Here is a 55225-nt window from a genome sequence, read left to right as displayed (position 1 = left end):
TGGGGAAATCCTGAAAACCCGACTGGATTGCGGCCTTCGAGGAGGGACTTTGACACCTGTGCTCTACTAAATACAGAACTGTTTATAAAATATGTGTAAGGACATTCAAGAGAGCATTTCCATGTTTCTTCACATCTTGTGGAAGCAGCAATTTTAAAACGCTGCATGTTGGAGGTGGGGGGACTAGTAATGCATTTGCACAGGATTCTCAGAGGCTGCTACGAGGATCAGTAGCCGCCAAAGAGAACCCTTTTGAACATCGGGAGGAGAGTTTCCTTGCCAGTAAGACTGCTTTAACGAGTCTTACTGGCATGGAAATCTTTTCAGCATCGGAACCTAAGACTTCCAGGGACCACAGTAAAACTCGAGGAGTCTGCAAGGGAGGATTTTAGGAGAGGGGGGTTAGATGGATGTTGGGTGGCTTGAGGTGTATGGAAATATATTTAGGGGGTTGACCGTGCATTTTACACCTGCCCCTTCCTGCAGCACTTATGCATACCTTATAAGTATAAATACTGACATCTTGCTTTTTTTATATATATGAAACGGAGAATACTTTTTGGTGTTGGTCCACCCAAATCACTCCCTCTCCATGCCCCTTTGCAATAATGACATTGTGTGCATCATCACATGTATATAGCAGCTTTCTGAAATTGGATTTGTGCATATATAGTGGTCTGTACTTAAATCTGAAAAAAGGATTTGTATCAAATGTGGTCATCAGAAGCGCATATTACTCTATAAATTGATAATGACGCTTTGAGATTGAAGTACTAAAGTGTGAAGAGCCTTTCAAATGTAATTACATATGAAAAACATTATACATAGTTCATATATACCCATTTCTTAATTTTTACATGTGCTGTTTTGCTCTTCTTTTTAAGTAATTTTATATTTGCAAAGTCAACGGCAAAAGTTATGCAAAATCATTAATCAGGTGATCATGGGAATTTGCAAAATTACATATGGATAAACATACAAAGCAGCAATTTTATCCCCAGATTAACAGCATACGTGCAACCCCAGTGAAGCGCAGCTGTGCCGCTGCTGCAAATCCCAAGAAACATGATGGCAGATGAAGGCCAAATGGCCCATCTAGTCTGCCCATCAAGGTCAACAAGGCAATGGGGCCTGACAACCTACACCCTAGGGTGCTCAGGGAGTTGGGTGATGTCCGCTGTCCGCGCTCTTCAATCTCTCCCTTAGTACAGGTAACGTCCCGATGGACTGGAAGACAGCTAACGTCATCCGACTCCACAAGAAAGGCTCCAAGATGGAGATGGCAAATTACAGACCAGTGAGTCTCACATCGATAGTGAGCAAACTAATGGAAACCCTAATCAAACACCAATTGGATAGAATCATGGACGAGGAGAAACTACGGGATCCCCGCCAACATGGATTTACTAAGGGGAGATCCTGCCAATCCAACCTGATCAGCTTCTTTGACTGGGTGACGAGGAAGCTGGATGCTGGTGAGTCCCTGGACATTGTCTACCTAGATTTCAGCAAGGCATTTGATAGCGTACCACACCGCAGGTTGCTAAGCAAGATGAGTTCTTTAGGTTTGGGTGACACATTGACAAATTGGGTTGGGAACTGGCTTGGAGGTAGGCTTCAGAGGGTGGTGGTGAATGGCACCCCCTCCGAAATGTCGGAGGTGGTAAGTGGAGTGCCACAGGGCTCCGTCCTGGGCCCAATCTTGTTCAACATCTACATAAGAGACTTGACAGAAGGGCTCCGAGGAAGAATAACATTATTCGCCGATGATGCCAAGCTAAGCAATGTAGTGAACAAGAGCACAACAGACAATAATTCGATGGCAGATGATATGATGCATGACCTACTTCTACTGGAGCGCTGGTCTAGGTCCTGGCAACTCAGTTTCAATGCCAAAAAATGCAAAGTCATGCACCTGGGAAGCCGAAATCCATGCAAGATTTACACCCTAAATGGCGAGATCTTGACAAAAACTGAAGCAGAAAGAGACTTAGGGGTGATTGTCAGGGATGACATGAAGTCTGCAAACCAAGTTGAGCAAGCTTCATCCAAAGCAAGGCAAATCATAGGTTGCATACGCAGGAGTTTCGTCAGCCGTAAACCTGAAGTCATTATGCCACTATATAGATCCATGGTGAGACCGCACCTGGCGCACCTGGAGTACTGTGTGCAATTTTGGAAACCACATTACCGCAAGGATGTACTGAGACTGGAATCGGTCCAGAGAATGGCCACCAGGATGGTCTCGGGACTCAAGGAGCTCCCATACGAGGAGCGGTTAGGGAAGTTGCAGCTCTACTCACTCGAGGAACGTAGAGAGAGGGGAGATATGATCGAGACATTCAAGTACCTCACGGGTCGCATCGAAGTGGAAGAGGATATCTTCTTTTTCAAGGGTCCCGCGGCAACAAGGGGACATCAGTGGAAAATCAGGGGCGGGAAACTGCACGGTGACACTAGGAAGTTCTTCTTCACCGAAAGGGTGGTTGATCGCTGGAATAGTCTTCCACTTCAGGTTATTGAGGCCAGAAGCGTGCCAGATTTTAAGGCCAAATGGGACAAACATGTGGGATCTATCCGCAAAGATAGATAGGGAGGGTCATTGGAGTGGGCAGACTTGATGGGCCGTGGCCCTTATCTGCCGTCTATTTCTATGTTTCTATGTTTCATCCACAGTAAACATTATCTCTTTCTCTCTCTGAGAGATCTCACATGCCTATCCCAGGCCCTCTTGAATTCAGAAAGGAGGGACTGTTTGAATGTCCTGGACAGGGGTTTCCTCCTTAATAAAAGGACCCCTTAGTCTTAGAAGTATAGGGTTACAACCTCTCCAACCCCACGCCGACTCTGTGATGTAAACAAAATAAATAAAAAAGACCTTTGCTCTCTTCCTAACTACCCCCCTATCCAGTATCTCTATCCCCTCCTCCCCTCTACACCATCCCTTGTGTCCAACTTATCTTCCTTTCTGTTTCTTCCCTCCCTAAATCCCATTGTCCACCGTCTCTCTCCCTCGCCTCTGTTTTAGCCACACTAACAACTTGATTTCCAAACACAATGCATATGATTAGTGAAAAACTTATGCTATTAGGTTAAAAAAAATTTAATTTTACCAGATGATTCTAATTTAGGAATGGTTGCTCTATTTTTGCCCATGTAAGAGCCATCTAGGTCTTTGAGATATCTAATGTAGAAAAAGGCCCATCCCTCATAGGTTATGAAAAGTCAAGGTCTTACCTTCAGCTAATTTTGGCAGCCTGCATAGAGGATCGCCGGTGCTGTAGTGATCCTTGCAGGCTGCCATCGTCCTAAGCACCACGTTCCCTCTGCCATGATCCTGCCCCACCTCTGATGTCAAGGGCAGGATCGTGGCAGAGGGATCTTGGTACTCAGGATGATGGCAGCCTGCAAGGATCGCTACAACTACGGCGATCCTATCTGCAGGCTGCCAAAATTAGTGAAATGTAAGAGCAGGAGGCACTGCAGCACTTCCTGATTTACACTCTGTCTGCTGGCAGGCCAACTTAAGTTAAAATTTTTAATTGTCTGGTGGGACAAATTTTATTACACTGTGGGCCAGTTTGGCCGGCAGGCCAGAGTTTGACATGTCTGCTCTAGGCGGACCACATGAGCAATTACTCTTACAAATAATATAACTAGATGGGCTTATATTATATGTATCAAATACATTTTGGATAGGTGCTCATCAACATATTTACAAACGATCTGGAAATTGGTATGACGAGTGAAGTGATTAAATTTGCAGACGATACAAAATTATTCAGAGTAGTAAGGACACAGAAGGATTGCAAAGACTTACAACGAGACATAAATGCGCTCAAGGAATGGGCTGCGAAATGGCAAATGAGGTTCAACATGGATAAGTGCAAGGTGATGCATGTCGGTAAGAAAAATCTTATACACGAATACAGGATGTGCAGTACTTGGAGAAACCCCCCAGGAAAGAGACTTGGGAGTACTTGTAGAAAAGTCAATGAAGCCATCTATGCAATGCGCAGCGGCAGCAAAAAAGGTAAACAGAATGCTAGGAATGATTAAGGGGATCACAAACAGATCGGACAAAGTTATCATGCCGCTGTACCGGGCTATGGTATGTCCCCACCTGGAATACTGCTTCCAACACAGGTTGCCATACATGAAAAAGGACATAGTACTATTCGAAAGAGTCCAGAGAAGAGAGACAAAAATGGTTAAGGGACTGGAGGACTTGCCGTACAGTGAGAGGCTAGAGAAACTGGACCTCTTCTCCCTTGAAGAGGATACTGAGAGGGGACATTCAAGATATTGAAGGAATTGACTTAGTAGAGAAAGAAAGATTGTTCATCCTCTCCAAGGTGGAGAGAACGACAGGGCACTCTCTAAAGTTGAAAGGGGATAGATTCCGTACAAACATAAGGAAGTTCTTCTTCACCCAGAGAGTGGTATAATTCTGGAACGCTCTTCCAGAGGCTGTTATAGGGGAAAGCACCCTCCAGGGATTCAAGACAAAGTTAAGACAAGTTCCTGCTGAACCAGAACGTACGCAGGTAAGGCTAGACTCAATTAGGGCACAGGTCTTTGGCCTAAAGGCCACCGAGTGAGTGGACTGCAGGGCACGATGGACCACTGGTCTGACCAGCAGCGGTAATTCTTATGTTCTTATGTTTAATTGTACCCTGATTTGTAGTGTTGAAATACATTTTACATAGGTTGCTCACAAAAATTCAAATGCATTGCTAATGCTGGGATCAAAAATTGTTGGATTTTAGAACTTGTCACACGCAAAAAAAATGTGCACACACCTGGCCACTCCTTAGAGGAAGCATTGCCCTAAAGTGTATGGTAAATAATATGAGTAAGGCCATAAACTGTTGTAAGGGGGATGAAATTTCATGCACTAGAAAGAGGGATATAGGGATATGAATCCCTTACCCTGCTGCACAGATCCCCTGGCCTACTGTATAGGTGTTGAAAAAGTTGTTTGGTTATCTAAAAGTGTGACAGTCTCAATGTAATGGAGCTGCCTAATAAAAATGTTCAGTTTCTAGTGATGCCGGCAACATCACTAACCACACCCACTGCCAGCCTGCTTAGAGGAAAACCAGGGAAACTTGTTAGTGTGGTTAATATGTGGCATACTGTTTGGAGCCAAGGGAACCGTTAGACTTTCTGTGGAGTGGGGGTGCTGAAAGCTGCCTATGGCCCACAATGCCCAAGACAGAATCTGAAATCTGTGTGGGATAGTCTCTTATAGTGAATTCACACTAGGGGGTTTAAGATCTGTGCTTTTGGAAGTAGTTTTGTCTTTTGGGAATCCAAACCAACTGAGCACTTCATTAAAATCGACAGATCAGGTCTGTCCTTGGACTTTACTATAGGATCTATCCAACAAGGAGGATTCTTGAGCTTTTGAATCATTTACACCTGATTCTGGACTTTGTACATACACCTGATGTGGTCTACCATGATTGAGACAGCGATTCAAAGTGGTGTCTGATTGCTCTGGAATTCTGCTTTGAAGGTTGGCTCCTGCTTTGGGTCCTCGATACACACACTAAAAGGACTTTATGTGCCCTCTGCCAGCATTCGGGAAACTGGAGGGTTACATAAGTTACACTGTATAAAGGGAGAGTCTTAATATCACAGAAATTAATTGAATACAATACTGTGTAACAATGGTGTAGCCACCCTGGCTTAGGAGTGAAGTTCATTACTGCCACATTATACACAAACTAATTCCCTGACAGCATCTTTAAATTCTCTGGCAGATGCAGACTGAATATCAAGGTTTTCAACAACTACCTTCTATAAAATTACTTGCCCATCCTAATACTACAAGCCCTAAGTATACCTCTCCACCTGTTGGAAAAACAAATCTGGGACTATGAGGTAAGTTGTGTGAGCCCTTTAGCTGCCCACAGCTTATACCTCTACTTGGTGAGGACATGGGAAGGGGCCTACAGATGCTTTTTCCTCCTACTGTGTGCCTCCCTCTCTGTCTTATATGATGCTGCAATAAACAGCATGACTATAAGTACAATGAACCAAATGGGTCAAAGTCTTAGCTGAGTTCAGAGTGCTGTGCATGTAAAATAGTAGCACTGATAAGAAGTTCAATTCTGGAACTGTAATACAATATAAAGATCTTTGATCAAGTCAGCAATTTTTAATTCTCATATTCTGTATATTATATACAGTATACCTCAAATTTAAGAACATAAGAATAGCCATAATGAGTCAGACCAATGGTTCATTTAGCCAAGTACCGTGTATCCTGTTTTTAACAGTGGCCAGTCCCCTGGCAAAATCCAAATAGAAGCAATATTCCATGCTACCGATCCCAGGCAAGCAGTGGCTTCCCCACATCTGTCTCAATAGCGGACTATGGACTTTTCCTCCAAGAACTTGTCCAAACCTTTTTGAAGCCCAGAAATACCACTGTAACCTGCTTCCGAGGCTACCTTCTCGCGTTGGATACATGCAGGCATTTCCGCGGTCCATGTGGCGGCGGGGAAGCAGCCTCCCCTTGGGGTGAGGGCTCACTCTACCGAAGGAAGGGCTTCTTCATGGGCTGACTCTCATGTGGTCTTGCCTAAGGAGATTTGTCGGGTCCCATAGTCTTCCAGTTTGCCTGTACCACAAGTTTACTTTAGAGATGCAACAGTTTCATCGATGATTCTACTGATCCCATGCTTATGGATCAGCTTTATATTGTTTGAGCATATAGTTAGTTAGGTGCCGTCAATTCGTGCTCGAGTCCTAGCGACTTGATGAATTACAGATCTAAAAAGAGATTGGTTTTGTGCTATTCTGTTAAGGTCCTCCAGCGTTATCCCCATGGTTGTTTTCATCATGTCCAGCCATCTGATTGCAGGTCACCCTCTTCGCTTGGTTCTTTTCGTCTTCCCAAACATGATGTCCTTTTCCAATTTTTTCTCTTCTGACAGTGTGACCAAAATAAGAAAGTCATAACTTCATCATCTGGGCTTTGAGTGACATAGCCGGTTTGATGTCTTCCAGAATCAATTTGATAGTTCTTCTGGAAGTCCACGACATGCATAAAATCCTTCTCTAGCACTAAAGCTCAAATGAGTTAATCTTCTTTCTGTCTTAGGATATAATAGTGACAAAATAATTATTATAAACCTGATGCCAGAGCTAATAACCACACTTCTGAGACCTAATGTGGAAATTCAGCCTTTAAAAAGGGTTGCTTGGAACCAGGAAGCTCTCTCATGCAGCTTCAGGGCTATCTGGCCCTATACTTACATTCACAGCCCCTGCATTGAAGTGATTATTATGAAAATGTATTAGCACATTATTTATCTGTCCTTTACTATGGACTGCACTGTTACTCCTGAACTCATCTGCCATAAGCACTAGCTCTGTGGGTTCTACAGTACCCCCAATATTCTTTCCAACACTGTCCATCCATCAGAGCTGAAATCTTTGAGATGTAGAGCTGCAGGGAAAAGCAGGAAGGGAGGCTGTCTCTGCAGCTACTGCTCCTGCTGCCTCCCCCTGAAGCTTACTGGCTGGTTAAGGAATGTCTGGCCAATGGGCTTCAGAAGAAAGCAGAATGGAAGGTTGGTGTCTCCTAAGCTACTGGTACTGCCTCCTCTGCAGCTTATAGGCTGGCTAAGGAATATCTGACCAACGGGCTAATAGCAGGGAATAAAGAAGAGCAACAGTATAGGTCAGAGAAGCTTCGGGCCTGATTCTATAAACCGTGCCATTAGGTGCCACTAGATGTCCTTATCAGTGATGCCTAACAATGTCTAACTAAATTCCGTGTGCAACCTATATTTTTTTAATTTGCTTAATTGGAATGATAATTGACCGTGCCATTAAAAATCAAAGAAAAAATTTAAAAATATTAAAGTTGCGTGTAAAATTCCTTGTGCTGCCTAGCAACACTTAAGTCAAGGAGCCTAACAACACCTACCTGAAAAGTAGGTATGGTTAAGGGGCAGAAAGTAGGTGTGTTATGACTTAGGCATCGTTGGACACTGGTAAATTAGACCAGGAAAACCCTGGCCTAATATACCAACGTCTACCACTAGGATGCCAAAGTCTGCTTAAGCACCTCTAAGTGTGATTCTGTAAACAGCACCTAGTGGTTAATTGACAACTGCACCAAGGAGTTAGGTGCTGTTAATAGAATCAGGCCCTTCCTGCCTTTGGTCTGCTATAGAGAGGGTGAGAGAGGGGCAGAGAGAGGAAGGGTATGGAAAGAGTAGACACAGACATAGAGCTGGAAGACATGCGTTGTGAGGGAAAGTTAGGCTGAGGGAAGAGAGATGGTAATTTAGCAACTTATTGATGTGGATTTGATTATGATCCCTTTTAATATACTGTATGTTTAATTGGGATGTTGATTTTTGTTTTTCGTATTGGTTAATGATTTTAGGGCCCTTTTAGTAAAGAGTGTTAAACCCTAACATATGCTTAGCCCATGAAAAACAGGCAACCACAAAATGTTTGCACATGCTAAGCATGTGTTAACTAAGAGGCGTGTCTTGGGTGGAGAATTGGTTTGGAAGTGTTAATACTGCATGCTAACATTGAGTTAATACTGGAGCACTAAAGACCTTTAGTTTTTTGCAATTAGCATAGAACATGCAAAAAAAAAAATGAAAAAGGCCTAAATACTGTCACATTGAATCTGAGCTTAGCATGCCTTAATATGGGACTTTCTGGTGCACTAAGCCCAGATTCTAATGCCCTTTAGACAGGGGTCCTGATATTTGAAAAATCATGGGCATGAGAAATAACATTTCCCAGTTGGTCCCATCTTCTCAGGTATTCCAACCTGCTTTGCAGCTGTAAGTGATATTAGGAGCCCCTTAAGCAGAGTTACCAGACATCCAGGAAAACCTGGACATGTCCGGGTGCCTGGCCTTTTTTTTTTTTTTTTTTAAGGGAGGAATCTGAACGGGTTTTGACAAATCTGACTCCCCCACCTACCTCCTTCCCAGTCGCTGCATTGAATCTTTGGGCAGCGGTTTGAGAAGGCAATTCTTTATAATACTTTTTCTAACACTTTTTGGGGCCAATTATTACAGATGCATGCAGAAACAGTACGTGAAAGGAAGAATGGGGAAGAGGGTGAGAAAGAATTAACCAGCTGCCTGAGAATCAAGCAAGAGGTAGATAAGACATTTTCTTTACAGCTGCATGAGAACACGCTGTCTCAGCTTCTACAGAAGACAGACTTTGCTAGAATAGACAGTAGCTAACTGAAGGACATGAGCATATGGTTAAAAGTACGTAAGGTTAGGGTCACCAGAAGGAGTAGTGGGAGAAGTAAACAGAGGCATGGAAAAAGGAAGTACAGTAGATAATAGTTGATAGGTTGTCTAAGGATGGGAGCTACCTCTACTCTGACCAATGGGCACATAGACAGGAGGGCAATCAGGATACAAAATTTTTGATTTATTGCTCTTTGTGAATCCAGCAATTTTTGTCATGCATTGGCGGGGAAAGAAAAGATCTACTGAAGATCTGGGAAGGTTCTGGGAAGCAATTCCTTATAAAAACAATTCTAAAGGAATGCTGGAAGAGACAGGCATAGGTAAAGACAAAGCAAAGCCTGAATGAAAGTTAAAAAGTCCAGCTTTGAGTAAAAATAGGATGATCTCATTAATGATTCCATGAAGATGATGACGAGGATCGATGAGTATTTCTTATTCACTTAAAACACCTGAGAAAAAATGCCATGGAGAAGGGCGTGTTGATGAGAAGAACCAAAAGGTTGATATAAGATCGATGTTTGGTCGACAGGAAGTGCTCAGAAATTCCATGAGTAGTAAGAAGCTCTGATTTATAGCTAACCCCGGTACTTAGGAGGCCTCATAGTGAAAATCGCTGTGGGGCGGTACCCAGGGAATGAATGCTAGCCCCAGTATGGTGTGCCAAACTTCCTTCTGTAAGACTCATGTAGGCTTGTCCTGAAACATGTACCAGTATCAGTAAGCGAATATTCAGTGCCTTGGTGCATAAGGTTGTCTTGATGCACATAGAAAGCTGAAGAAACAGTGTGTCATTGAGTGGTCTGCATCAAATAACTGGATGCTGAGACCTACGGCACCTTGAAGTATGCACCGGTACTAATGGCTGAACAGGCCATTGGTGCAGCAGGTTGTCCCGGAATGGTTGATCTCGATACACATCTTGAAGGAGAGACAACCTGTAAAACTGGGGAGCTTTGTCATTGATAAACGGTCTGCATCGACTGACTCAATGCTGTAGAGACCTGCGATGTTTGCTAAAAAGATGAAGTATGCAGCAGTACTATAGGCTTGACAGCCGGTACCATCGGTGCAACAGATTGTCCCGGAATGGTTGACCTTGATGCACACCATGATAGAGAGACAACCTGCGAAGCCGGGGAGCAACAGCATTGATATGTGGTCTGCATCGACTGACTCAAATCTGTAGAGACCTGAAGTATGCACAGCTGGTAGCATCAACAGCTGGTAGCATCAGTGCAGAAGGTTGTCTCAGTAAGGGTGACCTCGAGGATACATGAGAGACAACCTGCGAAGCTAAGGAGCGGTGGCATCATTGTTTGGTCTACATTGAGTGACTCGATGCTTCGCCCCTCAAACAGCTGGTTTGACGCGGACCTCCTGACCATAAAACGAGAAGTCCGGAAACATGAAAGAATCTGGCGTAAATCAGGGACTGATTTAGACAGACTTACCTGGCGACTGAAAGTCAAAGAATACAAAAAGATCATCGATAAGCTCAGTAAACACTACTCCCAACTAATAAACTCCCCTTCTCTAAACAGCAAAGCACTTTTTAGACTAGTTAACTCTCTATTCGACATAGACTCTCACAAACGCCCCACCTCCGACCTCCCTCCCTCCGCAATCACTCTAGCCAACCACTTCGCGAACAAAATCCACACTCTAAAACTGTCTCTTTCAGCTCACAGCCCCGATCCCCCACTCAACCTACGCACAGCAGACACAGAAGGTTCAATAGCCGACATGTCCTGGACCTCCTTTGTAAATCCTGACTGGAATCTATTCCTCGAACTTTATTCTAAATACGCCAATTCCAACTGCCTATTAGACACTTGTCCTCCCACCATCATGAAATGCGCCCCCCCATCATTCAAAGCAGAACTCTTCAATTGGGTATCTCTATGCCTGTCCACTGGACACTTCCCGTCCGAACTTGGCCACATCCTCATTTCCCCTATCCCTAAACAACCCAAGGAGCCAATCTCTTCCATCACCAACTACAGACCCATCGCCAACATACCACTCTTCCAAAAACTCATGGAAGGTCTTGTCAACAACAACCTTACGAATTACCTCGACAAGTACAATATTCTTCATGACTCCCAGTCCGGTTTCCGCCCAAATCATAGCACCGAAACCGTCCTAGCTGCCCTGACAAATTACCTCCTCCACCTGTTCTCACTGGGTAAAAGCGCCCTGATACTTCAATTCGATTTGAGTAGTGCCTTCGACCTGGTCGACCACGACATTATGCTCAACTGCCTTGACTCCATCGGCATCTCCGGTCAGGTAATAGATTGGTTCACAGGCTTCCTAACCAACCGTACCTACCAGGTCCACAGTAATGGAGCCTTCTCCCACCACTGGCGTAACCCTTGTGGAGTCCCACAAGGCTCTCCCCTATCCCCCTCCCTATTCAATATTTACTTGACCCCTCTGGCACGAAGCCTAGCAAACTCTAACCTAAAATCGTTCATATATGCAGATGACATCACCATCATTGTTCCCATTACCTCACTCACTCTAGAAACGGAAAAACTCATCGCATCTATCCTCACCAAGTTAGAACTGTGGACCTCAAAACTCAAATTAAAATTGAACTCTGAAAAAACCAAAATCTTCCTAGCGAGTCCCAACCACAAATTAACAAACACTTCCCTCAGATTGAATGGGCTAGATTACCCTATTTTACCCACCATAAAAATCCTTGGAGTCATCCTGGACCGCACCCTAACCTTCGATGACCATACCAGTGCCCAGGTGAAAAAATGTTTCTGTACCCTCTGGAAACTGCGCACCATCAAACGTTACTTCGACCACCAAGCCTTCCGTCTACTCGTCCAATCTCTGGTATTAAGCATATTAGACTACTGCAACATTATTTACCTGGGATCCTATAAAAATACCATCAAACGTCTTAGAACAGTCCAAAATGCGGCCGTCCGCCTCATCTATGATCTCAAAAAATACGACCATGTTAGCCCCTACTACACCAAACTCCATTGGCTCCCAGTAGAGGCAAGGATCATCTTTAAGTTCGCCTGCCTCTGTTTCAAAACTCTAACAGGATCTTCCCCAATCTACTTGTCTGAGCACCTTGAAATAGCAGGCCCCTCTCGCACACGAAACGCCCACCTATTCACCTTTCCCTCCCTAAAAGGCTGCCTCTACAAGAGATTCACTGATAGAACCCTAGCATTCCAAGCGGGCAAATGGAACAATTGCCTTACTGCCCTCATCTCCAACTCTCCACCCTACCACCTGTTCAGGAAGTCACTAAAAACCTACCTCTTCGACAAATTCCGCTAACGCTGCCTTCCCCCCTTCCCTGCACCCTCCTGACCTCGACATGCCTCCATTCCCTCTGACTACGCCCCCCTCCCAAGCCACTATGGCCTCTCTTTCTCAAGCTCTGTTTTATCTAATTGCCCTGCCTTTTCATAGCCTCATATTTAACATCACTGTAAATGTACCACCGCTTTAACATGGAACATCGCTGTATACGTACAGTCTCTTCTTTAGTATATGCCTTTTTATTACTGCTATTTATGTAACATCTTTGTAAATGTAATAACACTGTAATATGTATCATCGCTGTAAATGTACAGTCTCTTCTATTGTTAACCGCATTGAACTTCCATGATATTGCGGGATACAAGAATAAAGTTATTATTATTATTATTATTATTAGAGACCTGTGATGCTTGTTGGGAAGCGAATGGCCTCTTAGCTAGCTTCCCCAATTCCGGAATGTCCTGCGATGCCGATGCTTTTGATGTCAAAGGCTGTGAAGACCTGGCACCATTCATGTTCGCGCTGAAGAACTGTTGTTGACAGAAAAAAAGGGCATGGAAGAAAGAAATTATTTTAAAGAAGCAAATTAAAGAGGTGTTAACAGAAGAAAGCCACCAACCTTTGAAAAAGGTCAGCAACAAAAAAAGTAACTACCGCTGCACAAGCCGTCACCACGGATGGAAGAGGTCTTGGACAGAAAAGTTCTCTTACTTTTTTTAAAATAGAAAACCCATCAAAAATAAAACTGAATTACTAAACTCGAAAGAAAAAAAAAACATAGAACAGAAAATAAAAGACACGAAGCAGGAAGGCAACAAAAAAACTGAATGGATTTCAGTGAAAACAAACTTCTTCGCTCTGCGGAACATGAAGAAATGAGGGGCTTGTGCTGGTGTCGGGCGGGAAGGCACTTGCGCAAGCTCGGTGCGGGCAGTCGCAAAGTTTTTCAACTGTCCATACTGGGCTCTGTGGATGACGTCATCCATATGTGAGAATATGTTGCCTGTTTGTCCTAGGTAGGATAACAACCATGTTTCCACCCCCTCTCTTGCCTGCCAGATTTATCAACAAAAATATCTTCCTATTTTCACTATGAGAAATGCTGCTATGATGAATTCCTCCAAACCAGTGAATGCAATCCAGCAGCCTCAGAGGGTTTCTTTTCCTAGAAAATGAAAGGAAGTGAAAGTGCTGTAGTATTTACACAGCACGATGTGAGGTAACTACAAAGTGGAGTTTTACAATAGGTCGTTTCTGCAGAGTCATTCTTTGCTCCATTCTAACCGGTTTGCTTGTTAGTGTGTGAGCTATATTTTTTTACACATGCAGTCCACTTTCACACCTTGTAAAATGAAAATATGACCAGGGAAGGATTGGGATTGCACTTAAGTCATACTTGTATTGCACTGGCTAGCTTCACATACAGTAGGTACAGTATTTCCTTGGCTCTGGACGGCTGACAATTTATGTGATTGGTCAAGTGGGATTCAAATCTTAGCTTTCCTGGATTTAAAGCATTAGGCTGTTCCTTTCCTTCCACCCCCTTAAAGCAGCCCTTAGCAGCACAAGTTCATTCTGTCTGTATGCTCTTTTCTTTCTAGTGTTCTTTGCATTTCTACTTATATACAATTTTATCCAAAGAGGCCTCTCACCAGTGGGGCAAGAAGTAGTTTCAAACATTTTTGGAATTACGTGCAAAGGGAGCAGCGGAAGCTGTGAAACAGTCCTGCCCCAGTCTCTGTACCATGCAATCTAAGGTCTGGCATTGAGTTAATACCGCCCATTTCTTGAAACAACAAGAGTACAGAGGAGGGGCGGGTTATTTAAGGGCAATTGTAAGCCCTGCCATGCCTCAGTTAAAAGTCCAAAAGCAAAGATGGAGGAGAACAGAAAACTGTTTCTGGAAAAAATTGAGAACGTGCTGGAGTCAGCTAAGGAAAAAGCCTCGGGAGATCTGCTTTTTACCTATAAAGGAGTGCTGTACCCCAGCGTTCTGTGCAGCCCCGAGACCTTCCAAAAACTAGAAGGCTTTGAAGCCAGAAAAGATGATGTGATGCTGATAGCTTATCCAAAATGCGGTGAGTGTGCTGAAAAACTGTAGAGAAATTTATAAGGTGATTTTGGCAAGAATAGGTGCATTTAACATATGTAAAAACAAAGCTGATTTACATGGGGAAATTGTCGTATAAGTAGTAATTTTACAAAAGGTGCTACTTGCATGTAGTTTATAGTTTATTAATTAAAAATATATATACAAAAACAACTGACAGTTACAAACATGATGGTGATCAGCGCTTTGATAAACAGTACTCGATTCCCATACATTATCCTACAAAGAACAGGTGTGTTTTTAATAATGTTTTAAAATTACTCAAATTTTCCTGTTGGAATCTCATTCCATTCCTGAAACCCAGCATAGGTACAGATTTGGAGCCAGCATGTTTTCAATACGTTTTATGCAGATCTTGAAATACACTTCTCCCTCTGTATTCGCAGGGGATGCGGGCAGACCATAGGCGCGATTATGGAAAAACCGCAAATAACTTTTTATATGTTATTTGCGTTTTTTGTAACAGCCAGTGTTTTAGCTATTGAAACTGTGAATAACTAGCAGTTGCGTACCTAGCATATGTGACACCTGGGGCCCATCATTTTTTGACACCCCCCCAATTGTATGAAAAACATGATTTTTAGTAACAATCCTAGGTACACATGATTTTTAGTAACAATCCTAGGTACACTAATCTAGCTTGTTTAGTTTTACAATGGGTTTATTGATGTACTGCTCACTGCTTATGTAAGATGCTGCCTTTTCCTAGGTACACAAGAGTGTACCTAGGAAAAGGCAGCATCTTACATAAGCAGTGAGCAGTACATCAATAAACCCATTGTAAAACTAAACAAGCTAGATTAGTACAGATCAATCCTACACAGTCAATCCTACCAGAAAACCATGTCTTTTCGAACACAGAAAAACACCTTCGCCTAGTATGTAATCACAAACTAACCCCTCCCCCTTTTACAAAACTGTAGTGTAGTTTTTAGCCATGGTGGTAACAGCTCAGATGCCAACACTAAAAAACGCTCTACAGTTTTGTAAATGGGGAGATAGAATAAAAATACGTAGACAAAGGTTAAACTGAAGCATCAAGAAGCTGGACTCTGCATACAATGCAACACCACAGAAACAGCGATGCATCTCCCCTAAAGCAAAAATAAATAAATAAATATAATTTTTTTTTTCTACCTTATCTTCTCTGGTTTCTGCTTTCCTCATCTTCTTGTCACTCTCTTCCTTTCATCCACTATCTACCCTCTCTCTGCCCCTTCTATATGGCATCTTCTCTCATTCTATTCCCCTTCCAGAAACTTTATGCCTCCCCCTTCCATCTCTCCCTTCACCTCCATTGGTCTGGCATTCATCTTCTTCCCTTCCCTCCTCCAATGGTCTGGCATCTCTCTCCTCTCCTCCTCTTCTCTCTCCCACATCCCCATAGCCTGGCATTTCACTTTCTCCTCTCCCTTCCCCCCACTTCCATCAGTATCTGCCCCCTTTCTCTCCCAGCAACCCAATTCCATGCAGTATCCTTCCCCCTTATGTCTCTTTCCCCTTTCCCTGCAATTCCATCAGCATCTGCCCCCTTTCTCTCCCTCCAACCTAATTCCATGCAGTATCCTTCCCCCTTATGTCTCTTTCCCCTTTCCCTGCAATTCCATCAGCATCTGCCTTTTCTCTCCCTCCATCATGCTTCCATACCACCCTGATCCCCTTTCTCACCCTTCACCACCCTTCCATACCACCCTGACCCCCTTTCTCTCCCTTCACCACCCTTCCTTACCACCCTGACCTCTTTTCTTTCCCTTCAACACCCTTCCATACCACCCTAACCCCCTTTCTCTCCCTTCACCACCCTGACCCCCTTTTTCTCCCTTCACCACCCTGCTATGCTCCTTTCCATCCAAATCAGCAAGGTCCCACGATGACTACTTCTGCTGCCTCTGCTCCGGAAGAGGTAAGTGACGTCGGAGGGGGGCTGGGCCGGCAGACACAGGGAGTTGCGGCAAAGTCCCGTGATGACTGCAGCTGCGGTCCACCCCCCTCTGGCGTCAGTTATCTCTTCCGGAGCAGAGGCAGCAGTAGTTATCGTGGGACCTTGCTGCACTTCAGCGTGGCTGCCGTACATATTTCAGAGCAGAGTCAGCAGTCGCGCTGAAGTGCCATTTTGAGCAGCGCAGGAGGTTCCAGACCCGGTGCACCCCCTTGAAGCGTGCACCCGGGGCGGACCTCCCTCCCTGCCCCCTTAGTATGCCACTGATAACTAGAGACTCTGCAGCTGAATGTACCTTGCTGGCTGGGCTTTGTGCAGGCTCTGCTTCCTTTCTGCATCGCAACAAGAGGGGGCAGAGCAGGGGCCTGCGTGAAGGACACGTCAGTTTTCAAAACACTCAGCACTTGCATTTCCTGCGCTGTCTTCTTCAGTTCTGTGCTGTTAGAGGTGAGAGAGGCTGGCAGAGGAGATGATGCGCGTATTGCTGTCAGGTGAGCCCTCCAAAAGGCACTGTTTTTTCTTTAATTGCTCTCTGATTAAGAAAAGGAACTAATCATGATGTAATTTGGGGGGGGGCGGAGACAGCATTAAAAAAATCGCAAATCCGCAGATATGGAAACCGTGGATACCTGTTTCTGAAGTACTTAGGTAACTGACCTATACAATCTTAGTCCTCAACAAATGATCTTTAGAACTGTTATTCACTATAAACTTTGTTTATTCCACTCGATCTGTAATACCTTTTAATCATTGTAAACCGCATAGAACTTCACGGTCCTGCGGTATATAAACTTATTATTATTATTATTATTATTATACAGAGGGAGAAGTGTAATATAACATGAGGCAAGGAGTGGCCTAGTGATAGCGCTGCTGCCTCGGCATCCTGAGGTTGTGGGATCAAATCCCAGCACTGCTTCTTGTGACCCTGGGCAAATCACTTAATCCTCCATTGCCTTGGGTACAAATATTTATGGTCCATCCAGTCTGCTCAACAAGGCAGCCAGAGCTGTACCTGCTACTGTGTGCAAGTTACACTCCTCTGTGCCCTGTTTAAAGTGTGAAAGGTTATTTAAGTTTTGTTTTGATTCCAGCCTCTCTCTCTATTTTATCCCACATGTTTCTGAACTGCTTCACAGCTTTTGTCCTCATGACCTCCCCTCCCAGACATCCACCACCCTTTATGTGAAAAAGTTTTTCCTGATTTTGCTCCTATCTGCCTGCAACCTCAATTCATGACCTCTAGTTCTACTCCTTTCCTGGCTCTTAAAAAGATTTATTTGTATATTAATATCTCTCAAGTATAAAATCTATATTATAGCTCCCTGTTCCTCCTTTCCTCTAGGGCACTGGTTCTCAACCAGTCTGTCGGGACACACAGGTGTGTCCCAAGATGTGGGAGGTGTGTCACCAGGGCTGTGCAATTGGTACATAAAACTTCGAGTCTGACTCCTTTATTTATGGTATCTCCACTTCAACTGTCATGCCTTTATATATTTATATAGGTGTTGTACTACATGCAAGGTGTGGCTTCTTGGCATTTTGATTTAATTTATGTTTTATCAAATTTTATGGATTTGGCATTTGTGTTCTGTGTGTGTGACTGAGGTATTCTGTTTGTATAATTTTTCTATGCAGCATTTTGTAGTAATTTGTCTTGTTCAGTTGTCTCGATAGAGGAAGAGATATTTGGGAGGGGGAGGGGAGACAGGGGTTTTGTTGATCCTTGTTCTGTATTTGTGATTTATAAAATGACAATTACACAGAATATTGTTTCTTTTTATATTTTAATAAAATGATTTCAATATAAAATCATAACTATTCGAGGCTTCAGCGGATGGGATCAGAGAGTTTGTGGGGATGGGGGACAAACTTTGTCCAGATGTCATTCTCTAGGTGCTACTTTCACTAATGTACCGTATTTTCACGCAAATAACGCGCACCCATATAAAACGCGCACACGGGTATAGCGCGCAGAAATCACGATGATATGTACAAAAACTTTGGTATACCGCGCTCACGGGTATACCGCGCATGCTGCCCGACGCTCCTTTCGCCCGCCCTGACTTTCCGTGCGCTGTCCCGACTCTCCGTTCACCCCCCCTGACTTCCGTGCACTGTCCCCCCTTGAAGGTCTGTCCCCATCCTGAAAGCCTGATGCCCCCCCCGACGTCCGATACATCCCTCCCCCCGAAGGACCGCCGACTCCCCAACAATATCGGGCCAGGAGGGAGCCCAAATCCTCCTGGCCACGGCGACCCCCTAACCCCACCCCGCACTACATTACGGGCAGGAGGGATCCCAGGCCCTCCTGCCCTCGACGCAAACCCCCCTCCCCCCAACGACCGCCCCCCCCAAGAACCTCCGACCGCCCCCCCAGCCGACCCGCGACCCCCCTGGCGACCCCCACGACCCCCCCACCCCCCTTCCCCGTACCTTTGGTAGTTGGCCGGACAGACGGGAGCCAAACCCGCCTGTCCGGCAGGCAGCCAACGAAGGAATGAGGCCGGATTGGCCCATCCATCCTAAAGCTCCGCCTACTGGTGGGGCCTAAGGCGCGTGGGCCAATCAGAATAGGCCCTGGAGCCTTAGGTCCCACCTGGGGGCGCGGCCTGAGGCACATGGGCCCAACCCGACCATGTGCCTCAGGCCGCGCCCCCAGGTGGGACCTAAGGCTCCAGGGCCTATTCTGATTGGCCCACGCGCCTTAGGCCCCACCAGTAGGCGGAGCTTTAGGATGGATGGGCCAATCCGGCCTCATTCCTTCGTTGGCTGCCTGCCGGACAGGCGGGTTTGGCTCCCGTCTGTCCGGCCAACTACCAAAGGTACGGGGAAGGGGGGTGGGAGGGTCGTGGGGGTCGCCAGGGGGATCGCGGGTCGGCTGGGGGGCGGTCGGAGGTTCTTGGGGGGGGCGGTCGTTGGGGGGGAGGGGGGTTTGCGTCGAGGGCAGGAGGGCCTGGGATCCCTCCTGCCCGTAATGTAGTGCGGGGTGGGGTTAGGGGGTCGCCGTGGCCAGGAGGGTTTGGGCTCCCTTCTGGCCCGATATTGTCGGGAAGTCGGCGGTCCTTCGGGGTGGGGGTGCGAGTGGTCCTGCCGGGGGGGGGGGATGTATCGGACGTCGGGGAGTCGGCCGGGCAAGAGGGCTTGGGCTCCCTCTTGCTCCGATCGTGGGTGCGGGTGGGAGCGCGTGCGAGCGGTCGTTCGGGGTGGGGGTGCGAGCGGTCCTGCTGGGGGGGGTGAATCGGGCGTCGGGCGGGGTGGGAACTATGTTTTAAAACTTTTGTATACCGCGCTCACGCATATAACGCGCGAGGGGTATGCGCGGTAGGTAAAAACGCGTATAACGCGCGCGTTATATGCGTGAAAATACGGTAAATATCATAAAATATTACATTTTGTAATCATCAAAGAACTTGATACATTTTACTTGGTGTCAGATCAAAAGCGCGCCGGGACAAAGTCGCGCGCAGACAACTGAGCGCAATGTGGAGGCGCGCACCGAAGAAAATGACTGAATCTCGGCGAGAGGGAGAATTAGAAGGGCTTGAGCATGCACAGATGCATGCTCAAAGCCGGCAGAGACTGGGAAGAAGAAGATCTTCAAGCGGCACCGGCACCTGTGGGCTGCGTGTCGGTGCCAAAGGGGGGGTAGAGTTAAAGTTGGTCAGGCGGGGGGTTCCTGTTCTCGTGGGGGGGTGCCGATTTGAGTGGGGGGGGGGCCTTTGCGAGCGGGGGGAGCGGTTCTCGAGCCGGTGCCAGACGAGGGGGTGAGTTAAAGTTGGTCAGGTGGGGGGTGCCTGTTCTCACGGGGGGTGCCGGTAATGCAGGGGGGGGGACTTTGCGAGTGGGGGTGGGAGCAGCGTCCTGGCCTCGGGGGGTGGGGTGGGGGGATGGGAACGTATCAAAGCGAGTTTCCATTATTTCCTATGGGGAAACTCGCTTTGATAAACGAGCATTTTGGATTACGAGCATGCTCCTGGAACGGATTATGCTCATAATCCAAGCTACCACTGTATTTTATTGATGATGATGATTGAAAGCATACAATACAGAAAGTGGTCAATTGAACAATAGAAAATCAAACAAGAAACACAGTAATTACATACCAAGGAAGAAATTATCATCCATCAGTTTTACAAAATAATAAATGCTATTGGTTTGCAGGCAGCCCGTATCCCAGTTGTATAACAATACTACGATCACATCTGTACCAGGGCCCTGGACTCTTATGAGCCCTGGAGATCAATATCCCAAGAACCCCCCTCCCCTTTCCCCACTGAACACCCCAAGGCAGAAAACAAACTGAACAAGAAAGAGAAATAAAAAAATTAGGAGTAGGCGGGGGGGGGGGGGGGAGAACCAGATGATCAGCAAAGGCGACCTTCCCATCCCAGGATCCCCACGGCCAACACAACCATTAAGATTTCAAAGTTTCAGAATATTGCGAATCCGGCTATGAGCTCTAGGAAGCAGAGTCCCCATATGGGATTTGTTTGTCAAAAAGAACCTCAGAACAGCACCACTTTTGATTAACCACAATTAATGGCATATTCCTAAAGGGGAGTTGATGATTCTATTGGTATTTTAACAGCTAAAAGTAAGAATAGTTGAAAGAAATAAAAAGAAACAACTAACTTATCATCCATAGGAGCCAACTTTTCAAACTGATTGGAGGTGCTAAACTCGGGATCCAGACAATTGGTAGGATGAAATTGGTAGGAAGACAATTCGTAGGATACAACAGTTGGTAGTAAAATCCTACCAAATGCCTTCCTACGAATTGTCTTCCTATTAAAGATACCTCTTCATGCACCATCTCCCTTTTTTTTTTTTTTTACCTCTCCACATAGGCCTACTGCGTTGGAATACGAGGCCCTTCCATCGGGGACCTCTCCCGAGATATGTACCTCTTCGTGTCCCCCTCCCATGCGTTTTTGTACCTCTCAGCGTAGGCCTGTACCTCTCCATGTAGGTATATGCTCCGTCATTTTGTTCTTTATAATAGTCTTTAGCATTTTGCCCTGCAGTGATGTCAGACCAAAGGATCACCTCTGAAACCTTTTTTAAAAATTGGCATTATGATGGCTACTCTCTACATTATGATGACTACTCTCCAGTCTTCCAGTACCTTGCTGGATTTTAAAGATAATTTACCAATCACTAACAATAGCTCTACAAGTTTATTTTTCAATTCTCTCAGTGCTCTGGGATGTATACCATCAGGCCCAGGTGATTTGCTACTGTTTAATTTGTCAAATTGCCCCATTACATCTTCCAGTGTTACAGAGATTTATTTCAGCTTCTCTGGCTATCAGCATTGAATGCATTATACAATACAAAGGAAAAAACACAACCCCACGTGTGAACTATAGGAACAGAAAAGGAAGTGGGTAGGGACAAGAGTCAAACCACTTTTTTCAAGTCGCATGCGACTGTTCTGAAACTTCTCCTTTGACGCAACTTCTTGTTTCCGGTTGCGTCAGAGGAGAAGTTTCAGGCAGCCGCGCGCGACTTGTGAAAATGCTCGTGCCGCTTGGAGATAGAACAATGAAAATTGCCAGCAAAGGTAAGGGGAAGGAAGGAAGGGAGGGAGATGCATGGACTGCAACAATCAGGAGGGAGGGGGCTGCTGGACCATGAGATCAGGAGGAATGATGCGAGGCAACACACACAAAATACTTAACTGTAGGGACAAGGCCATTCACCTGTCCAGGGGGTGGTAAATGGCCTTGTCCTTATACCCGTGGCAACCAGTTTTTTCTCCTCCCTGTTTCAGCGGGTTGCTCGCGACTAGCCGCAGGTAACAATCACCGTGTCATTCTCTAATCTGTGCCATTAAAAAAAAAAGAAAAAAGCCCCAGCCCCAGCCCCAGCCCCAGCTGAGTGGCAGGAGACTGCTTTGGGGCTTCCTCTGCTGCACAGCTGTTCGGGTTTCCCCAAACTGGCTCTGTGCATGTATTGAAGTCACTCTCTAAGTGACTGGTTGGACGGGATTAGGGTGAACCTTCATGCAAATCATTTGCATGGAAACTCATTGGAACATCAATCTCTGTCCCAGAGTTGGCCAAAAAATTGGCTAACAGCGACTCATATTGTCTTAACGACTGTATTTTATGAATCTAGCCCTTAGTTTTGTAAAATGTCAGGTTTACTTGTGCCACTGGCAGCTCTTGCATTTTCAAACCTCTCTGCTTTGAACGCTTTCCTTTTGTAAAATAACTGTTTCTGCCAGACAGGCTACTGGATGTGCTCAATTCTTATTTTCCCTAGCCTTTAAAATATTGGACAGAAGGAAAAGGATTCACGTTCAGTGAGCCTTTTGCAAAATACTCTGCAAATGGTGCACATGCAGACTTGGATGGCCCTTTTTCAACCTAGATGACCTATGCAAAATCCAGCTTTAAGGCTCCTTAGTTGAAGTGTTCAATGTATGTGGAATATTGTACTCTTAGGCCCTAACTTTATAGTCATATATGTTGCCTAAAAAATTGGTGCCAACTAATGTAGCACTAAGTGAGATTCTATTTATGCCAGGATTGTCTTGGCCTAGATGCCTTAGTTAGGCACACAACAGCGCCTAAGTCAAAACCAGGTGCCAAACTCAAACACACCCATGATCGCCCCTAAGCACACCTACTTTTAACTACGTACTTTGGACTATGTGCCTACTTTTTATAGCATTGTGTTTTTCAAATTAGGTGTCTAACTTTCAATTAAGTCCAATTAATGGCAATTATGAAGTGGTAAATGCCAATTATCAGCATCAATTAAGCCTATCAATCAGTTTACTGTAGGTGTCTTCATAGGTTAGGCATGTCTAAACTAAACTAAGGGCTCCTTTTACTAAGGTGCGCTAGGGCTATATTGCCGCGCGCACTGGACCTTAACAACAGCATTGAGCTGGCGTTAGTTCTAGAAGTGTAGCGCATGGTAATTTCCTGCGTGCGCTAAAAACGCTAGCGCACCTTAGTAAAAGGAGCCCTAAAACTTAGTTTTATAGACTGAGTCATCAACCAAGAGGAGCTCGACTCGGTCAACAATAACGAAATACATAATACATAAACTTGACTAGGAAAAGTAGACTGAAATAGTTAATTTCCAAAATGTTTAGCAAACAAAAATGTTTTCAGAACTTTCCGGAATAAAGCAAAACAACCTAAACTTCTTAATGTAAGCGGTAAAGCATTCCAGAATTTGGTTAATTTAAAAGCAAAAGAATAACTAAATCTCTTAAAGGTTCTGTTTTTACCACTGAGAGAGGGAAATGTAAGTTTTCATTTTTGAGAACTTCTGGCAAGATGAGATCTATGAACATTCCAGTCTAAAGGAATCAAAGTGGCAAAAATTCCAAATAGGATCTTAAATGCAATACAAATACACTTAAATTGAATTCTGGAAGCCAATGTAATTCCTTGAGCAGAGGGTTTTCGTGATCAAATTTGCTCTTACCGAAAATAAGTTTAGCTACAGTGTTCTGTATTAAATGAAGTCTCTGCAGATTGACCTTTGAAAGACCCAAATACACTGAATTGCAGCAATCCAGCCTTGACAAAATGATTGACTGAACCAATACAAAGAAGTGTTGTTGGTGAAAAAGTGCTCTCACTCTTCTCAGAGCAAGGAGGCTGAAAAAACACTTTTTAATAAGCGAGTTTAGTTGGTACTTAAATGTAAGTGAAGAATCAATAACAATACCCAGTATTAATGAGGAAAACTCAATTTTCAAAGATTCTCATGAGTCTAAGATCACAGCAGAAGGGAGAGAATCTATGGGCCAAGCCATAAAAGCTTAGTCTTGGCAGCATTTAATTTCATCTGGACCATTGTCGCCCAGGATTGAAGTTTGGTAACACAATGGTTAATATTGGGTATCAAATTATCGAGATGTGGATCAACCTCAAGTAATATGAAGATATCATCAGCATTTGTTAGTAAAGTTTCTCGGTTATTCAAATCATAATGTTTCAATGAACTCATGTAGATGTTAAATAAGATTGGAGACAATGGAGAGCCCTGGGGGACACCACAGAGAGCTCTCCACGATTTTGAATTGGAATCTTTCATATTGACTGAATAAAAGCGAGAAGATAGAAATTTGTCAAACCAGTCGATGTAGGCACCTAACTTTAAGCGGACTTTATAGAATTGGGGGGGGGTTAGTATATAGCACCTGCCGTGAAACAGCAATGAGCTTCTCAAGAGGGCTAAACGTTTCAATGGTAAGTTCATTATGTAATTGAATTGATATGATAGCTGATATATAAAGCAATTGTTGCAATTACTGTTGGCACTTTTTACCTGTGGTCTTTGCATCACTTTTCAAAGTGAAAGGACATGCCTGCTTTCCCTTTGAAAACTGGCAAGTGAAAGTGTCCACAGAGACATGCACTTGCTCTTTTATCTGACATTTTTAGGATTTTAATGATAAAGATTTTATATCAAATTGAAATTTTAACACTTTTATTGTTATAGGAACTAACTGGGTTATTCAAATTCTACATGAAATGGTATTTATGGTTACAAATAATGTACCAGAACCAGATTTTTCAATGCTGGAATTTGGAGCTCCAGAAAAAATTGAGGTTGGTATAGCACACCTAGAAATCCTTGCTACAGCTTTAGTTTGGGATATTGTATGTGAAAATGGCAGAAGCAGATCTGAGATGTTCATAAGAATAGCCATAGTGGATCAGACCAATGGTCCATCTAGCCCAGTACAGTAAACTTTCAGTTATCTGGCATCCATGGGGATTGGTGGATGCTAGATAACTGTAGTTTCTGGTAACTTGAGAGTTACTGTAAAAATAGATTGGTCTTCCTTCCCACCTCACTCTATCATCCCCCCACCCCTACTTGTAGGTACAGCATCTGTTCTTCCCTTCTTTGTCACTTTTTCTCCCCTCTTCTCTCCTACTTTTTCTCTCTCATCTCCTCCCACTTATGAGTCCATCATCCATCAATCTCCCCTCCATTGCACCCTGCTGGACCCTCCCCCCACAGGTCCACATACTTGGTCCACATCCCCCCTCCCAGTCTGCCCTCCCTCCCTCAGCGTGGGTCTAGCCTTCTGGACCCTCTCACTTACCGAAGTGATGTGTCGGAGGAGAGACCCTGCTGAGGCCAGTTTTCAGCACTCCCTTTGCTGATTAGCTGCCGCTGCTACTTCAGTGAGTGAGGGAAGGGAGGGAGGGACAGGGAGTTCGTAGCTCAGGACTGCTGTCTTACTTCAGGGCTGGAGGGAGGAGGGTTCGTGGCTCAGGTCCACTGCTGTGCTTCAGAGCTGGAAAGAGTGCTGGAGGGAGGGGATTTGCAGATCAGGACCACTGCTGCTGCTTGCTTCAGGGCTGGAGGGAGTGGGGGGGGGTGGGAGTTTCATGGATCAGGACTGCTGCTGCTTCTGGGACTTTTTTTTTTTTTTTTTTTTTGCTGGTGATATTTTTTTGCCAGTTGGGTACCAGTTGCTTGAATACCGGTTAAATCGGGTTCTACTGTATCTTGTTTCCAAAGATCACAAGTACAGGTACAAGGTCCTTTATCCGAAATCCTTGGGACCAGGCCTATTTCAGGTTTGTGGAATTTTTGATAATGTTAAGTCTGAAAAAGACAGACCATAAAACTGCAACCAAACTTTTTATTTCAAATTAAGGCAAACATTAAACACTTCTAGCGCTTCAAACACAAACTTGTTCACCAAAGAGCCTTCTATCTGTCCTATGCCTGCACTAGCTGACATGTCCGTGGACCCAGCTTGCTGTGTGCCACCATTTATAGCCCATGGGTCCCTTCCCCTGAGAGTTTGCCGGCTGGTGCCCTTGTCACTGGTTTCAAGCTCAGGCTGTATGTGTTGAGTAAAACTCACCCTGGTTTCAAGGCGCAGGCTGCCTTTCCTTCCCCTGACACCGTGGACCAGGTTCCTTGGAGCGGAGGTCATAGTCAGTGTCTGGCCAGCTGGCAGTCTGAAGATCTCAAGTCTGGAGCCTTTTGGAGCTGTTTCTGAGGCAGAAAGAGCCTTCCCCTTCATCCTGACATTGAAAGTGCTGATGGGAAGGCACTGCTGAACTGCGAGTACACTGCTGTCATTTCTTATGGGAACTTCGGGGGTAGCTTATTAAAGGTGTTTTAAAGTGTTTTTCAGTTTCTGAGTGTAGGTTCCCCACCTCTCCAGACCCCAAATCGCTATTTTTTATTTTCATTTTTTGTTTATTTTTGCTGTTTTTGGCACAAATTCATGACTGCAGCCATCTTGGATTTTAAAAACAATCTTTTTTTCTAACTTTGTTTTCTGCCTCAAAAAAACCCCTCAATTTGACTGAAAATAATTTAGGATGGACTCTCCAGTACCTAATCTGTTGAGTTTGACCATTGTTTGTGCCAGATGGATGCTGGATCAGCAACTTGTCCCAAATTGTCTGGTATTGTATACTTCCTAACACAGTCAAACAAGTCATGCTCCTTTATTGTATCCTTCAACAGTTTCACAAATCACAAAATTCTGGTTAGTGACACTTGTGCAGGCCATTTTCTTTGTACTGTATACCTTCCATTGACTCACAGGCCACATAAAATTCAATGGCAGACCACAGGTTGCCCAACCCTTGTCTAGGTTCTGGCAGTAGGTGGGAGCTCTTGTGAAGAAAGTTTGTTCCAAGCTTTGGTTTTGAGAGACAGGAAGCAGGTTTCTGATGTTATTACCTTTGCCTCACCATTGTACCAGAGAATTAAGGAAAAACTTTCTTCCCTCCTTTTGCAGAAGCAGGACTCTTCAGTTTGAGCTTTCAGTTCAGTGAAGTTAGAAAAGGCTGTGTTGGTCAATTGTAATGTAATCAGCCGTTCCTAACATATATCTCATTTGTGTGAAGGGTTACCAAATATACAGAAAAATTCAGACATATCCTCTTTTTAAAGGACTGTCCAGGTGCCTGAATGGATTTCCAAAACCCGGCAGTTTGTCCAGGTTTTGGAAAGCCTTGCGCTCAGGGCCGCATCTGGAGGGCTTCTGAGCATGCGCGGATGCAACGCGATAACATCAGAAATGTGCATCATTGCATCGCATCCGTGCATGCTCTGAGGTCTTCCAGACATGGTCCCGAGCTCAGGGAAGAAGATATGAGGCCCATGTGGGGGTGGGACTGGAGACGGAACGGGATGTGACTGGGGGCAGAATAGGGTGAGGCCACTTGTCCTCTTTTTCTTTTTTTTAGGAGGAAATCTGATAACCGTACTTGTGTGCAAAAGCCCTCCTGGTGTGACGTTTAATTTTCTGTACTATTTTTTTCCCCTTATTTTGAAGCGGATAAATCAGCAACCCTCACCTAGAGTATTAACATCTCATCTCCACCCTGATAACATCCCCAAGTCATTCTTTACAAATAAAACAAAGGTAAGTGCCTAATTTTGTTCCTGTCAGGATTTTCTGAATATGGGATCTGTTTATCTGCATCCTTTGGGTTGATGCTGATGCACTGAGCAGCCTTAGTAGTATTTAAGAAATAAATGAAATTACATCTCAGTTTGTTTGAGTGGAATACTTAAATTTCTACCATTGTTTATTTATAGAGTATCATTAGCCAACATGTTTCCTCAATAATGGCCTCTTTTACAAAGACACAGTAGCAATTCTTCCGCAGCAAATGTACCGAAACCCATTCAGTTCCTATGGGCTTCGGTGCAATTGCCCCAGCAGAATCACTATCGTGGCTTTGTAAAAGTGGCCCTAAGAGCCAGATTCTATAAATCCCATGCATATCCCAAATTGATTTAACAAGCTTAATTGGTGTGGTAATTAACCATGCCATTGATCTTTAATTTAAAAAACTTTAAAAAATCAATTAAAAGTTGTGTGTGAAATTCCAAATGGCACCTAGCAACAGCTAAGTTGAGGCGTCTTCCGATACATAATGACGCCTACCTGAAAAGTAGATGTGGTTGGGGGCGGATAATAGGCATGCTAGGCTTAGGCATTGCTAGGTGTCCAACATAGGCACAAGTAAATTAGGCCAGGTAAAACCTTTCAGAATGCTCCCCAGCAGGAAGGATGCCTAATCCCTCCTTTTGTGATCCCCCAAACCCTCCCCAAATGTTCACCGGTAGGAGGGATGCCCAATCCCTCCTGCCAGACAACCCCCGCATGATTGATCAAGCTCTTCATCAGCAGGAGGGATGCCCAATCTCTCTTGCCGGACAACCCCCCACCCCCGAACCCCTGCTGGACTGCCCAGCCCACTCCCTGGATTCCCCCTTCATCCCTACCCAGATCCCCTCATCCCCGCCAGGACCCCCCCAACCCCACCTGAATCACCACCCCCCTAACCTTTTCATGATGGCCTGACAGGTCCTCCGTCCGTCTGGCAGGCCCGCCTTCCTCTGAATGGTGGGCCTGCCACTTCCTGGTGCATTATGGGATACACCGGGGAGGGGACTTAGGCACGTGGGTCAACTGGAATCTTAGGTTGGCCAATGTGCCTAAGGCCCCACTAATAGGAGGCCCTAGGCTAATCAGGCCCTAGGCCCCTCCCTAGTGCATCCCACAATGCACTGAGAAGGGGCAGGCCTGCCATTCAGAGGTAGTCGGGCCTGTCATCTGCCCAGCCATAACGAAAAGGTTAGAGGCGGGTCTGGGAGAGTGGGGAGGTTTGGGTGGGGTTAGTTGGGGTCTGGGTGGGGATGGAGAAGGGGTCCGGGGGGTGGTCTGGGCATTCAGGCAGGGGTTTTGAGGGGGTTGTCCGGCATTCCTCCTACCAGTGAAAACCACAATCGCGCAGAGGTACCGGGGCGGAGGATTGTCCGGCAGGAGGAATTGGTCATTCCTACTGCTGGTGAACGTTCGGGGGATCGCAGCAGGAGAGACTGGGCATCCCTCCTGCTGGGAAACACTTGGGGAGGATTCTGGGGATCGCAGCAGGAGAGATTGGGCATCCCTCCTGCCGGGGAACATTCCGGGAGGATTCAGGCCTGCCACGATTGTTATGGATGCGGGGCAATGGGTTGCCTGGGCCACTGAGCTGATCGCGGCAGCTGCAATCAGCTTAGTGGCCCAATTTGGAACTTATACACTGGTGCCTCACACAACGAACTTAATTGGTTCCAGGAGCAAGTTTGTTATGCGAAAAGTTCGTTATGTGAAACGCGTTTTCCCATAACAATACATGTTAAAAAAAATAATTCGTTCTGTAGCATAAAATATGCTAAGATGACATAAAAAAAGATAAATTTATCTTGTTAGAGCTGGTGTTAGACACAACTGGGGACTGCAAAGTCCAGGCAGAGGCTTACGGCTCTCTTTGACCAGGGGGGACAGTGCCCTAGTTGCACTACCCTAACCCTATTCCTGCTATGTGTGACTGTGGTATTCTGTTAGCATGATATTTCTGTGTAGCATTCTATAATAATTTGGCTTATTCAATTTTCTTGATAGTAGAGGGGATATATGTGAAGGGGAGGGGAGACAGGGGTTTTGTTGATCCTTGCTGTGTATTATAATCACCCCCCACATACTCCCCAGTACCTTTTTAATCATCCCCCCTCGGTACCTTTTTTAATTCCTCCCATCTTTCCCAGCCAGTGGCGTACAGGCCAGAAGCGCAGAGATCAGGAGCAATTCCTCTGCACGCCTGTGTGGGCCCATGCCGATCTCCGAATGGCTGCAGTTAGTTCTTGTGAGTCCCGCGAGAGCTGACTGCAGCCATTCAGAGATCAGCGCAGGCCCAGGCAGTAGCACAGAAGGCTTGCTCTTGATCTCTGCGCTTCTGGCTGGGAAATTTGCTAGACCACCAGTTACGAGTGAGCGGGTGAGATTAAAGTTGCAGCAGTGGTGGCTTTTTTAAAAAAATATGTGGCGGCGGGGGGAGGTTTAAAAATATGCGGTGGCGGCAGAGGCTTAAAAATATGCAGCAGGGGCGGCAGGTGGGTTTAAAATATGTAGCGCCACTGCACAGGGAGCCAGGCGGAGAGAGGGCAGTTAAGGATGCAGCTCGGGCGACTTCGTTGTGGGAAACAAGACCTGAAGTTAGTTGTGCGCAGCGTTCGCTGTGCGAGGCGTCCGTTATGCGAGGCACCACTGTACCTGTTTTGACGGTCTAAATCAAAACATATAAGTTCCGTCTGGCAACCTGTCAAACTTCTTTGATTATGGCTGTCAGATGACTAAGTCTAGGTTGGCCCACCTCCCGCCCTAGCCACTCCTCCAAAAACTCCCCTTTTCGCTCTGGGTGTACAGAGGCAGTGAAAAGGCCTAAGCTGGTTTTAGATATGTCTAAAATCAGTTTTGATTATCAGTACTTGGAGGACCTGTATTTTTGATCGTCCAGGTACCGACTTAGGCCGGGGTTTGGACGTTTTTTTGTTTTTTTTTTATTATGAGTCCCCAAGTTCTCTGTAAAGCAATCTAAGTGACTGTGCAGATAATGGACTTTAACACTCATGTTACAGCCAAGTCTGTTGAGATGAAAAAGCATATCCTCTACTAACTGTGTGTGGTTGTCTGCCTTCTTGTTGCCAAGAAACTTTTTCACAACAAGAACAAATGAAGACCAGGTATATGATTAAATTTCATTCACTGATGCTATGAAATGTGGGTCATTTATAAGTTGTCTGATCTGTGGACCATTGAAAATTCCTGCCTTCAGTTTTTCTATAGTAAGTCCAGGTAACATATGTGCTATGTATTTAATGCACGAACCGTCTTTATTCGAAGCCTTTACAGATTTTCATCAGACCTAACTTTATATGTAGTGGTGGCAATATGATTCTATCTCATGCTACCAAAGGTTCATTGATTACATTTTGTCCTCCGACCACCATATATCCCCTTGGGGGCCGATCCTTTTTTTGCTCAATGTTCATATTTGGCTCTACTATCCCAAAGGCATATCTACTATACCATAACCATATCTAAGAAACAAGATCTCATGTGGTCTATCCAATGCAATTTTCCAAATCAACGTCCCAAATAACCCCAGGAACAGGTCAAAAACCTAAGGCATCAAGAAAAAAAAAATTTTTTGTTGGCCTGTGAAATGATAATTTGTCCAGTTATCCAATTACTTTGTTAATCTCACTAGTAGCGCATTTGATATCCCTTAGCCATGATTAGCAAGCTCGGTTCGGTAGCCACTGGGGGGGGGGGGGGGGGTGCAGCGGAGAAGGTCATCACAACCAAGGTTTTGGTGACAGTGAAATGTTTTAATGTATGGAACGGGTATAGTTTCATCAACAGCTTTTCAGAAATTAAAGAAAATGGGTATTGGAGGATCGCAGCCCTCTTCCTCTGTAGTCTGATGCTGTGGCTGCTTTTCTGTGCAGTAAGTGGGGAATATTCGCCTGCCTTTGCTCTTCTTCCCACTGGTACCCCTCTTCATTTGCTGATGTTTAGCGGCACAGCATCAAGCCCTGCCCTACTGCTGAGGTGGAGTTTGTGATCTTCCTGCTTCAGCAGTGGGCTCATTGGTCTGGAGTCGGAGAGATTGGTGCTGCATTTATTGTTGTTCTCAAATAAAACCTCAATCTGCCATGCAGCCGGAAACCGTCGTGCAGCATTTTGAATATAACTGCTGTGTTCTATTGGGTCTGCGGGCTTTCATCAGTGGCCTTGCCCGGTGTTCTCTGCCTGGAGCTGCCTCCTGTAATGGCTGCGGGGAGTTTGGCTTGATGATTACATATCTTGATGGCTTATGTTGGGAGTTCCAGAGGGTTTGTTATTCCCGCACTTCTACCTTGGATCCTTCCTTGCTCTGCTGGCCTTCCATGGGTGAAGATGGTGAAGATGAAGTGGATGTGATGCTCTATTGGACCTGGAATTTTTAACTTATTTTGTTTTATTTTCTTTGGTTTGCTTAATTTTTGCTCTCTGTTTTACTTTGTATTTCTTTTAATTTCTGCTTGATAATGTATTTATATTTATTTTGTTTGATTTACTACTCTACCCATATTACGTCATTCTTCTGGGTTCCTTTTAACAATGTTTTAAGTTTCTCTGGGGATCTTCCATCTTTCCTGCTATTTATCTCTATCTAATTGATGATTTTCTCTTAGGCATTTTCATTAGATTGGGACACTACAGTACTACCTATACTGATAGGCAAAGAACAGAATGGCTTCATGCAAGGTAGACTTGCCAGTGATAACACCAGACTGTTCACCTCAATTATTCAAATTGCCCAGCATTCATCTCATCCTTACCTGGCTTTAGCTTTAGATGCTGAAAAAGCATTCGATCGAGTTGAGTGGGATTTCCTATTTCAGACACTGTCTTGGTTTGGGTTTTCTGACAAATTTATATCAATGGTCCGGTTGTTATACACTAGGCCTTCTACTACTGTCAGAATAAATGGTTTAATTTCAGAAATGTTTTATCCCACTCGTGGTACTCGACAGGGATGCCCATTATCTCCATTATTATTTAATTTGGCGCTGGAGCCTCTTCTCATCTACATTCGTCAATCTCCTGAAATAATAGGTGTTCGCTGTGGATCAACTGAACTTAAACTTTCTGCGTATGCGGATGACGTGTTAATTTACACTGATCCTGCCTCGTTGCCAATTTTATTGCGTTTGATTAGTTCTTATTCCCAATATTCTGGTTACAAACTTAATACCTCTAAAACAGAATTGCTTCCTCTTAATGTGGGCTATGATCTATAAGATAAAATCTTATCTCCCTCCCTTCCCACCCCTTCATAACAAGTAGTCCCCATATGTCTTATCACGAAGACCACACACCATTTTAGTAGCCTTCCTCTGGACTGACTCTAGCCTTTTTATATCTTTTTGAAGGTGTGGCCTCCAGAACTGTACACAATATTTTGAGAACCAAAGCAGGCAGAGGTTGTGAACCTGTGGTTCACGAACCACGTGCAGCTCTTCTTGCATGTGGCTGCGGCTCTCCAGGTCCTGATCCTTTAATCTCCCTCCCAACCCCACGATCCCCTCCCCTCTATCGGACCTACCGAGGTACCTAGTGGTCCAGCAGGGGTCTTTGTGGCAGGAGCGCAGTCCTCTCACTCCTGCTTCCTCGTGGCTGCTTTCTAAAATAGCTGCCGTATCCTCTTGCAGCTGCTCATGGCATTTCCTGTAGTACTGTGAGCTGCTACGAGAGGTCGTGGCACACATTTTAGAATGCAGCTGCGAGGAGGAAGGAAGGAAGAGGGCTGTGCTCCTGCCATAAAGACTCCTGCATGACCACCAGGTACCTTGGTAAGCCTGGCGGGGGGAATCATGGGCTTGGGAGATTAAAGGGTCGGGGCCTGGAGATGGGAGATAACCTTGGCTATGAGTTGGAGTTGGGGGAGGGGCAGGGGAGGGAGGGAAAGATGAGAGGTGCAGAGACCTGCAAAGGGTTTAAGAGGAGAGAAGCTACACCTTGTGGCTCTTTGTAAACCTTGAGTCACACATTTTGGATAAATTGGCTCTTTGTAAAAAGGTTGCCGACCCCTGTGCTAGTTAAACACTTTATTGGTAGTTACATTAAAGGTGTGCATGCTTCCATGATTTCTTTCATTTTAAAGATATAGCCAGTTTGATCTGCTCATCATATTAGAAAAATTATAACAAAAAAGGTACAGAAGGATTTTACCATAATTAATGCAATTTTAAAAACTGTGATAATAAACCATTATCTATACAATCAGATTGCATATGGAGAACCTAATACAAAGAAATCAACCTACTTCTGATTACTTTTTTTCTGAGCACTGATGATTACATGAAACATTATAATGAAGCCATGGTGACAAAACAAGGTAGCACTGCATAGCTATACTTTTGTGACGTCTCTAAAATGCCAAGCCTGATTACTTTTGTGTCTTTGCCCGTTAACAGAAACTGGTGATCTTTCGAAATCCAAAGGATACAGCAGTGTCATATTTCCATTTCTATAATAATAATGCATTACTTCCTAACTTCAGCTCCTGGGATGAGTTCTTCCAGCACTTCATGAGTGGAAAAGGTACAGTGAAGTTATGACTGCTTGTAGTATTTAGAAACACCTTGATTTCCCCACCTATATTAAATAACAGAAGTCAAAAACTAGGGGACACTCAATGAAGTTACATGAATAGGAGGAAATATTTTTTCACTCAAAGAGCAGTTAAGCTCTGGAACTTGTTGCAAGAGAATCTAGTTATCATGATTAGCATTTCTGGGTTTACAAAATGACCCAACATGGGCAGTGTTTCGGCAAAATAAAAATGCCTTCCTCAGGGGTCTTAAAGGGTCCTTGGCTGTCTTAAATATAAAAACATAAAAGTCATTTTAAGTTAAGCAGTGGTAGCCGTCTTACTGCTGCCTAACTTAATTGGTTTAATTGGGTATAAATGGCGCAATAATTGGTCGTAAAAACAACTCGGATGTGTGAAAATCAATAATGTTAAATTGTACACTTTCACCAAAGCAATATAATAAATGTCGCAAAAAAGTGAACAGTACTATTGCAGTTTCAATGAAGAGAGTTTCAAATGAATGGAGGAAAAAGCCTCAGACTGGAACCCTTCCACCACCACAGTGGTGGTCCAAGGTGGTTGGGCGAACACCTCACTGGCAAAAAACCTCCAATCTTGCACCCACAAATTGTAAACTTAAAGCAGGGCTGTATTGTGCAAAAAGATAGAGGAAATATCCACTTATCTTATCGGTTGATTGGTACACCGACGATGGCCAGCGTTTCACATATCTGCCGCCTCAGGGTGTAAAGCGATCAAACTAAAACCAGAATAAAGTAAAACTTATATCAATAGACTGGACAATTGCACAGCTTCAAAAAAGAAAAATATAAAAAGAAGCCACAGAGACATACCTTTAAACAGGACGCAAACCCGCATCTCATGATCAAAAGATGGCTGCACCACGACTGTACTGGGATTAATATAGCTCTCCCGGGTAGCAAACCCGGAAGTGAATACGTGGCAAAAGTGCTACTGAAGGAAAATAAATGCTGACTCGTATGGAAAAACTTAAGTGAAAGACATTGACCCTAGGCTTCAAAAATATAGGCTTGTGAAACCCTGGCCTATAATTCCAGCACCTAGGGTCCTTGCTAGGCGCTGGTATGCCCGATTCTATACGCGGCGCCTGTTGGTGATTGAAACGTGGCGGATGCCAGTTTGCTAGCATAGAATCAGCCTCGCAGTGCATAAACCTGAACAGGCCATGCATATATGCCATTTCTACATACATTCTTGCTGAGTAACCTTTGTTATTTTAAGAAAGGTTTGGACAAGTTCCTGGAGGAAAAGTCCATTGTCTGTTATTGAGACAGACCTGGGGGAAGCCACTGCTTGCCCTGGATCAGTAACATGGAATGTTGCTACTCCTTGTTTTTTGGCCAGGTTCTAGGGACCTGGATTGGCCACCATGAGAATGTGCTATGGGCTTGATGGACTATTGGTCTGACCCAGTAAGGCTATTCTTATGTTCTTATATTACTCTAATTGTACTTTTTATTTCTTTTTTTGGGGGGTGGCAATTAATACTCTGTTACATTAATTCAACCACTTAAAAAGGATGGGCTGTTTTATTTCAGCTGGTCATTTGTCAATGGGTGAGCTGCTTGCATCAGGCATTCAAAATAAAGTTTTTGTTCAAAATTTGAGACATCATAGATAACTTACCAACAATCATCCCCAAAACAGTAACCTGGTCAGAACAAGAGCTAGCTGTTCATTCATCATAAATTGGTGCAGTATATGAAAATTTACTTCAATCAATCCATAATATTACAGATTTGGACAGTTTCAGTTGTAAAATTCTATGGGACAGCCAGTGACCTCCAGATGCAAAATAATTTATAATATTTGTAGCAGAGACACATTTTGTACCCAAAGGGAGTCAGTGCTGCAGATCATCAGTGGAAAAGAAATACTTTATCCACAAAGCCAGGATGACCTTACTCAGATATTGGTTAAACAGAAGTGGAAAATTTAATCCCACAAAAAACCAGAAGAGATTAAGAGGCACAGTTAATCAGTGACTGCAAATTGAATTTTCTAGTACAAAAGGCATATGAGTCTTGAACCAGAGGGTAATTCACCTGTAATCATTAGTGGTGTAGAAGCCGTCATCTACATTTTTTTGGCTCCGCCTCCTCTATTCCTAGGGTTACCAGATTTTGCATCTGGAAAAAGAGGACACAATGCCCCCACCAAGTTCCACCTCCAACTCCAGCCCCACGCAAACCTCATCTCTTCGGGCTGCGTCTGGAGTGCATCTGTGTATGCGCACATGTGACTTGAAGATGTCGTACACTTGTGGTTTCACCGCATTGCATCCGCGCGCACACAGATGCACTCCAGACTTAAACCCAATCTCAATAACTTTTGAAAACCTGGACAAAGTGCTGGGTTTTGAAAAGCCATCCGGACGCCTTGACAAAGAGGACATGTCCAGATAAATCCAGACATCTGGTAACCCCTATCTAGCCCTGCTCTTGCTTTTCACTTTCTCCTTCTATACGCAAATTGAAAGTGTCTAGTTTGCTCTGTTTTAGGTTTGTCATTTTTGGACTTTTTGGTCTACTTTCAGAGGCTTTTTGGTGCTACAAAAGTCCCCGGGTTGCCTGTGTTAGCTCTGCCTGGGTGAAGATGGACTCTATGTCAGAGGTCTGTAGCTGGGAGGGGAACCCTATTTCAGGACACCTACTTAGCCAGCCTGCACAGTTTTGTGGCTTGGGGACCATTCCCCTTGTAGCAAAGCTAGCTCTTGCTCATTTGAGGAGTGTGTGGCGCAGTGGTTGGATCTACAGCCTCAGCACCTTGGGGTTGTGGGTTCAAACCCCGCGCTGCTCCTTGTGACCCTGGGCAAATCACTCAGTCCTCCATAGCCCCAGGTACGTTAGATAGATTGTGAGCCCACCGGGACAGATAGGGAAAATGCTTGAGTACCTGATTGTAAAAATCCGCTTAGATAACTTTGATAGGCGGTATATAAAAATCTAAATAAACTTGAAACTTGAATTTCTGGAGTTTGAGCAAGGCTGTGTGGCATCCATGTCAGTCCCTGGTATTGGTTGCTGGCTATCTCTCCTCCCCCCCAACACACACACAGAAGGTACACGAGGAACTGTAGGGGTCTGGGTTTTCAGGCTTTCCATCAATCTGAGTGCTAGTCTGAAGAAACAAGTATCTGGAGAATTTTTGTATGCTTGTCTGAGGCAGTAGTCTTCACCATCTTCCAGCTTCTGTTTCAGCTGAAGCAGGCGTAGCACAGTGAATAATGCCTATTGTAGTCTATGGGAGATATCGGGGAAGGGGGTGTCTTTAATTGTCTTTTTGGGAGCTTCTGATAGTTGGATTTGGGTTCCCTACCTCCAAAAACCCCTTTCCCACATTTTTGAACTTTTATATAGCTCTCCTGGGCCATTTTTTTGGCACCAAAATGCTGTCACACTGGCTATCTTGGATTTTTCAACCTGATTTTAAAAGCCTCTGTTTGCCTCAAAAACACCTCGATTTTGATTAAAATCTTTAGATGTGGACTCCTCAGTCTGTTTTAACCCTGATCCATACCAGATTTGTGCTGGATGGCCAACTGAGAAGCATCCTTGTTTCACATACCACAGGGCCAGCGAGGGGGGCAGGAGCTTTGAGTTTAGCCCCTTCTGGTCTCTCTAGGGCAATGGAGTCACAACTGGCACATTTTGGGGGGAAGAACTCAGCCCTGGAGCCCTTGGACAGTGATTCGGCGTCTTCGGTGAAGGACAGATGCACACACATCTCTGAGCCCACGAGAGACAAGGGGAGTCCATGCAGGTATCCCCATTCATGGATTTACCACTGATTTTGTTAAACTTGTTTTTAAAACCTATATGGGCTATTGGGGCCCATCTGGGCTCATGCTAGTTGTTGCACATGGGGGTTTTCACATGCAGACAGTTCCTCTTCAGGAACCGGAGGTCCAGTCGGAGAAAGACTGGGATGACTGGGGGTCAGAATCAATGCATTTGATCCCTCAGAATGAATCTTCAGTTTTGGAAGATTCAGGGTCTCGGGCAGGGGCCAATGGTAAGGAGTCTGCAATGACCCAGCAAGACCGTGGGAACTCACGAAGTTGCCACAGGAACTCATGGCAGCCATTCAGATACCGGCTTTGCATGGGGCAGGAGCACAGGAAGATCGCTGCTGCCCTGGTTCACCGCTGTACCACCAGGGAATTAAAAGATACGTGGGGGAGGCGGGAGGGATGTAACAGTTGTCACAGTCAGCTGGGACAGGAGGTGGGAGGGATCTCACCTGTCCTGGCCCACTGCTGGACCACCAGTTCTTAAGGCAGGCCCAGTGGAGACCTGCAAGGCATCGGGAGGAAGAGGGGACAAGGTACAGGGCAGGAAGGGAGGGGGGCTGGGTGCAGAGTCTGGCAGGGCAGGGGAGGACACTTGAATATTAAACACCACACTCCCCCCCTCCCCCGGTTTATATTCGAGTCAATCTTTATTTCTTCTTTGGGGGGAAGATTACCTCGGTTTATATGCGGGTCGGCTTATATTCGGGTATATATGGTATGTGAACAAACCTCACAGTCCGTTGCACCAGATGAAAACGCAGAGTAATCTTGTCGCTTTCATTTCAACATAGGCTATTGCAATCCTACACTGAACTGCTGCTTGAAAAAGATGAGTCCTAAAATGTTTCTGCAATATTTTTGCATGTATAATTTCTGCAATGCAGGGTAAAAAGTCTCATCTAATAACGCAAAGATAATTTTCAATGAATGGTAAATCAAATGAATTAAAATGGTTGTAAGAGCCCTACTTTATTATGAACAAATAGGTCCTAATTTTATAGCAATGATATTTTGATCTTCTCCATTTGCACTAATGGTTTAATTTTATTAGTCATCTTGTTCATTGCAGTCTGCTGGAGCTCTTATTTTGAACATATGCTTACTTGGAATGAACACCTTGATGATGAGGACGTTCTGATCATTACCTATGAAGATTTAAAAGAGGTGAGAGCTCAGAATACAACATTTTGCCACGGTTTCATTTAGCATCTCATAACTATTTACTTCACAGTGCACTACCAAAATGTGTGTTAAATTGAAATTGTGGTTGATTTTGTCATTTAATATGTGTTATTTGGACAGAATCATGCATTATTCTCTTACAGTGTATTAGTAACTATCGGTCTACTCTACACTGTCTTTTGCTCCTTCAAAAGAAGCTGAATCATGACCTCTATCTTTAAGCAGTGGCATAGTAAGAGAGAACATAAGAACTGCCTTCTCCGGATCAGACCCATGGTCCATCGAGTCCGGTGATCCGCACACGCGGAGGCCCAGTCAGCGCCTCTCCTCCCCTCCCCCCGGCATACCTCTTTAAAATGTTCGCAGACGAGAGCAGCATCTTCAATTTGCTGCTCACTCCAGCATCAGCTATCTTCTGATGTCACTTCCTGACCACTGGACCAAGTTGTGACATCAGGACGGAACTGAAGTGGGTGGAAGGTGCTGTTGGTGATTATTTCAAGAGGTACATGGGGGGCACCCAGGTGGGTGGGGAAGAGTGGAGGGGGCGCATGGCATGGCCCCTTGCTTCGCCACTGTCTGTATGCATATGTAGGTGGAATAGAAAATTCTGATTTTGTGCTATTAATTTACTTTCTATTGTTTTGTTCCTCTTCATTTTGTCGATTAAGAAATGTATTCTTTGATAGTTTGTTTCCTATGTATTTTCATGGGATTTATGTTAGGATTTGTTGAGCAAATACAAACAAATTAAAATGAAGTTCATTTTCCATTGAAACTAGTAGAAAAAAATGCAGTCTAAAGAACTCCATGCCTACCGCAGGAACACCACCTGTTACTACCTAAATCACAGGATAAATACAGGTTTCCATAGCTGTCAGTCAGGAGCTGTTCATAGACACTGAGGGGCCTGTTTACTAAGAATTTAGCACAAATGTTAGTGTACAGTAACTGTTTACTTGGATTAAAGGTATGCATGCATGAGGACATCCTCACCATCCCAAGTCCAAGGGTTTTTGGGTGGCCTCACATTTTCCACCATGAATGTAGTGGTTAGAGTGGCTTTTGGGTCTGGGTCCTTCTCTCTATGGGTCACTAGCCCACTCCTCCCCCCCACCTCCCACCCAGGCTACTTAAGACACCTCTGTGCAGCTCTACTAGGCTTTCCTATAGCAGGTGCTGATGTTCCAAAGGCAGGTTTGTATGTTTTTATTCTGAACTTTGGGGGGGGTGCGACAGGATCAGTGAACACGGAGGGAGTGTATGTGGTTCTTTACTTTGTCTCTGCAGTGGTTATCTGGTCACTTTGAATACCTTTTTGGCACTTATAACTGTCTTTACATCATCTAACTCACAACGTATAAGTTTCGTCCAGGAAGTCTCGTAAAACATTTGATTATCCCTGCAGGATGACTAAGGGCTCCTTTTACAAAGCCGAGTTAGCAGTTTTAGCACACGCAGCTTTTTAGCGTGCACTAAACTTGCGCTATGTGACTAAACTAATGCTAGCTCAATGCTGGCGTTAGCGTCTAGTGCGGCCGGCAGTTTAGCGCGTGCTATTACGCGCGTTAAACCGCTAACGCGGCTTCGTAAAAGGAGCCCTACGTCTAGGGAGATAAAAGTTGTCACAGTTGACCAGGACAGGAGATAGGAGGGATCCCTCCTGTCCGGGACCAAACAAAACACAAAATAGTGCATTGAAGTAAAAGAGAAAAATGTGCATTTTGTGTGGTTAATTTATCCAAAATATGTGACCATCTCTAAAAAAAAAAAAAAAAGGTGACTAGAATCTCCAGAAACCAAACAATTTGTAATATAATAGTTCAAACTCCATCCCTTTCTGTGAAAAAAAATAAAAAGTTACAGAAGTTTAAACATGTAACATTTGCAGCAATTTTCAACATTTTGAATCTGCTAGATTAGTCTTCTTTTCTCAGAGACAGTCGCATATGTGTGTGTATTTAAGTGTTCTGAGCATCTTTGTAAATCAGAATGTCTAAGTGAAGTCACGTGACATCATAATACCAGAATGGCCTTAGTACCAATCCCACTAAGAAAGAGAGGAACGATTTTGCAGATTATGAAGACGCATGTTCTTTGCATGTAGTTTGAACTGTGACCTTTATCTTTCCAGAACCTGGTGGCAGGAGTGAAACAGATAGCTGAGTTTTTTGGGTTACCTCTGACTCAGGAGCAGATTCGGGAGATTGCAGACAAGAGCACTTTTCAAAATATGAAAGCAAAATCTCAGAAGACTCACGGCAATTTTGGTCATGTCATCTTCCGAAAAGGTGAAATTTCAGACAATTAAGCCTGAATTTTAAGAGAAACTTCCAGGCATCAAAAAGATAATGTTAAGATTAACCCTTTAATCCCAAAATTAAGGAGAACAATATGTAACAGTCCAGGGAGCAGAAATTTCTACAGGAATCCAGGCCCAACTCACGGCTCTCACTGCCATTTAAAACTGAACATGGCTAAAACCGAGCTTCGTATCTTTCCTCCTAAACCCACCTCTCCTTTTCCCCATTCTGTTTCTGTTGATAACACTCATCCTCCTTGTCTCATCAACTGGCAACCTTGGGGTCATCTTTGACTCCACTCTCTTTCTCTGCACAAATCCAACATACCACTAAAGCCTGTCGCTTTTTTCTCTATAATATCACCAAAACCTGACCTTTCCTTTCTGAGCACACTACCAAAACCCTTATCCACACCTTATCACCTCTCACCAAGATTATTGCAACTTGCTTCTCACAGGTCTTCCACTAAACCAACTCTCCCCTTCAGTCTATTCAAAATTTCTGTTGCATGACTTACATTGCGCCAGTGTTGCTATGCTCACATTACCCCCTGTCCTCAAGTCACTTCATTGGCTCCTTATCCATTTCCATATACAGTTCAAACTCCTCTTATTGACTTACAAGGGTATTCACTCTGCAGCTCCTTAGAATCTCTCCTCTCTCCCTATACTCCTGGGAGCTCTGCTCATTGTTTAAGTCTCTTATCTGTACTCTTCTCTCTACTGCCAACTCCAGACTTGGGGGAAGATTCTTAAAACTTTAACATGGTTGCTAAACCGATTCCAACTGGTTTATCATTCATGTATTTTAGTGACAGATTATCAAAACGGCTTACCGTGGTCTTTTCCGAGCTTCTAGCAGTCTCCGACTCTGCCATACAAATGTATTACAACGAGGTCAGTAATTAAACAAGCACTCCAGGCGATTCTCTATTATCACCAAGTGATTCCCTTACTTCATTGTACATACTACATTTGCAGGCAAAATTTTCCAGCAGGTCTGAGCTTACTTTTTTGTCAGTGCCTGAGCGCTGATTGGTTCAGGCATTGACAGGAAAATAAGGCTTGACAACTCAGACCTGCCAGAAAATTTTGCTGCTTTCAAGTAAACCCAGATGACCACACCCTCCCACAGACAAACAACCACCCCACCCGACACTCCCACCCCGGCAGCGGGCGAGATGCTCATTCCCTCCTACCGCCAAGCAACCCTCCCCCCCCCCACCCCCGAGACACCCTCCTGCTTCCGCTATAGTACCCAATGCCCCCCTTGTTTACAAAGGCCGGCCAGAAGGATGCCTCCTAACTCCGGCCAGTAGGCCTGCCTTTTCAAAGTAGGAGGGGCCTTAAGCAACCTGGGCCAATCAGAGCCTTAGGCCCCTCCTTGGCGCATCTCAGATGCACCAGGGAGGGGAAGTCCTACCATTTTGAAGAAGCGGATCTGCTGGCTAGAGGTATGAGGCATCCTTCCTGCCAACTTTCATAGCCAAGGGGAGCAGGGGCATGGAGTATCATCAGGGGGGTAGGGGGAGAGAGTGGACCTCCCTCCCACTGCCGGGGGGGTATCACAAAGGTTGCTTGACAGCGGCAGCGGGAGGAAGTGGGCATCCCTCTTGCCGATCTTTGATTTGGGGTCTTTTTTAATTTATTTTTTTATTTGTGGGTTTATTCTGTGCATGTGCAATCCTCTGCTAACCTCATTTGCATACACGGTTTTTAAAGAATGACTTGCCAAATTAGTACAGCAGCCTATTGGATTTTACCCCCAAACATTTGAGAATCTTCCCCTCAGTTCTTTTTATCTTGCTGCACCATATGCCTGGAACAGACTTCCTGAGACAGTACATCAATCTCTGTTTCTGGCAGTGTTCAAATATAGGCTAAAAGCCCACTTTTTCAAGGCTGCTTTTAGCTCCTAACTTATTTGTAACATACATAAGAACATAAGAAATGCCTTCACCAGATCAGACCCTAGGTCCATCCTGTCCGGCGACCCTCTCACGCGGAGGCTAATCCTGGTGTTCCCTGCTAAAGACCTTGTTTACCCGTATCCCTCAATGTGTTTTGCAAGAAGGTGTGCATCCAACTTGCCCTTGAATCCTGGAATGGTGGTCTCCGACACAACCTCCTCCGGGAGAGCATTCCAAGCATCCGCCACTCGCTGTGAGAAACAGAACTTTCTGATATTTGTCCTGGGCCTGGTGCCCCTCAGTTTCAGTCCATGACCCCTTGTCCAAGTCACATTTGACAATGTGAATAACGATGTTTTTTGCTCTATTTTGTCGAATCATTTTAGTATTTTGAAAGTCTCTATCATATCCCCTCGCAGCCTTCTCTTCTCGAGGGTGAACAATCCCAGTTTTCCGAGGCGTTCATTGTAGCTCAAATTCTCGATGCCTTTTACTAGCTTCATGGCTCGCCTCTGCACCCTCTCCAACAGGGTTATATCCTTCTTCAGGTAGGGAGACCAATGTTGGATACAGTATTCCAAGTGTAGTCTGACCATTGCTCTGTAAAGCGGCATTATGACGTCCGCCGATCTACTTGTGATTCCCTTCTTTATCATGCCCAACATCCTGTTTGCTTTCTTTGCTGCCGCTGCGCATTGAGCCGACGGCTTCAGGGTCTTGTCTATCAGTACCCCCCAGATCCCTTTCTTGTTCGCTCTTTCCCAATGCTGCACCTAACATTTTGTATTCATGTATACCAGTGTCCATTTTATCATTCCTTCTGCAAAATTCCATATTGTTTAATGCAGTGTTTTTCAACCGCTGTTCCGCGGCACACTAGTGTGCCGCGAGATGTTGCCTGGTGTGCCGCAGGGCCGCCGGGCCCGGAGCTTACAGGGGGCCCGAGGCAGGGGCGCCAGTAGCTCGCCAAGGCAAAGTGAGTCGATCACCCAGGACTCACTTTGTCTTGGCGATCTAATCCACAGTTCTTCAACCGCCGGTCCGCAGGAAATTTTTGCCGGTCCGCGCAGGACCGGCAAGATTGACTCATTTGAACTTCCTGCCGGTCCGCGCAGGACCAGCAAGATCAGCATCGGAAGCGTGCGCTGGGCCGGAGAGATCTTGGGGAGCCTCCGACAGTGGCTTTCTCCCCTCTCTGCAGCTCTCCTTTACTTCCCAGCGCAGCGATTCACGAAGGCAGCCTCGGGGCTTTTGCTGAGTCGCGGCTGCCTCTGATGATGCAACTTCCTCTTTCCTCAGAGGCGGCACGACCCAACAAAGGACCCGAGGCTGCCTTCGTGAATCGCTGCGCTGGGAAGTAAGAAGAGCTGCTGGGAGGGGAGAAAACCACTATCAGTCTGGGAAGATGCTGGGCAGGGGAAAAAAGGGACAGCTGCTACTGGAAAGGGAGAAGGAGAGATGCTTCTGGGAGGGGAGGAGGGAAAGGAATCTGGGAAGCTGCTGGGCCAGGAAAAAAAAGGGACAGCTGCTACTGGAGAGGGAGAAGGAGAAGGAGAGATGCATCTGGGAGGGGAGGAGGGAAAGGAATCTGGGAAGCTGCTGGGCAAGGAAAAAAAGGGACAGCTGCTACTGGAGAGGGAGAAGGAGACGGAGAGATGCTTCTGGGAGGGGAGGAGGGAAAGGAATCTGGGAAGCTGCTGGGCAAGATAAAAAAAGGGACAGCTGCTACTGGAGAAGGAGAAGGAGAGATGCTTCTGGGAGGGGAGGAGGGAAAGGAATCTGGGAAGCTGCTGGGCAAGATAAAAAAAGGGACAGCTGCTACTGGAGAGGGAGAAGGAGAAGGAGAGATGCTTCTGGGAGGGGAGGAGGGAAAGGAATCTGGGAAGCTGCTGGGCAAGATAAAAAAAGGGACAGCTGCTACTGGAGAGGGAGAAGGAGACGGAGAGATGCATCTGGGAGGGGAGGAGGGAAAGGAATCTGGGAAGCTGCTGGGCAAGGAAAAAAAGGGACAGCTGCTACTGGAGAGGGAGAAGGAGATGGAGAGATGCTTCTGGGAGGGGAGGAGGGAAAGGAATCTGGGAAGCTGCTGGGCAAGATAAAAAAAGGGACAGCTGCTACTGGAGAGGGAGAAGGAGAAGGAGAGATGCTTCTGGGAGGGGAGGAGGGAAAGGAATCTGGGAAGCTGCTGGGCTAGGAAAAAAAGGGACAGCTGCTACTGGAGAGGGAGAAGGAGACGGAGAGATGCTTCTGGGAGGGGAGGAGGGAAAGGAATCTGGGAAGCTGCTGGGCAAGATAAAAAAAGGGACAGCTGCTACTGGAGAGGGAGAAGAAGGAGAGATGCTTCTGGGAGGGGAGGAGGGAAAGGAATCTGGGAAGCTGCTGGGCAAGGAAAAAAAGGGACAGCTGCTACTGGAGAGGGAGACGGAGAGATGCTGCTGGGAGGGGAGGAAGGGAAGAGAGTTACTGCTGGACAGGAGGCTGGGAGAAAGAAAGAAAGGGGGCAGGCAGGGAAACAGAAGGAAAGAAGAGAAACAGAAAAAAAGAAAGAAAGGTCAGGGAGAGAGGAAGAAAAAGTTGGGGGAGGGAATGAGGTGTGGAGGAGAGAAAGCATACAGGCTGATAGAAGGGAAGAAAGATTGGATGCACAGTCAGAAGAAGAAAGTGCAACCAGAAATCACCAGCCTGGCTGGGCGGAACTTCCTCTCCGATTGCAGAATTGACGTCAGGGAGAGCATGCGTCGGCGTCGGCTTTGGGGCCTGTTATCCATTGGTGGGTCCTGTTCCCCGATGGCAGCGGCAGTGGCAGTGGCTTGGGGAACGGCAGGGAGAAAGAAAGAAAGGGGGCAGGCAGGGAAACAGAAGGAAAGAAGAGAAACAGAAAAAAAGAAAGAAAGGTCAGGGAGAGAGGAAGAAAAAGTTGGGGGAGGGAATGAGGTGTGGAGGAGAGAAAGCATACAGGCTGATAGAAGGGAAGAAAGATTGGATGCACAGTCAGAAGAAGAAAGTGCAACCAGAAATCACCAGACAAGGTAGGAAAAATGATTTTATTTTAAATTTAGCAAAGTGGAGGCAGTATTACCACAGTTTTCAAAGGAATTTGCCCAAATAACTTAATAGTTAACTGGGTAAATTCCCAGAGATGAAAACTTCCCTTCACTTACTATGCACAGTTCTGAATTTATATCTGCTGTCTATATTTTACAATATGGTCACCTTTTACTAAACCGCAATAGTGGTTTTTAGCGCAGGGAGCCTATGAGCGTCAAGAGCAGTGCTGGGCATTCAGCGCAGCTCCCTGCGCTAAAAACTGCTATTGTGGTTTAATAAAAAGGATGGAGGGTATATTTGTCTATTTTTGTATGCTATAAAAACCAAATACAGAGAGAGACTGAGAGCTGTTGATGAAGAGCTACGTGTGTGTCTTTCTTCCATTCCAGCCAGAATATCAGCTTTGTGTTCAGCCAAACAGGCCCAGGTTTCGCACTGAATAAAGTATTTTATAATTTTTATAATTTTTATTTCATAATAAAGTAATTATAAAATACTTTCTTTGTGTTTATTTGATTCCTATTCAAGAGAATTACTTTATATATAGTCAATATAGGCAGAGAGTTAAATTTTTTAACATTTTCTAATGGTGGTGTGCCTCGTGATTTTTTTCATGAAACAAGTGTGCCTTTGCCCAAAAAAGGTTGAAAAACACTGGTTTAATGTATAGCGCTGTATCTGTTTGACAATGCTATAGAAAATGTCGGCCTGTCCATACTAGTTAATATTATGTGGATAACTTTACTACTTATATTTGTGACGAAATGTTGGTTCAATCACATGCGAGTTTGTGCAAGTGCGCACTACTGCAGTGTCCCGCAAACTTTTTTGGCACCGCGGCACATTAAACCTGGTGCCGCGGCCAGAAGGCATCTGAAAGCATGCGGACGTCGATGCGATGATGTCACACACATGCATGACATTATCATGTTGATGTCCACACATGCGCGGAGGCCTTCCGGCCGCAACCCTGAACCTGTCACTTTGCCAGTGGAGGATCCTGCAGGAGGGGAGGTGCAGGGAGAGGAGGAGAGACGCCGGTGCTGGCTGCCAGTCTACAGGACTTGCCTCTCGCCGTGAGAGGCACATCCTGTAAGCAGTCAGTTGGTGCCTCTCCTCCTTGCCAGCGTCTTGCAGCACACCTGGAATCTGCCACAGCACACAGTTTGCGAAACACTGCACTACTGGGAAATAGTGCATACTCTCTGCATGTAAGACTAAATTTTTTTCTTTTTTTTAAATTAGGATTTTATATACCGCCTATCAAGGTTATCTAAGCGGTTTTTACAATCAGGTACTCAAGCATTTTCCCTCTCTGTCCCGGTGGGCTCACAATCTATCTAACGTACCTGGGGCTAAGGAGGATTAAGTGACTTGCCCAGGGTCACAAGGAGCAGCGTGGGGTTTGAACCCACAACCCCAGGGTGCTGAGGCTGTAGATTCAACCACTGCGCCACACACTTAAGTAAATGTACCCAAATTTGGGGGTCAAAAAATATGTGCACTAATTGCTATTCTCTAAATCAGTGGTCTCAAACTCAAACCCTTTGCAGGGCCACATTTTGGATTTGTAGGTACTTGGAGAGCCTCAGAAAAAAGTAGTTAATTTTGCATGAGGTAAAACTCTGTAGTTTATAAATCTTTCCTTTTGGCTAAGTCTTAATAATAATATTGTCATTTATAGCTAAAGAGACACATGATCAAGAAACTGTTTTATTTTACTTTTGTAATTATGATAAACATACCAAAGGCCTCAAAACAGTACCTGGTGGGCCGCGAGTTTGAGACCACTGCTCTAAATGGTGCTCTGAATTGGGCACCATTTATAGAAAAGCACTCAGGGCTCCTTTTACAAAGGTACGCTAGCGTTTTTAGTGCACGCACGCGCTAGCCAAAAAATTACCGCCTGCTTAACAGGAGGCGGTAGCGGCTAGCGCACCTTTGTAAAAGGAGCCCTTAGTATCAGGATTTACACCAACTGAAATCTGGTATAAATCCTTGTGCCTAAATTAGGCGCAGGTCCCCTGGATTCTAATACTGATTGCATCCTTAGTAAATTCCCATGCCAACGCCCCCTTCTCAGTTACACGTTGAAAAATATAGGCGTGTATCTTTATAGAACACTGCCTAGCAAGATGCGTGCATAAATTCAAATTGTTGTCAATTAGCACAAATGATTATCAGTGTGTAATTATTGGTGCTAATTAGCTCATAAGACAATTTGCACATATAATTTAATTGAATAAACACTCAAATTTCCTTGTGCAGTTTTGAACGCCATTTATAGACTTTGGGGGGATAGTATGCACTTCTTAAGAAAAGTGCGTACTTGTATTAACATTAGTTCTGGAACAAAAAAATAAAAACCCACATAACTTTTTGCCTGCCCATCCCTATTAACCAGATATTCTGAGGGACTTATTCAGTTAAATCAGTGTGCCGCAAACTTTTTGAGGCCGTGGCACATTGAGCACGGGACCGCAGCCCTGCAGGGCATTGGGAAATGTGTGGATGTCAACATGATGACATCATACACATGTATGACATCATCATGTTGACATCCGCGCATGAGTGGATTCTCTCCAGCTGGAGGTCTTAGTGTCCTTTCATGAATTTCCTCCTGAATATCCCTTCCCAGCCCTATGTAGCATGGTTTAACTGGGAAGAAGCCTCTGCTGTCTGTTTAAATATTTTTTTTAATATCTGGCCCTTTGATTATAATCACAAATTCCAATTATGCTCACACACAGTGGCATAGTAAGTGGGGGGGGGGAAACCACATTAGGTGCCATCTTGGTGGGAGCGCTGGCACCTCTCCACCCCCCCATCCCCCATGTCACACTCGCACCCTCTCTTCCCCGCCCCCTTTATCTCTTTAAATCTTCGCCAGTGCAACTACTCTGGCCTGTTGATCACGCCGGCCTAACTCTCTGAAATCACTTCTGGGTCATGGGGCCAGGAAGTGACATCAGAGGGAAATCCATTGCTGGCACGAGCAGCAGGCCAGAGAAGCTGCTCGTGTTGGTTAAGATTTAAAGAGGGATGGGGATGGGAAGGGAGACTGTGAGTGTGGCATAGGGGATGTGGAAGGAGCAAAGGGGGCAGAGACCTGGGCGTGTCCTACCCTTGCTACGCCACTGCTCACACATTTCTTCTTTAAAAATGTACGGTACTAAGGAAAATTTAGTAGGAGCATAAAAAGTGGATGACAACAGGTGAGATTAAGGGCTGAGAAAAAAGGAGGGTAGCACAAATTTCAGCACTAGGCTCATAAATCTAGGCAAATTAATATCGGGCCTAAATTTATAAGCCCCTACATTTGCTGAAAGTAAGGAAAAAATATAGGAGCCTAATTTAGCAGCCTAAATTTAGGAGTTCAGAGATCGATATTCAAATCAGTTTAACTGGCCAGAAATAGCTCCTAAACAGTTAAATCATCTGTTTGGGCTAAAGCTAATTTTCAGCAGCTCTTAAAAAGTTAGTGCCATTGAAAATAACCGGTTAGCACTAAATTGAAAACCTGCTATTTTGGGGTGGGTGGGTGATCTGGGGTGGGGGGTCAACACTTGGCCAGTTAAGTGCCAATATTCAGCATTTAACTGGCTAGGTTAACAGCATAAACCTCAGTCCTATCTTTATGCAATAACTTATAGTTAGTTAAGTGCTGAATATTTCACTTATCCGCTATGAGTCACTCAGCTCCGGAAATTGAGTGCTGGTGCCCAGAGAATTTAAATTGAACTCCGGAAATTGAAATTGAGCTCTGGAAATTGAGTGCTGGTGCCCAGACATGGCCCAGCATTGAATTTACAGATCTAGTGCTGGTGGTGGTCAGCAAAAAATGTTGCTCACCACTGGCTGAATATTATGCCCTTGTGGCATCTAAGAAAATACTTAGTATTCTTGTTAAGTTACACACGTATGTGTGAGCCTTGCACATACTCCATCTCTGTATTTGCTCCTCTCTTGCAAATATGTGCTATGTAAGGTTAGTCAGATTGTGAGCCCACAGGGACAGATAGGGAGACATACTTGAGTACCTGAATGTAAACTGCTTAGGCTAAAAGCAGTGAATAAATACTAAAATAATAAATAATTTGCAGAAAAATGCTTAGGCTTCATAAGACATTTTCACGCATAGATGAGCACATACACATGTAAAAGCTAGTTCGCTCAATATTTATGTATTTAATACACACATGCATGTGAACGCCTGGATTTTAGTTTGTCCTCCACATCTCTATATTATACATGTAACTGACAAAGCCTCAAGAATGTCTTAAACCCTGCGCCCTTTTCAGCTGTAGAATTCTTGGCATACAGTGAAGTATGCACACAGAATCAAGTGTAAGGAAACAGCAAGGCAAACGATATACTATATCCAACGTGGAACACAAGACAACAAGCAGATCCTATGAAGGAAAAACGTGTGTTTAACCTTTCAGGACCATAAGGATCGTAGGCCAATTTTTGTGGTTTTGACGACATTTTTATGGTAAAAAGGGCTTGCAGATGCCAAAAAATTGATTTTTTTTGTGAAATATCATTATTTTTTTTTTTAAAAATCACACTTCTGGCTTATGGACAGTGTGGCAAGTGAATCTTCTCGTCAATCTGGCAACGACGCTAATGAATGAATGTTGGAACCAGTTTGTTTATATAAAGGCAGTATCATATGGAATCCGTACATATCAAATTTAGAACTGTAGACTATCCCAATCAAAATTTATAGGATTTTAAAGTTATGGGACAAATATGTCCCTTGGTCTTGAAAGGGCTACTCAAATGCTCCTAGGAATAGTGCTCGATGATCCCAATTGTTACAGACCCAGGACTATTTCTTCAACGTTGGTGGAAGCTGCTTTTGACACCAGAGGTTGTATGCCCCTGACGCAGCCTTGGAGGCAAAACATGGCCACGTCGGGTACTATTCCTGGGAAAATATTCAAAATTAAGCACACGCTTATTTTTGAATAAACATACATTTTTTTTCATTTTTGCTTGTTGTCTTCTGTTGTTACATTACATTACATTACATTAGTGATTTCTATTCCGCTTGTACCCTGCGGTTCAAAGCGGATTACATAAGAAGAAGCTGGACATTTCCAGGAGGGTACATGACATTTAGGGTAAAACATAGTAACAGAATGAGTATAGTCTTAGTAACATTGGATGAAAGTAGTTATATTACATTACATATCAAATCTTTTCCAGGCGTTGGTAGGTAATATGATTTTTTTTTTTTTTTTTTTTTGGTCAGTTGAGGGTATGGTGCCAGGGAGTGGGTAAACCTGGTCGGTGTACGTGGAAGAGGAGAGTGATTAGGTGTTTTGTTGTGTTGCATGCAGAATCATACATTCAGTTGCCCCATGTTTTAAAAATAATCATATATGTGTTTGGCACCAGTTTGGAACCAAAAAGTGATTTTCAATATTTACTTAATATTGGTTTACAATTATCTTCATAAGAACATAGGGAAAGCCAAGCTGGGTCAGACCAGGGTCCTTTGAGCCCAGCATCTTGTCTCTGGCTAGAACAGATAAAATGACCCAGCAGACCATAAAGTATTTCTCATAGTTCATTTCTAGATAGTGGCGTAGTAATGGGAGATGAACCACCAAAGCAGCTCAGACAAATGCACGCAGGACGTCAACGCGCCTGATTAAAAGTTAACTTTAAAACGCTCTGAAGGGGGGGTGCGGGGAACCCCCCCACACACTTTACTTAGAAGTGTTGGTGCTGCCGTTGGAGGTGAGTAATGGGGGAACACTCCCCCCTCCCAACACACTTAGAGAGAAAGTATAATTTTTCCCTAAAATAGGGAAAAATTACACTTTCCTCTGTAAGGGGGGTTTTCACCCCCCAACCCCCAAACGGCAGCGTCAACACTTCTAAATAAAGTGGAGGATTCCCCCCCACCAGACATCCTCAGAGCGCTTTAAAGTTAACATTTAATCTGGCATGCTGACGTCCTGTGCGCATTTGTCTGAGCTCCTTTGTCTTCGCACGATTGTCCCACGCACTTTCATCTAAGTACCTCATCTTGATGGGGGCACCAGCACCTCTCTTCCTTTCCACCCTCTTAGTCCTTTCCCGCCGTGTGCCTTCACTTCCCCCACCACCGTTCCTCCAGCTCTTCACCAGCGCGAGCAGCAGCTCCAACCTGATGCTCATGCCAGCCTTGGCGCTCCCCTCTGATGTTACTTCTGAGTCCTGTGACTAGGAAGTGCCAGTGCTGGCGTGGGCAGTATGTTGGAGATGCTGTTCATGCTGGAGAAGCTAAACAGATACGGGGAAGGGGCACGTGTGCGGCAGTTGGGGGTGGGGAGGGTGCCACCCACCCTTCCTATGCCAGTGTTTCCAGAAATGAACAATGGCTTTCTCAAGTGTACCTGGCTAATAAATTTATATGAACTTTTCTTCAAGGACCTTGCCCAAAACTCTTTTGAATCCCACCATGTTGGTTGCCTTGACCACTTTCTCTGACAACACATTCCACAGTTTACAGTGGGTTTTCTAAATGGCGCTAGAGATTTTTTAGCATAGGACGGTGAGATAAATGTTCCAACGCTTATAGAAATTCTATGAGTATCTGAGCATTTACTTCGCTGGCCCGTGCTAAAAACTTCTAGTGCCATTTAGTGAATGGAGTCCTTAATTAAGTATTACATGAAAAATTGAAAACAAATCATAGAAATTTTTTATTTCCTGGTTATTAGTTTCATGGATGTCTTCTTGCTTTTATTTTGTTTGATATAATTGTTTATATCTAGATACTATTAAACTTATTTTCTATTTTATAAATTCACCCTTGGTTTTGTTTCTTTTCTTTGGTATCTGTCTTTCTTTCAATTAAATACAAATATCGCAAATCATTCGGACCAGATGGCATTTTTAGAGTTCCAAAGGCACTCATATAATTTGCAGATGTGCTGATGATCTATAATCTATCGTTCTAATCTGCCTTTCTACCATGTAATGCCAGTTTTTAAAAAAAGTCCCAAGATACATAAGCTGACATTGCTGCTAAATAAAACAAGGACAGCTATTGTTATGAACATCTGAATATTTTGCCTTACACTTCTTTACTTTTTCCTCAAAGGTGATATTGGAGACTGGAAGAACTACTTCTCTCCAGCTCAGAATCAAGAAATGGATGACAGCTTTAATAAATATGTAGGAGGAACTAAACTTGGAGCAAAGATGAAGTATGATGTTCACTGCAAGGTTTAAACATGCCAACATCATTTCTGAAGTAATCATTCCATCTGTAATTCTTGCTAAGCGTTAATATCTGTCTTATCATTTCCTCTGTAATTCCCCTACCTGAGCACTGTGTACTAGTACTGCCCAATTCAGGGAAAACATTTTTGATTCAATTTGGCCTATTGAATTCATTTTTCAATTTGATTTGATTAAACTTTTCCTATCCAATGGAGCATTTTTCTCAAACATTATGGTGGGTTTATTTTGTAGCCTAATCTCCACACCCCCAGACCTCTCTAGCAAGCATGGCGCTGTAGTGTAAACAAAATAAACAAAAAAACTGTCAGGTTACACATTTCAAATCCGACTTATTGTGATCACAAAATAGAAAATAAAATTATTTTTTCTACCTTTTGTTGTCTGGTCATTTTATTATTCAAATCATTTTGTTCCCAGGCTCTGGTTTCTGTTTGTCTTCTGTTAACTCGCTCACTAGGGTCTCCTGCCCATTTGACATTTTCTTCTTTCTCTCATGCAGCTTCAGGACTATGTGGCACTATACTTACGTCCACAATCCCTGCTTCTGCATTGAGGTGATTATTCTGAAAATGTATTGGCACATTATTTATCTATCCTTTAATATGGACTGCACGCAACTCATCTGCCATAAACACCCCCAATATTCATTCCAACACTGTCCAACCATCAGAGATGTAGAGCTGCAGGGGAAAGCAGGAAGGGAAGCTGCTCCTGCCTCCCCCTGCAGCTTACTGGCTGGTTAAGGAAAGTCTGACCAATGGGCTTTAGAAGAAAGCAGGATGGAAGGTTGGCGTTTCCTAAACTACTGGTACTGCCTCCCTTGCAGCTTATAGGTTGGCTAAGGAATATCTGACCAAAGGGAACAGAGGAGAGCAGCAGGATAGTTCAGAGAAGCTTCAGGCCTGATTCTATAAACTTTGCCGTTAGAAGCCACTAGACGTCCTTATCGGTGATGCCTAACTATGTCTAACTGAATTCCGTGTGCAACTTACATTTTCTTAATTTGCCTAATTGGAATGATAATTGACCGTGCCATTAGAAATCAAATAAAAATGTAAAAAAGATTAAAGTTGCATGCAGAATTCCGTGCGGCGTCTAGCAACACCTAAGTCAAGATGCCTAACACCTCCTACCTGAAAAGTATTCGTATGGTTAAGGGGGCAGAAAGTAGGA

At 44.6% G+C, this 55225-nt stretch overlaps 1 protein-coding gene across 1 annotated transcript; it reads left to right on the top strand.

Moving 5' to 3' along the window:
- The first annotated feature begins 14388 nt into the window (after positions 1 to 14388).
- Positions 14389 to 54424, top strand: LOC117356987 (sulfotransferase 6B1-like). Its single transcript, XM_033937033.1, has 7 exons — positions 14389 to 14626; positions 25070 to 25179; positions 27888 to 27977; positions 34412 to 34538; positions 39435 to 39529; positions 41682 to 41838; positions 53910 to 54424. Exons 1-7 carry the CDS (start codon positions 14425 to 14427, stop codon positions 54038 to 54040), a joined length of 912 nt encoding a protein of 303 aa, XP_033792924.1. The 5' UTR covers positions 14389 to 14424; the 3' UTR covers positions 54041 to 54424.
- The last annotated feature ends 801 nt before the right edge of the window (positions 54425 to 55225 follow it).

Source organism: Geotrypetes seraphini, chromosome 3 (genome assembly GCF_902459505.1).
Source record: "Geotrypetes seraphini chromosome 3, aGeoSer1.1, whole genome shotgun sequence".
Taxonomy (NCBI): Eukaryota; Metazoa; Chordata; class Amphibia; order Gymnophiona; family Dermophiidae; genus Geotrypetes; species Geotrypetes seraphini.
The sequence above is the reverse complement of the archived record's forward strand: the minus strand, read 5'-3'. Positions and strand labels throughout refer to the sequence as shown.

What these genes read in the sequence shown, in the direction of transcription:
- LOC117356987 (XM_033937033.1), top strand. Translation starts at nt 14,425, where the DNA reads ATGGAGGAGAACAGAAAACTGTTTCTGGAAAAAATTGAGAACGTGCTG. An exon ending in TCTTTACAAATAAAACAAAG is followed by an intron (nt 27,978 to 34,411) that starts GTAAGTGCCTAA and finishes GCCCGTTAACAG; the next exon opens with AAACTGGTGATCTTTCGAAA. An exon ending in CCTATGAAGATTTAAAAGAG is followed by an intron (nt 39,530 to 41,681) that starts GTGAGAGCTCAG and finishes TTATCTTTCCAG; the next exon opens with AACCTGGTGGCAGGAGTGAA.